We start from the raw sequence: 72,089 nt of genomic DNA, 5'->3' as shown, positions 1-72,089 counted from the left end.
AGAGAGATGAGAATCTTCATGTTGCTAAGTGGTTTCGGAGCTACCAGAGCATGGCATCAGTGATATAAAGCAGACCTCCCTGATGGATTGTTAGCAATACCCTAACTCTTTTCTGGACAATAATATTGACTTCACATTAGATAAACATGAATCTTCTAAACAAGAGGTGAATACACAGGAATCAGCCTCCCCTTCGCATCAAGCAGTTAAAAGGCACTGGGACACAGTCCATAGAGTTTAATTTTCACTGTAATTACCTTTCCTGGTGAAGTGAGCTAAACAGATGAAGCCGGTGCTACAGCATGGAGCTTTGTGAGGAGAATAAAAGAGGTCACCCCCTCTGCAGGACCAATTTATGTTTTGGACAAAACCCATTATTAACAAATCAGAGCCATTAGAGGAGTCTCTAGATGCTTTTTCTTTATTGAAAAAAAATACAAAAACAGGAAAGAGGTGGGTCAGATGTGAGAAAATTAGAGTGAATTTCAGTAATGTGCTAAACCAGTGATTTGAGTGAGGGTTCAGTGTAAAGATAGCAAAACCAAAGATCTCCACCCTTTGAGTCTCCAGGGCAATCACTATCAAGAAAAGAAGCAAATCAGAAAGCAGTCAAGGTGAAAAACCTTTGCTTGTGGGTTTACCCCTGTGCCGGTTTGAATGTATTGTGTCCCCCAAATGCCATTATCTTTGTGGTCTTGTGGGACAGACGTTCTGGTGCTGGTTAGATTTGCTTGGAATGTGCCCCACCCAGCTGTGGGTGGTGACTCTGGTGGGATACTCCCATGAAGGTGTGACCCCACCCATTCAGGGTGGGCCTTGATCAGTGGAGCCATATAAAACATGCTGACTCAAAGAGACTGAAGGGAGTGCAGCTGTGAGTGACGTTTTGAAGAAGAGCAAGCTTGCTAGAGAGGAACGTCCTGGGAGAAAGCCATTTTGAAACCAGAACTTTGGAGCAGACGCCAGCCACGTGCCTTCCCAGCTAACAGAGGTTTTCCGGACACCATTGGCCATCCTCCGGTAAAGGTACCCGATTGCTGATGTGTTACTTTGGATACTCGCCATTTTGGTACCAGAGAAGTGGGGTGCTTTTGCTGCTGAGTTTGCAAATACCAAACATGTTGGAACAGCTTTTTAAATGGATAAGGGGAATATTCTGGAAGAATTGTGAGGAGCTTGATAGAAAAGGCCAAAACTGCTTTAACGAGACTGTTTGTGGAAATATGGACTCTAAAGATACTTCTGATGAGGCCTTGAACAGAGATGATCAATGTGTTGCTGTGAGCTGGAAGAAAGGCGATCCTTGTTTTAAAGTGGCAGAGAATTTGGCAAAATTGAGGCCTGGTGTCAGATGGAAGGAAGAATTTAAAAGTGATAACCTGGAATACTTAGCTGAGGAGATCTCCAGACTACATGTGGAGGATATACCCTGGCTTCTCCTTGCAGCTTATAGTAAAATGCGAGTGGAGAGAGATAAACTTAGGACTGAACTCTTGGGTTCAAAGAAACCAGAAGCTGATGGCTTGGAAAATTACGAGCTTCCAGGGGGTGGAATCCCAGAAGCTACAGCCCAACGTGAGGATGTAACCAAACATGGAACCCAGCCACCATTTCAGTACAAGCCAAGATTGGAGATGGAATTATCCAGAAAGGATTTGTGGAAACTCCTATTGTCTGATGGCTTTGACCCCTGTGTGCTTCATGCAAAGCCAACAGAATTTTTGAGAGAACTTTATAGACAGAGCCGCTGCCGGTCTGGACTGGAGGAGACAGACAAGGAAAAAATTAAAGGAAAAATCTCTTCAAAGACAGAGTCATGGAGATTGAGGTCTGGAGTCAGGAGGTCTCGGGCTGGGAGAGCGGAGCAGCCCACATGCATGGAAAGGGTGAGTTTGCCCTGGAGGTCGAGGGTGGGCATTCCACCTCGATGCTCTGGAAGAGTTTTGCCACCTCAGGTCCCAAAGAGGTTGAAGCACATTCCCAGGGAATTGGGGAGAACCTGGCTGCCACCACACTGTTCTGAAGGGGTTGAGCGTGTGCCCCGGAGATGGAAGGGAATCTGGGAGCAGCCCCGATGTTTGAGGAGGGTGGGGCCGAGAAGGTGGTCTCCCCAATGTGTGGGTATGTTGGAGCACTCACCTAAGCGTTTGGAGAGGAAAGGGCTGCCGAAAAGGAACTTAGGAAGGGTTAGACTCCCACTCTCTCAAGCCCCAAGGATGCAACGTTGTTCTATAAATGACTCTCAGACTTTGAAATCTAATGGAGTTTGTCCTGCAGGTTTTAGGAACTGTTTTGGTCCTGTTAACCCTGTTTTCTTTACTGTTTCTCCTTATGGCAATGGGAATGTTTATCCTGTGAATGTCCCTCCTTTGTATATTGGAAGCATATAACTTGTTCTAAATCCACAGATGCAAAGCTAAAGGAAAAGTATGCCTTAGGACTGACCACGCCTATATTTGATTTTGATGGGATTTTGTACTTAACTTTTGCTACTGAAATGGTTTAAGTTTTTGTGGTATTGTGATGAAATGAATGTATTTTGTATTTGGAAAGATAATGTCATTTTGGGGTCCAGGGGGTGGAATGTGCCGGTTTGAATGTATTGTGTCCCCCAAATGCCATTATCTTTGTGGTCTTGTGGGACAGACGTTCTGGTGCTGGTTAGATTTGCTTGGAATGTGCCCCACCCAGCTGTGGGTGGTGACTTTGGTGGGATACTCCCATGGAGGTGTGACCCCACCCATTCAGGGTGGGCCTTGATCAGTGGAGCCATATAAAACATGCTGACTCAAAGAGACTGAAGGGAGTGCAGCTGTGAGTGACGTTTTGAAGAAGAGCAAGCTTGCTAGAGAGGAACGTCCTGGGAGAAAGCCATTTTGAAACCAGAACTTTGGAGCAGACGCCAGCCACGTGCCTTCCCAGCTAACAGAGGTTTTCCGGACGCCATTGGCCATCCTCCGGTAAAGGTACCCGATTGCTGATGTGTTACCTTGGACATTTTGTGGCCTTAAGACTGTAACTGTGTAGTGAAATAAACCCCTGTTTTATAAAAGCCTATCCATCTCTGGTGTTTGGCATTCTGCAGCATTAGCAAACTAAAACAACCCCATTCTTCCCCACTGATATCTAGGAATTTCATCAAAGTCAGTTTTTATGAAGCTAATTTTATAAAATAAACCAAAATCTTCTAACAATAGTTGGTTCAACCTTTCTGACATGTGCATATCAAAACCAAACAAATAAATACCAAAGAGGAATGTTTGTGTTTTATGACAGTTGATTTTAAAGAAGCATTTACTTTCAATTGTAAGGTTTTTCTGGGTATTCAAAATGAGTCAATTGATGGAAACTTGATTTATATACAATGTATCAAGGTTTCCAAGTGTAAAATAAACTTTTCTTATGATAAGTAATCTTAAAAGTGACAATGGATCCTGAAAATGGTTGTAATAATGAAAATTCTCACACAAGCCAATGTCTGAATTTTAGCTAGCAATTAAGATAACTTAAGACAAAGTTTCTAATTACCAGCAATCAAATATATCCACATTATGCTTCCTCCTTTCATTTCACCCTAATGCCTTTTTCGGTAAACTCAGTAAATATAATCACATAGATAAGAGATGAAAAGTGCCCAATTGACAGCTCACTATAGTACATGGCTCACTTCAAAAACCATCCTGTGGCTGGAGAAGATGCGGAGAAACTGGTACACTTATTCACTGTTTACAGGAATATGGAATCATGCAGAGGCTCTGGAGGGCAGTGTGGTGGTTCCTCAGGAAGCTAAGTACAAAATTGCCATATGTTCCAACCATCCCATTACTAGGTATATACTTGGAAGAGCTGAAAGCAGGGACACGAATAGACGTTTGCACACCAATGCTTATGGCAGCATTATTTATAATTGCCAATGGATAGATGTGGCACAAGGGTCCATCTACTGATGAGTGGGATGGTGGACTGTGGTGTGCACATCTGATGGAATATTGTGCAGCTGTAGGAAGGAATGAAGTTGTGAGGCATGCAACAAGGTGAATGAACCTTGAGGACACTAGGTTGAGCAAAAAAGCCAGTAACAAAAGGAAAATATCATATGGTCTCATTAACATGAATTAACTTAATGAACAAACTCTGGGAGTTAAATTTGAGAGAATAGGTTAACAGGAGAAGAGGGTAAAGATGGGCAATTGATGCTTAAGGAGAACAAAATGTTTAATAAGGTTGATTGTAAAGATTCAAGAATGGATAGCACAATACGGTGTGATGGTAGCACAATTTTACATGTGTAATTAACAAAGTTGAGTGTGAGTATGGTTGAAAGAGGAAGATTAGGGTCATGTATGTCAACAGAAGGAAAGTTAGAGGATAAAAACTGGGACTATATAACTTAACAAAACCTAAAGTTTTTGACGACAGTGATAAATTTTTACAAATACAAGTTTTTACATGAACTAGAAAAATTGTATGTTACTATTCGTATTAGTTTGAATCTATTATGTCCTTCACAAAGCCATGTTCTTTTAATACAGTCTTGTGGGTGCAGACTTATTATGGGTGGGATCTTTTGATTCAGTTGTTTCCATGGAGATGTGATTCACTCAAATGTGGGTGAGACCTTTTATTACATTATTTCCATGGAGGGGTGGCTCTCTAACCTTTCAAGGTGGGTATTGAATAGTTCACTGGAGTCCTTAAGAGAGCTCTGGGGCAACACAGACCCAGACACTTGGAGATGCAGACAGAAAGACATTTGAAATGCTAAGCTAAGAGATGAAGCCCAGAGTTTGTGCCAGAGAAGTTAAGAGAGGGCCCCAAACACTTAGAGAGAAATGCCCTGGGAGAACAAGCAAGAATGCACAGAAGCTGAGAGAGAGAAGCTAAGAAAGACAGAAGCTCAGAAACATTCTGGAGGAAGCCATTTTGAACCCAGAACCCAGGAGCAAAGGAACAGCAGACACCCCACATGCTTTCCCAGCTGACAGATGTGTTCTGGATGCCATCAATCTTTCTTCAGTGACGTTATCGTCTTCTTCATGCCTTGGTTTGGACACTTTTATGGGCTTAGAACTGTAAATCTGTAACCTAATAAATGCCCTTTATAAAAGCCTCCATTTCTGATATTTTGCATAATGGATGCTTTAGCAAACTGGAACACTATTACAAGGCATTTAATAACGGGCTTGTGTATGTGAAAATACAATTAATGTAAACTAAGTCTATTGATAACAGTAAGATTATGATAGTTTTTCATTAATTGTAACAAAGACACTATACCAAAGGTAAATGTCAATAATAGGGAGTTATAAGGGTGGGGTATAGGCATCTTTATTTGTTTTTTTTGTTTTTTTTTCAGAAGAAATGGGAATGTTCTCATATTGATTGTAGTGGTCAATTCATAACTATGTGATTATACCAGGAGCCACTGATTATACATTTAGGATGGGATTGTGTGGTGTCTGAACAAAATTGCTAAAAAAAAAAATCCTGTGTGTAAGGGAGTTGCTATGCAGCACTTTAGGCTAATGGGGTAACCTGACAAGGAGAGGGGTCAGTGTTCACCATACAGAAGAAAATGCATGAACTAGAGATATTTTTTTTTTGAGGGGGGATACATAAGTTATCTGTAGATGTGTTCCTGAAAAAAAATTAAAATTTAATAGAGCACTACATGTATGTGTGTATTGTGCGTTCCAGTCATATAGCTCTATTTATATCTATCTATCTATCTATCTATCTATCTATCTATCTATCTATCTATATATCTATATATCTATCTACCTATCTATCCTCATGCTCTGAGTGGTATGATGTTCCAACCCAGATTAGCCCCAAGAATAAAGAGCATGCCTGGTATGGGATTAACCATGAGTTTAATTAGGGACTTACAAAACAGGAGATGATTTTTCCTGATGTCACAGGTCAAGAAAGTGAAATGAGCATTCCACCATTCCATGCAAAGAGAGAAGAAAGGAGTGCTGGGGTGGAGGGGCTTATAAAATTTTGTGACAATGAAGATTCTTGCAAGATTTTGTTACAACAAGGTCTCCTGAGATTTGGTTACTGTGCCAGTTTGAATGTATTGTGCCCCCGAAACACCATTATCTTTGATGTAGTCTTGTGGGGCAGACATTTTGGTGCTGATTAGATTTGCTTGGAATGTGCCCCACCCAGCTGTGGGTGATGACTCTGATGAGATATTCCCGTGGAGGCCTGGCCCCACCCATTCAGGGTGGGCCTTGATCAAGGGAGCCATATAAATGAGCTGACTCAAACAGAAGGAACTCAGTGCAGCTGTAAGTGATGTTTGAAGAGGAGCTACAGCCAAGAGGGACACTTTGAAGAAAGCGCAGGAGCTGCAGATGAGAGAGAGTTTGAAGATGGCAGTTGACAGCAGACTCTTGCTCCAGAAAAGCTGCGAGAGGACGAATATCCCAAGTGCAACTAAAAGTGACATTTTTGAGGAACTGCAGCCTAGAGAGGAATGTCCTGGGAGAAAGCCATTTTGAAACCAGAACTTTGGAGCAGACGCCAGCCACATGCCTTCCCAGCTAACAGAGGTTTTCTGGACGCCATTGGCCATCCTCCAGTGAAGGTACCCGATTACTCATGTGTTACCTTGGACAGTTTGTGGCCTTAAGACTGTGTGTTAGTTAGGGTTCTCCTTGGAAACAGAATCAATGAGAGATGTCTCTTATTATCAAATTGTAAAAGTGACTCACGCAACTGCGGGAGTGCACGAGTCCAAATTCTGCAGAGCCGTCAACAAGCTGTCAACTCCAAGGAAGACGTCTGATGAACTCCTCGGGAAATGAACCGACAACTTTGACGAACTCCTCAGAAAATGAACCGGCAACTTTGAAGAACTCCTCAGGAAACGAACCAACAACTTTGACGAACTCCTCAGGAAGCGAACTGGCAACTTTGACAAGCTCCCCAGGAAAAGCTTCACTGAGCAGCTGAAGAAGAAGTGAAGGTTCTCTAACCGTCCTGCTTATAAGCCTCCAACTGATCACCCGGACCAAATCCAGCCAATTGCATTCTCTCACTGTGGAAGCACGCCCCTTGATGAGTCATCAGTCAGCTGCAGTCAATTGACTGATAATCTGACAAACCAACCAGCCTCAAATAGCCTCACAGCAATCGTCAGGCCAGTGCCCGCTTGACCAGACAGCTAGGCCACCTAGCCAAGTTGACACATGAACCCAACCATCACAGACTGTAACTGTGTAGCCAAATAAACCCCCTTTTTATAAAAGCCAATCCATCCCTGGTGTTTTGCATTCGAGCAGCATTAGCAAACTAGAACAGTTACTAACAGTGATTGGGGGAGGGAAGTTTTAATGCTTCCGCCCCATGGGGAGGGGCATGTCACCTGGTCATGTAGGCAGCTGTGTGTACCTCAATAATGGAGGAGTGGTCAGGGCCCTGGGCCCTGGATCCTCACAATCTACCCCCACGCAGCAGACTACATTGACCAAAGGACAGACATTGCAGAATAAGAGATGAGAGAACACCTGGGGTCCCCCTCCCATATAGAAAAACAACTCCACAAAGAGATGCTAATAACAATTGATAAAATCTGTGCTTATTTTCTGATGCATTGAATTCCCCCAAGCCAGAAGGGTGTTCCACACAGTCCAATTTGCAGGGATTATAATCCAAGAAATGCTGGTAGCACCTAAAAGTGGAAAGTCCATGCAAACCCAACATTGGGTTCAATTGTGGGCATGAATTACCACTAAGGCCCCTAGGGTGCTGTGGGTGAAAAAGAAAGATGTTTGTTGGAAACAATAGGGGGTAATTCCTGATGATATACAAACTAAGTTTCCCTTAGTGGATAGAAGAGTTCTTGAGGAAGGGGTGCTATGAGGGTGTTTTAGGTATCATACTTTCGGAACTACAATTGCAGGGAATCTTCTGGAGTTAAAACTACAGTTAGCTAAAGTATAATGAGTGTCCAAAAATCATGTGCCCAGTACCTTGATGTATGGGGGTTGCTCCTGGGTTGGTTATATATATCTTAAATCTTAGGTGACTCCAATACCCCATGGGCTTAAGATTCCTAACCAGCATGGCTGCAATGGCCAGGACTACAACCAAATGACCTTATTTCCCCCAATTTCTAATCTTTGTGGTGCAGGCAAGAGCAAATTATTTTCATCGTGGTTGTAATTTTGCCAGTCCCTTTACCTGAATTCACAGTGCATGCATGGGTCCCGCAGTTACCAACTCAACAGGAGTGGGAGTGGCTGCTCAAGGTCATGGACTGAGGCTGGGGGCTGGACATAACCACCTGGCCCACTGCTCCAGGGACTGTCATCTTTTAGTGGCTTTTTTAAAAGCCCATTCATTCTTTCAATTAACCCCACTGCTGTGGGGTTGTATGGCAAATGAAATATCCATAAGACATCATGTTCAGTAACCCATGCTTGGATTAATTTTCTGGTAAAGGGGGTCCCTCTACCTAATTTCTCTAGGCTACATATTGCAGTCCCCTGCTTGGCTTTTCTTACTGATAAGGCCAGTAATAGTTCAGTAGCCATGTCTATGGTTGTAAAGGCATATTTTGCACCCTCGGATAAGAAAAGGGTCCCAGTGTAGTCTACTTGCCATCTGGTGACTGGGATCTGCTCATGGTTGACTTGACTGAGTTGGTGAGAAAGCATTTTTGGTCATTGCAGTGAGCAGGAGGGGGAGGGTCCACAATGTCTTTCAGCTGTTGCCTTAGGATGGGCAACTGAAATTGCTGCACCAGCCTCCACAGAGTCTAGTTTCCTCAGTGTCCTATTTTCCTATGTAGCCATTAAGCAGCCTTGTGAGATGTTAGCTCCAGACTATGAGCTGTTGCTAAAGCATAGGCTTTAATATTGCCAGGCAAAATATCAGTACAAATAGTTAGTGCATATCCTAGTTCATGAACAATGACCATCCATACAGCCCTTAATTCAGTCCATTGGCTGCTCTGCATTTTCCCAGTTTGCCACCATATAGTGTCCTTCATGGCTACTTCCATCCAGGCGGCAGTCTGCCCATGTGCTGATCTATCAATATACCAGGCTGACTTTGGTATACTGCCACATCCATCAACGGTAGGCACAGAAACAGCCACTTCAGGAGGATCAGCAGGGAGTGGCAAGCATTGTTCTTCCACATAGGAAACTGGTCCTAGAACATCATGCATTTCTACACTTGAGGGGCTGTTCTTAAAGACACTGCATAGTAGCTGATAGGCTTTCCATTTTGTCAGGGTTCTCAGCTGAGCACTCTCTGAATGCAGTTTATTTGCTGTGTTTTTTATCCACCCCTATATGGGGATGGAAGTGCGCAATGACACAGGGCATTTTTGGATCAGTCCTTCGACTTGCAGCAGGGCATCATAGGCAGCACACTGTTGTTTTTTTAAGGGACTAAGGCAGTTTGACTCCCTTCCGGAACTGAGATCAAAAGCCAGTGAGAACTCATTTTGCCTGTTGCCTTTGCCACAAGCCCCACCCAAAGCCAATATCAGGACTGACCACATCTAATTTGCAAGGCACATGTGGGTCCACCCCCTGTAAAGCCTGAGCCTGTGCATTAGCCTGTTTGACCTTTTCAAAGGCAGCCTGCTGTGGAACATCCCATTCCCATGTTTTTCCTTTCCTAACTAGGACATGCAAAGGTTTTAGAATCTGCACTAAATGGAGGTATAAATGGTCTCCAATAACCCAACAAGCCAAGGAAAGCCACAAGATGTTTAGGAGTATGTAGAATGGGGTAATTTAGCACTTTAGAGGAATAATCTTAGCAGCAGTTTCCAATTCTGCAAGAGAGTTACCTGTCAATAAACATCATCAATATAATGAAAGAGAGTAACCTCTGCTGAAGGTTTCCATATTTTTAAATCTTGAGCTACCAAACCATGGCAAATAGTAGGACCATGAAGACATTTTTGGGGTAGCACAGCAAATTTCCGTCATCTTTCCCACATGAAGAAGAACACAAGCTGGCTTGAGGGGTCTAAGGAGATACTAACACAAAATGAAACTGTCCTAATTTCAAACTTATGTCCCATAACAAAGTAGTTATATTTGGTAGAGCTGCAAACAAAGGAGGAGTTATTTGTTAAGCTCTCTATAATCAATAGTCATTCATGAGGTTCCATCAATTTTTCTTACTGGCCAGACTGGAATATTAAATGGGCTGTGAGTGGGGATTACGATGCTCACTCTAATTCCTTGATGGTAGCAGTCATTTCTTGATGTCCCCCTGGCAGCTTATACTGACACACTGCTACTATGCATCTGAGGGAGCGTACCTTTACTGGTGATCATTTAGTATATCCTCTTTGGACAGTTTTGGCAGCTGGCACTGGAGACAGAATTCACCTACAGCAGTTTTCACAGTGATATTCTGCAAAATATCAATTCCTAATATATGTTCTAGAATAGGGTATTTGTACACTGTGTATTTTTGAGATGGTAGCTGACCAATCTGCATTAGTAACTGTTGTGTTGCTTTAATACTCTGGCCTCTTTACCCAGCAATGACAGACATAAGGCCTCTCTGGGCCATGGCCATTTTCCATATATTGGAGTGCATTTTGCTATAGTATTCACTAGTACTAAAACTTTATGCACATTAGTGGGGAGCCAGAAAACAATTAACTCAATATGTGGCCTCTGACCCCCAGTGCGCCATTTATAACTTTTATTTGGGGATCTTGACCCATCCCCTGTGCAAGGGGAAAAGGGGCTTGCCATGCCTCCTTGGCAGGGGTCATGGGGGGCTATTAATACTATAAGGGCTGAGTTTTTCAGTCAGAGATCATCTCTCCCTCCAGTGATCTGGTTCTAAATTTGGTGGTATCTCTGCCCTTTTGGTAACTTATGCCATAACTCTACTAGCACAGGGATCAGCTGTCTATCATAATCTTCTATTTTGATGCCAGTGGCTATTAGGTCAGCCCACATCTGTCTGTGCAACATACGGTTTGAACCATCATGTCTTTGTGGGGCATGGCCCATAGCCCTGACTCCAGCCCCTTTTTGCCTTAGGCATGCAGATTCTCCTAGATCTGCTATTACTTGGGCAGCCCTAGATGTGGGTTACCCCACCAATGTGCTGAGAATGGGCACTAGTTCCTGTACCATTGATTCTGGGCCCTTTGTAAGATTGTGTTTTCTGTGCCCTTGGTGAAAGTTTCATCATCCCACAAAGTTAGCAGCATAAACTGCATGTTCATTCCTAGCCCCCTTAGTATATCCTGTGAACCATCAAGTGTGCTCCAATGGGGGGTGACCTAGGCATGTCCCTCACACTGGGCCAAGTTTCTTTACACTGAATCACTAGCCAATTTAATAGTCAGCTGAACTCGGGCCAGGTGGCCAAGGAATCTATATGTTGACAGAGGGAAGGGTGAATTGTAATAGAGGTCAACTTGCTTATTTCACATCCTGAAAGTAGTATCCTCTCCGTGCCAATGTCCCACAGGTGCAGCAGTCAATTTTGGTAAAATTTGTTTAGGTTTTTGTCTCTATGATTCCCAATTTCCCATAACTCAGTACAATCCCACATTGTAACCAGAACCTTTTGATCAGGAGGTGCTGCTAGGACAGTGGCAGCTGCAGCACCAGCTGCCCCTGCCTGGAGAATCAGGGTGTTGTATTTCCTCCTTTATGATCTTTTGTTTGACCAGAGGATGGACATGATTAATTTTCTTAATTTCAGTTTCCCAGTGAGATGAGGACTCATTTTCATCTGAAGAAAAATCAACAGGGTCCCACACTTTGGGATCCCAGTCAGGAGAAGTCACGATGTGACTGACTTGCCCTTTGGGCAGCTTGTACCCTCTTACTCTAGCATACCAGCAAGCCAATGCCTGTAAATTTTACCTATGTGGTGCAGCCTCCCATTTAATGCATCCTTCAAATCTGCTTGGGCTATCTGCATGTCTCTTTCTAACTTAAGTTCCCTTTCTAAGTGGCAGACATCAGCGTTGACTGCCAGAGACCCTTCTGCAACTTTGCACACAGCTCCTAATAGAGGTCATGCAACAGCCGCAGTGACCTTATGACTCTCCCTTTTCTTATTAAATCCTGTCTTGTGGCCTGTTGCAGGAGAACCAGTAATACAGCCAGGGAGTTCTGGGAGTCACCATACTCCCTTGGTGGCCCCCACTAATCCAGGATGGCTGCTAGCCCTCCCCTTAAGGATGCTTCAGGCCATCCTTTGATTCCCCCCAAAGAGACTCCTTTGCTAGGACTCAGGCCCATTACAGCCAGTGATTCCTTTGTCTCCCGGCTGGGATGCCAAATGTTGCAACCCAGACTAGCCCCGAGACCAAAAAACATGCCTGGCATGGAGTTATTCATGAGTTTAATTAAGGACTTAAAAAACAGGAAATGATTTTTTCCTGATAGCAGCAGGTCAGGAAAGTGAAGTCAACATTCCTCCATTCCACACAGAGAGATAGGAGAGCCAAGGGCGGAAGGTTGGTGACTTATAAAGGTTTGTGACAACAGAGTTTCTCGCAAGACTTTGTTACAACAGGATCTTGTGAGATTTGATTACAGTGATTAGGGATGGGAAGTTTTAATGTCTGTTGCCTGATCATGTAGGCAACTTATGGAAAATTGTATGCCTGTTTCCTGATCATGTAGGTGGCTGCATGTATCTCATAATGGAGGAGGGGTTAGCCCTGGGTCCTCACATATGATATGCTTCAGCCAATGACAACAAGCACATGGGAATTTACTGCATATGTCCAATTAATGAGCATGATGGCACCACATTCCAAAATCTCTTTGCTAGTTAGCTGAGAATACTTTGAATTCTGGATAACATTTTGAAACATAAGGTATGCAAACGGCAACACTGAATCTTTCCTCAAAAGAAAAACAGCATCATGCCGCCTATTAACATGTCAGTTTTATTGAGAACTCTGAAAGGAAAAGGTTGAGTAAAAATTAGCAGGCAATTGGATGTAAGAAGGCTTAACATTAAGAAGGGCAACATAAGCACCTTCACTGCTTGGGAATATTAATCAATTATTGTGCAAGTGGTAACTAAAAAAGAGTATGTCATGACTTACAGGAAGCCAAAGAAAAATAAAGATTGTGCCCCAGTGTAGGATACCAGAAATTCATCTCCTAAACTCTGTAGGGACAGAGCCTTTGCTCTCTTGTTCACTACTGGCATAAACACACAGAACAGTATCAGGCAAATAATAGTAGTGGAAGGAATATGTTATAACAACATGGATACCATCTGTTTATAGGGTAGTCAGAAAGATGGTTCTCCAATGATGTCCACGTTCTAATCCCTAGAACCCATGAACATGTTAGGTTACATGGCAAAGGGGAATTAAGGTTGTGGATAGAATTAAGGCTGTTATCAGTTGATCTTAAAATAGGGAAATTATTATGGATTATCCAGGTGGCTCCATGTAATCACAAGACTACCTAAGAGTGAAAGAGAGACATGCCTGCAGAAAAGGAAGTCAGATTGAGAAGCAATGTGAGAAGATCTCAACCCTCTGTTGCTGGTTTTGAAGAAGGAGGAAGGAGCTAAGAGCCACATAATGTGGGGAGTCTCTAGGAAAAACAAGGAAATAGATTTTTCCCTACAGCCAATAGGGAGGAACACAGTCCTGCTGACACCTTGATTTTAGCCCAGTGAGACCGATGTTAGATTTCCAAAATGCAGTCTGGTGTGATAATAAATATGAGTCCTGTTAGGATACCAAGTTTGTAGTAATTTATTACACCAACAATAAGAAATGAATACAAGTCCCTAAGAACTCCCCATTTCCAAAAGCATATTCTCCTAAAATAGAGAAACAAATAGAGTCTCCCAGGTCCATGGACATAAGTCCAGTGGGAAAGATAAATGAGCTAGAAGCTTTACTGCCTTTAAAATGAATGTTCCTGAGGAAGTATTTAAAGTTTTAAAAATATATTAGATGGACTTTCAGCTTCTGGAAATAGCAAGTGATTTGGTTAAACTAATATGGATAGCAATTATGTAGTCAAATATTTAAAAAAAAAATTATCTGGAGACAAAAGAAAGCAATAGCAGGCATAAAGTAGAAAGAAGTCTACTTCAAAGAGACAGACATTGTAACTGGTGAGATTTGTGACTTTTGGCATTTTTCCCCAAGTGTGTTTCCAATTCCTGGAGTGCAGCTCAGGGCAACAGGTGTCTGACTGGTGTTCAAGGTGCCAGAGCATAGAGTTTGCTTCTGGCAGAGTAGCCAGAAAGTTGTGGCTACACAGGCAACATGAAATCATCATATAATCCAGAGTTTCCACATAAAATCCATCCAAATCCTTGGTTGACAACTTAACTTCATGGTTACAGGGGATGCCTAGGGGGCCCAGTGCAAAAGCACCTGCTACAAATTGAAGGGATGAGTGACTTCATCTGCATTTCAATGTGTATATACTTTATCTAACAACAATTCCTGTATAAAAGGTAATAAGGAGGAAGAAGAACCTAAAATGGTGGCTAGGAGAGAGGGCAAAAAAACACCTCCATGAAAAATACTAGATAAAAGCCAGAAAGTGACCTGCAACACCAGCTCCAGTGACGCACCAGCTGGACAAGTTCTGCTAAATCCACAGAGACCATGCACTTGGTGAAACCGGGAGTCTGTGATCTGAAATGAGTGAGTAAGCCGCTGAATATCCAGCAGCCACACTGCGGTGTGGGGAAACCAACGGGTTTCAGTTTGGAGGCAGACTAGTTCTTTTCTAAAAAACCCAAAAGAAGCTGCAGATATGGCAGCAAGAACCACACAGTGAAGCATGGCAGGAATGGGCTGTGTGAACACCTCAATATCTGGCATAGAAGATAGCCTTTCGTGAACCCGCTGCCAATTGTCTTGGAGTGGGGAAGGCAGAGGCTAGCCAAAAAGGGGAAAAAATGCCCATTTCAGCCATCTTACAGGCAGGCTGGGAACACTCCTGCCCAGCACAGGTGCCACACACAAACCAGTGTGACAGGAAGTGTTTCTAGCAACACACGCACATGCCACAATATCAGGGGTGGACAATAGCCTTTCATGCACCCACAGCTAATTGTCCCAGAGTTGGGAAGGCAGAGCTGTGTGAAAAGGGGGAAATTAACACACCGCATTCAGCCATCTTTACAGCAAGCTGGGAATGCACCTACACAGACCGGTGGCCCAGAACTTCCCTTGAGGAATGGCATGCACTTCTGACATGGCACAGCCTTCCCTCATCAGAGGCCCTAGAAGGGCATGGCTTGGAAGAGGAACCCACTCAGAAATCCCAGGAACCATACAACAATACCAAGGACTTGTGGGTTAGCGGCAGAGACAATCTGTGGTGAGACTGAAATGAAGGTTTAGACTCTTGCAACAGCCTTAAATCTCTGGGAACACCTGGGACACTATGTATCTGGGGGTGGGGAAGGGCTGTGTTGCAGTTCTCTGTGTAGGCTTTATATTATTCTTGCAACTGTACTGCAAGTTTGAAATTATTTCAAAAGAAAACATTTAAAGAAAACAAGAGCTGCTAATATTACATAAACTTCCAGGTTTGAATGGGGATAAAGATGGGTTGGTGAGAGGAGCTGATGATAGAGGGACATGATAGTTGGTGGACATGCTGTCCTCAACATGTCACGTTGCTTTCCTCCTAGTCTGCACATACAACTCACTTATGGAAAGCTAAAAATCCCTATCCATTCTGCTACTGCATTTTGTGTTTCCTTACCGTCTCCCTGCCTTGACATCTTACACTAATGTTTCTAATGACCATGAACGTTAAGAAGTTACTTCTTATAAGCTTTTATCACAGCAGTTCTTGGAAACTACATTCCCAATACCCAGCAAATGGCAGTTGTCCCATTGTATTAAAGTCACCATACTACTGAAAATCACCAAAATTGATGGTATTTTTACTCAATAAATGATTGACCCCAGCCACAAACACACTTGATTATGTTTTCAGCCAAAATGGGGCCAATCTCTCCCCCCTTCTAAATATACACCATCTCTCTCTTCCTCCAATGTCCCTACTTTTCTGCACCCTGTTAGTCATGGAGCAGTTTACACTGATATTTTAGTAACAATCATAAAGCATGAACTGAATTATGGCCTCTGAAAAACCTAAAGTTGGTGCTACGGTTTGCTAGAACTGCCAGAAATGCTAAATATCAGAAATGGATTGGCTTTTACAAAGGGGATTTATTGGGTTACAAATTTACAGTTCTAAGGTCATAAAAGTGTCCAAACTAAGGCATCAACAAGAGGATACCTTCATTTAAGAAAGGCCAATGGCATCTGGAACACCTCTGTTAGCTGGGAAGGCACGTGGCTCACATCTGCTGGTCCTTTGCTCCTGGGTTCTGGTTTCAAAATGGCTTTCTCCCATATGTCTGGGCTTCTGTCTCTCTTACCTTCTGTCTCTTAGCTCTTGTGCATCCTTGCTTTTTCTCCCATGGTGTTTCTCTCTAAGCATCTAGGGGCCCTCTCTTAGCCTCTCCCACAGCAAACTTTAGGCTTCATCCCTTAGCTTAGCATCTACAAACATCTTTCTGTCTGCATCTCCAAGCATCTTGGACTGTGTTGGCCTCTGAGCACTCTGAAGCTCTCCTAGCTTCTCCGGAGCAAACTCTAGGCTAGCATCTCAAAGCATTAGCAAACAAAATTCCGTCCACATCTCCAAACATTTCTAAGCATCAGCCAGAGTCAGCAAAGTGCCTGGACTTGTGTTGCTCTTTTTAAAGGACTCTAGTAAACTTATCAAGCCCCACCTTGAATGGGTGAGGTCACATCTCCATGCAAATAATCTAATCACACAGTTGAGTGGGTCACATCTCCATGGAAACAACCTAATCAAAAGATTGCAAACATAATAAGTCTGCACCCACACGACTGGATTAAAAGAACATGGCTTTTGTGGGGGGCATAATAGATTCAAACCAGAATAGTTGGTTTTAGGGTTTAATACAGTGTTCTCTTCCTTCTCTTTATATCTTCTTCCTCTTTTTCTGCCTCTTTCTCCCTCACTGCTATTCTCTCTCTCTCTCTTTTCATAGGTCTATCACTCCATCTACCTTGTTTTTCCTCTATTCTTTCTCCTAGATCAAGAATTTCAGAACTATTTGTGAAAACCGCTGACAGAAACAGGCAATTTTTACTTACAAAGCATTTGTGCTTTTTTAGATTCAGCAACCAACTTTGGGAGTCTCAGAAATAAAGCTCTATGTGACCAGTATTTCTCAAAGTAAAAGTACTTAAAAATACTATATCAAGACTTGTCTTTGTTCCCTTAAACCCATGGTGGTTAAAATTTCCTGATAAGCAAGGGAAAGCAAGAGTGAATGATGACAATAGCATATTTGAACACTCTTTTCACACATTCAAACACTTAGAATCAGTGGGAGCTCCTAGTTCTAGTAATATTTTCTGAAGGAACTGTTTGCAAAAATAATCAGGCAAGGAATGAGTGACAGAATAACACCTTCTAGAACACTGCTATCCATACACCTGCTTTGTGGTTCAGGCATTTTTTTCCCCAAAACAATTATGTAAGCAACTCTTATTGAAAGCATGTTGGAGAAATCTGCAACAAGGATGAGAGGAAGGGGTTATGGGGAGATAGGAGAACGGTACATATAGGGGAAGGAGGTAGAAGGAAGAGTAAGATACATTCCCTGCCCCCAAGGAGTTTACAATATGGATTGAAAGATAATCAATCAGCTCATGCAAGTGCAAAATATAAAAATATAGTAACTGTACAAGACAATAACTGAACTGATACTTGATACTAGGTCCCCAAAATGCCAATTTAATTATACACAAAAAAATTTCTATAGGAAGAAAAACATCTCCTGAGATGTCAGAGAAGGTTTTATAGGGGAAATGCAATTCAATTTCTTTCATAAAGAGGGAGAGGGCAATTTCATAGGGTGAAATGATGAGAAAAAATTCATAATTGCCTTATGTGAAAGGGCAGAGAATGATTCAACTTAGATTGAGCAATATGTTGCATAGTTTTTAGGGTGAACCATGTAACTTTTGCGAGTAGGCATGATTATTTGGGAATACTAATGAAGAGAAGGGACTGTCCCATTTATTTTGTTTGCTTTTGTGGCTTCCTTCTCACTCTATAATGCATCCTACCTGAATAGCTCTTCTGTGACTATCTGCCAAGTGATTCTTATTTTGTACTATTATCCACATTGGCAAATTGGATCAAGTCTATGATCCAAATTGCTCTGATGATAAAAATGACATCAAAGGATGAACCAAAGGATGTCATGATTGCTAACTGCCATCTACTTCAACCTCTTAATTCCTTCAGTAATCTGTTATGGATATGTCACCTATAAACTTAAATTTGTTAGAATGTATTTCATTGTCATTTTAATCAAAATAGCACATTCATGTAGTTATGAATATTAAAAGATGTATGGTAAATATTACTATGGCCATCCATATTCTATCCATCTCTACTTTTTGGACATAAAAAAAATTATATAACTCAGCTTCCTTGTGGCTAAGTGGGTCCATGTGGCAATTTCTGGTCAAAGAAACATGAGCAGAACTGACATGTCATTTCTAGCCTGAAGCAGTAAAATACTCCTGCATGACCCTCCAGCTCTGTCTTCTGCTACCAAGGTGACCCTATAAGTGCCATATTGAGGCAGTAGGGCTTATGACGGAAGTTACTGGATCTCTGAATCACTACTTTGAAGGGAGGTGCCCTGGAGAACTGCTATGCCTTTAGAGGAATTTGTGTGACAGACTTTTTTTTTTTTTTTTTAGGATGACGCATTCATTTCTTTATTCCTTCATAAATACTTCTGACTGCACTGTCATATAAGGAAACATTCTAGGTCCTGGAGATAAAGAAGGGAGCCAAAAACACTGGGTCCCAATAGAAAAAAGCCTGTAATTTTCTCAAATAAATCTGGAAATATCATTAAATGGAAGATGAATAAATATGAACATTTCAACATGCATAATGATGTTACCTAAATAAAACAGGTTCCTGGGATGAAGAAAGGAGGATGGAAGTGGTAGTTTAGAGGCAACATAGTAATCCCTAGATTAAGTTACAAACATTATCTAACCTAAGGAAAATGCAAAGATGATTTTAGACTTTTTTTAATTGTGAACTTTAACATATATACATAACAGTGATAAGTTTCAAAGTACAATTTCAAAAGTTGTTAGAGGGCAAATTTCAAGGCATATCATGAGTCACAGTTCCACAACTTCAGCCATTTCCATTGTTGTAATACATACGGAAGGGTGTCAACTGTCAAAGTACAGCTCAATAAGCAGTTATATAGGTGATTTCAAAAATTGTTATGCATTACAGTTCCATAGTCTCAGCCCCTTCCCTATTACACAATACAAGGTATCTACAGAAAGGTGAAGACTTTCAAGGCACAATTCAATGAGCAGCTATAGAGTAAATCCCAAAGGATGCTAAAGGCTAAAAAGTTCCACCATGCCATTTACATGCTTCCAGCCCTTCCAAAACCCCAGCATCCAAAAATATATATATAAAATTATATAAAGTTTCAGCATTTACAGACCTTTGTTAAATCGTATCTTGTTTGTTGCTACTCCTTCCTCTTACTTAATCTATTCCTTCATCTTCAGGGTTATCTAGGCAGTGAACACCCTAACGTGTTCATGTTAAAAGGGGTATCTACAGTATGGGGAAAGGGGCTACATCTAATTGTTGATCTTAAAGAGGCTATTGCCCCTGGGTTTTAAGACTTGTCTGGTATAGGAACACTGCTGGATTTAAGTTTCTGAAAAATAAAACTTAGTGAGTAAATCTTTCATAGAATCTCAGGTAGGGACCTAGGTATTTGGGAACTATTTTTGGTAAGCACATGGCATATTGTGGCCATTTGGGATAGCTATCTGGAGCTTGCATAAGAGAAACTTCCAGGATAGCCTCTCGACTCTATTTGGTATCTCTCAGCCACTGTAACCTCAGCTTGTTTCTTTTCTTTTTACCCCCTTTTGTTCAAGTAGGCATTTTCAATCCCTCGCGGCCAGGGCCAGGCTCATTCCAGGGAGTCATCACACATTTCCAGGGAAATTCACTCCCCTGAGAGTCATGTCCCTCACGGGGGGTGGGGGGTTGGGGGGGTGTTGAGGTTAATGAATTTAACAGATTTTATTTGCTTAATTTCTGGGATTTCAGGGTTTAGCTCTTAATCCTCCCTGACTTCTACAAAATATATCACTATAAACAACAGTCCCCAGGCCACTCCATTACAACAGATCATATCACAGAGAGATTATCTTTAACACAGTTTATTCTGGTATTTAGCTCATTGATTTTAAATAGATATACATACTTTTTCTCTTGATTTCCCTATTTAAAACATTGATTGACTTCCTGCAATGATACATGAAAGTTTAGTGCTTTATCATCCATACTCCCCTTTCCCATTTTCCCTGTAGAGTTTAATGACAAATTTTGCTGAAATCAATAGTCAATGTTGAATTATGCACCCTACCATAGACACATTCTTAATCTCAATCCCGTTGTGAATAGGGCCTCGTGAAGCTGTTATTCTTAGTAAGGAGTGGCCCAATTGAATCAGGATTGGTCTTAATCCATATTACTGACGGACTAGAAGAGAAGAAACAGGAAGCCAAAGTTGGAGATGGCCACACGGGAAGAAGCCAGAAGTCAGTGGAAACTGGAAGAGCCAACACAAGAAGAAAGAGGTCACTATGTAATGGGAGACAGAGACAGAAGCCAAAGAACCCATTGTCAGCAGCCAGCACAAAAATAGTATGGACTCTTGGACAACTTAAGGCCTGATGATATCTTGATTTTGGACTTTTGTTCTAGCCTCAAAACCAGATGCAAAAAAAAAAAAAAAAAAATGCTTGTTGTTTGAGCTGTTCAGTTCCACACTGATTTGTATGTTTTTATGAGACCTGTTAGCCAACACTACAATCTTCCTGGCAGTTTTAGGATAGTCTATTTATCATTGGAGTTCTAACATTTTGTAATTATGTGCCTTCATTGAGTTTCTTTTTCATTCAATATGTTAAGCATCCAATGGGCCCTTTCAGGTTGAACACTCAGATTCTTGAAACTCAGTTCTTACATAAAACTTTAATAATTTCCTCTTTTCTTTTTTTTTGGTTCACTTTTCCTGGAATTACCATTAGCTAAATCTTGGGTTTCTGCATTAGTCCTCCAATTTTCATATATTTTCCACTTTTCACCTCTTATCGTATGAGAAATAGCCTTGTGCTTATCTCCCAACATTTACATTGATTTCTTTCAGTTTCTGTATCATATTTTAAATTTCCGAGAGTTTCTTATGTTCTGATTATTTTATTTTATAACTTCTTGTTCATCTCTTATTTCTCTAAGCATGAAAATTATAGGGGTCTCTGCTCCCTTCATTATCTCTGTTTGCTGTAATTTTCTTTCTCTGTTTAACTTAGCATTTCTCTTTCATGTTTGGAAACTTTCTTTTCATGTCTGTTTATATGTGACTGTTTGCACAATATTAAGAGGGAATTATAAACATTGATTGGAAGTTCTGCATATATGGACACATCTTTTTAATTTTGGGTCTTAACAGTTAGGTTGACAAGTGTGTGCAGGTTTGTGGGTTTACCTCAAAAGGTGGTAATAGGAGTTCCTTCTGGCATCATTCAGTTTCTACAGTTTTTAAAGTTCAGAGAAGCTCTGTAGTTTCCTGCCTGCTGGAATTCTGGAAATTGTGGCAGGGAAGAGAACTAGAGGTCCACCACTGGTTTCGCAAATTTTCATTTAATCCCTCCCACACCCTGTACTCTTTTTGGTGACTCAGAGCAGAGTATCTCTGTTTCAATTTCTCCAAACAATAACCTTCCAGTTTCCTGTCTGTTCAGCACCTCCTGGACAACTCAGGATTTTTTTGTTTTGTTTTTTTTTTCTTCTATTTTCTTCAGCATTCCCATCCTGTAGGAGCTTTGATTTGCAGCTCTCTTATTCCAAATACAATTACTTTCTCTCCATCAGCTTAGCTGAAATCTCTTACTATTAATCTCTCTTCTTGCATCTCTTCTTCTTTTTCTTGTGAATTTGAAATTTTTAAAATTTCTTTGCTATAATTTTAGTGGGTATTCCAGGAGAGAGGGAGAAAATATGATCACAAGGAAGTAATTAATTCCAAAATGTTGTTATTCAGTTTGTAAAATAGTACTACCATTTTGAGAAGCTTTAAATCCACATCTTTCTCATTTAACTTCTAGGTTTTACAGTCCAAGATTTAGTGAGCTAGTTTGGTAAATTCAAGCCACATTATTGTTTATTTTCCTATAACTACAGCAAAAAACTAGAAAGTGTCTCAAATACCATCTAATTTAACCTACTAATGAGAGAAAAAGGAGACTCGGAGAATTTAAATGACTTAGCTATAATCAAAGAGCTGATTACTGGCAGATTCCAGACATAAATGTATAGCTCTTTCACTTATAATCCAGTGGCTGTCCTTTATAATTTTAATTATTATAAGCTTCAGTCATATTTTTCCAACCTTCATTCTATTTCAAAACATTTAATCCTGTTATCCAAGCAGAGATGAATTGAATAAGGGAGATGTTTTCAGTTTTTAATAAAAGCAACAGTGACATAATAAAACTCAATCCAAACTGTGTTTTTTAATCTGAAAGACTGGTATTTCAAAGTACAGTTAATGGTTAAATAGATTAGATCCCTTAAAAGTCATGAGAATTAAAATGGTCACACTGGTTTGCAAAAGTATTATGTATTTCAAGGATGCTGTTTCAAAATGGGAGGTTTGGCTAATATGTAAAATCATGACAATGAATGTAAAGCATGTGTTTTGAAGGCCTGGTAGAGCTTTACCAAAGCAACCCAATGACCTCCAGGCTATATTGCAGCAATTCCTAGAGACCCAGGACTTTGAGATTATCCCCCAATATGTCTTATTTTGTAATTTACTCTGGTTTTCATTATTTTTATAATCTCTGATCCATCCAATTCCTCTTCTTTTCTTGTTCCTGTTAAACTTGCTCTTTGACTTCAGTGATGCCTTCAAGCTGTCAAACTTTGAAAACTGGCTTGTCTTCATTCTCTTTCCTGTCTTGTCTACATACATATTCCTTATTCTGTTATTGCTCTACCCCACCTACTCTCAATCAGTCCAGATTGTCCCTGCTTCAATGGCAGGGTTATTGTGCTTCACTGAAAGAAATCTTCTCATAATCCTGAGAAATGACACTACCATAGATTCATGATTATCAACCTCCTCTATACTTCTCCGTCCTACCTTTCTATATGTCTTGAACTAGATCCTCCTTCCATTTTCCTCAGCAGATATTCCAAATGTTTACCTCTCTCTTCATGAGTCTACCCCCCAACTTCCTCTTCCAGTTTCAGAAAATGATCTTGCCTCTTATTTCTTTAAGTGTCTAGAAGTCAACAACTGGGAAGTAATCTATAAAACAGTCTTCTACCCCTTCATGAAATTGTATTCTCTAGTGTCTCCAGAGATTTCCTATTTGTCACAGTCAGTGGATACTCTATGTTTTTCACTTAAACACTTTTTTAAATTATTTAAAAATATTACTAATTTTATTTTTCTTGAAGCTGTCTGTTTTTCCTTTGATTTCTGTGAATACTTAATCCCCTGGTTTCCTTCTATTACCCTGGCTACCATTTCTCAATCTTCTTTGTAGGTTTCTCTTACTTTGCCCTTAATGTTAGTGCCCCCACCAAATTCAGTCATCAATACTCTTAATATTACATTCTACTTAAGTCTTCTCATTCACTCTCATTGCTACAACTGTCACCCATAAATTGATGGATGACACCAATATATATTTTTTCAGTGTCAGTGAATAGTAGTTAGCATTTTAAGTACTTAATATATACTGAACACTGTGCTAAATCCTTTGTATTGCATCATCTCTGTTATCCCTATATTATTGCTGTGGATTGGTACTATTATTATGCCCATTACACAGAGGAAGAGACTGAGGCTTACATTACAGTGGTTGACTTGCTAAGGACACACAGCTCGTTAAAGGCAGAGATAGAAATCAAACCCATAACCATCCTTCTCCATTGTTCGAATGCTTAGGACCGATATTGTACCTTTCTTCTGCTTAGAACTCTCTCTTTACCACAAGATCTATGTCTTCAGATCTCAAACCGAATATACCACAAGCACCTCACCCTTAAATCTATTCTCTTCTCCCATGTCCTCCATCACAGTAAGTGACATCTCACCCATACAATCACCAAAGTCAGAAAGTGGAGAGTCCTTGTCAACCAGCTACAACCTGTTGACTATCAAGCTCTGTGAATTTTACTTCCCAAATATCTTTCAAATCTAACCATCCATTTTTACTGCCATATTTCTGAGTGGGTAGATATTTTTTAGAGTTGCTTGTTAGCTGTTATCCTTTGGCCTCCAGTTTTTCTTTAATACATTTCTTTACAAGTTGCTGGAAGGATGTTTAAAAAGTGAAAACCTATTCAGGTTATTCTCTTGCTTAAAATCTCATACTGGCTCCTATGTAGAAAAAATCTGAAAGCCATAGTATGACAGTAAGGACCTTTATAATATGGATCCCATTGGGCTACAAGAGTCACCTCTTGCTACTCAACATGTTTATTAATTAATTATTCTACCTATAGTTATTAAAACTTAGTGTCAGTTACCAAGAAAAAGAAATAATACAGGCTCAGTCTTCACCACCCTTATCATCTACCATGAAAGACAAAAATCAAGCAAATTGTTACAATATAAACTGCTAAATTTAACAACAGGGAGGGTGGAAGCATATAAGAGACATTTTAGGAGCTAAATCTTCCTAGAGAAGTGACAGCTAATCTCAGAAAGATGAGTAAGAGGGAGAGAATGTATGGTAGAAATTGTTCCAGATGATATGAACAGAATATGCAAAGGCCCAGCAGCAAAGCAAACAAAAACAAACAAACAAACAAACAAAATCCTGGGACCTTTAAAGAACTGAAAGAACTTCATTAAACATAGACATAGAATCTTATGGGATGGCAAGGGAAAAGTGATAGATGACTTCAGAGTAGTAAGCACAGGAAGAATCAAAGCGAGCCTTGTAAATCATGTTGAAGAGTTTGGACTGTATCCTTTGAACAGTGGAATCCCTTTAAAGGTTTTGAGCAAGGATGCTTACACTGTGAAGAAACTAACTAAAATGGGGAGAATGGATTAGAAGAGGGCAAGAATGGAGACTGTTAGAATAGTCCAGTGAAGGATGGATGATGGTGGTTAGGAGTAAGTACATCTCAGTGTGAATGGAAGGAAGTGACTGGATGAGAGATAGGCATTTAGGACATAGAAGTGGCAGGACAAAGAATAGATGATCTTTTGACACCATATTCTGAAGCAAAATATCCCATCCAAAATACTAAGGTCCCTAGTTCATCCCCTATGCAACACCCACCTACAACAAACAAACAAACACTGTATATAAAACAAGAGTTGGCCTAATTAAAACTGCTCCAACCACTTGCATAACCAGATAGCAGTTGTACCAATTTGGATAGACTATGTCCCCCAGAAAAAACCATATTCTTTAATGCAATTTTGTGGGGGCAGATTGATTAATCTTTCTGATTTTCTTGATTGAATGTTGCCATGGAGATGTGACTCACCCAACTGTAGGCAATACATTTGATTAGATTATTTCCATGGAGATTCGGCCCCCCCCATTCAGCCTGGGTCTTAATTAGTTTACTGGAGTCCTCTAAATGCTTGCTGGCTCTGGCTGATGCTTAGAAATGCTTAGAAATGCAGAAAGAAGGATGTCTGCGATGCTTTGACATACTAGCCTAGAGCTGGCTCTGGAGAAGCTAAGAGAGGACAAAATGTCCCAAGAGCAGATGAGAGAGGAGCTGAAACATAATCTAAGAACAGACGCCAGCCATGTACCTCCTCAGCTGACAGAGGTGCTCCAGATGTCATTGGTGTGCTCCTCAATGAAGGTACAATCTTGTTGATGCCTTAGTTTGGACACTTTTATGGTCTTAAAACTGTAAATTTGTAACTTAATAAATCCCCTTTATAAAAGCCAATTCATTTCTGGTATTTTGCATAATGGCAGCATTAGCAAACCGGAACAGCAACCCTCATGAGATCTATGCATTGATGCTGTAAAAGTAAACAAAATAAAGTGGAGGATGAGAAAATAACAAGCAAAAGGTAGACGATGAGTTCCTGAGGATAAAAAACAACCAAAAAAATTCTAAACAAATCCAAGTGCATACCCTTAAATAAATTAAAGAGAAATTGGAATCACTGGGGAAAGGGGAGAAGACAACAGAGGGCTAAAAGAAGAGATAACAAGAGAATAATCAATGCAAATATAGAACCAAGCATATTCTGTGCAACTTATGGTGCTGAGGCAAAATGTAAATGTTGAGAGATAATTAGAAATTAGAATTCATCATTTCATGACCATTAGAAAGTCATAAATGATGAAAAGAAGACTCTAGATTTTTAGATAGGGTGCTGTATTTATGACTGAGTAATTATATTTTAGAAACATTTTAATTTTGATCCTTTTTTAATTCAAATGAATAAAAATACAAAGGAAGGATCTGGAACAATGTTTTCTCAGTATAAAATGAAAGGGTTAGAATATTTTGCAGAAAAATACCATTTATTAATTGCAAACTTATACTTCTGGTATACCTTTAATTTCAAGAAATAGAAAAGGGATAAAATAGAAAAACCAAAGGACAGATAGTGATGAAAAGCTTGTATGACTCTGCCATCTAACTATGAAATTAATTTGGAGATCATGTCATAAAAGAAGGTCACCTTGCCCTGTGGAAAAAAAGGGAAAGCTATATCATGCATTATCTTTTCTTAGCATACCAGTAAGAACAGCCTTACTACTGGTAGGAAACTCAATTACAAAGGTTGTTATGCAGTACAATGGCAGCTTTCACTTGTCTGTCAAGAGTTGAAGAGTATTTATTAAGCAAAGTGGTAAGTTGAAGTTAACTCAACTGTCAGAAATGACCAATTTTCAGGCTTGAACTTAGTTCAGAGCAATTTTCACTCTCTATGTCTACATATCAAATATATATGAAAGCGAATGTTACAAGAAAATTTCACCCTCTCATTACTTGCCGTGGAAATTGTGAACGTCTGCATTTATAGTGAAAGGAGAAGTATTGGATTATTGAGATAAGAAAGAGCATGAAATGGGACGAGCTCAGCATGTCTTGAGCCCTTTACCATTAAGGAGAGAGTCTAACACATCCACATGAGGAAGCAGAGAGATGTAGTTTGAAAGTCTCGTCTTTGGAGTCTGGAAGCTAGAGCTCCACGTGCAAGACAGCAACTAGCTGAATATAAGTCCCTCTAAGATCTGTCAACATAGCTGGCCCTCCATTGACTCAACTGTAATACAAGTAAAGAGAGTGATAACCATCCATTATTAAGCTCTTGCTATTTGCCACCAAGTTGTTAAACTGCTTTACAAAAGAAAGGAGAAAATAAAAAGTAATTTAAAATGGTTGCCTATAGGTGGAGGGAAGGAATGGAGAGAAATGAGATTAGAAACTAGATTTCTCTGTATGCCACACATTTTATCATTTTGAGTATGGAAATGTAAAAATTTTACATATTTCAAAAATCAAATTAAACCAAAATTGGGAAAAAACACCTAGGCAATATCTTTCAAAAAAAAAAAAAAACACAAAAAAACAAAAAACCACAAATTGAAATAAATTAGCCAAATTATATTTCAGGTTGGAAGTTTAACCATAAAGAGAACAATTATTTCAATTGACTTTAAAACATAGTATTTTGACTGCACATCCAAAGTGTGAAAATATCCTAAGCATAAAAAGAATCACAAAGTAATCACAAATTGCATTCAGTACCCTTGTTGCTAGCATTGAATTTCTAGGTTATTGACCACACTGTGAGAAAGAATTCAAGGGCACGACAAAGATTGAGCAAGCAGGAAGAAAGTTTATTGTGTACTCATGCAAGAGGGGCATGTGGGCACTCTCATAAGAAAAGAGGGGCGAAAGGCGAGGGGCGAGGGGCATGCAACTTTGGGACAATCTGCTTTTATTGCTTAGCTTTACTTACTCCTCTTCCCTGCCCTCCTTCCTTCTTAGATCAAAGTGGTTTATTAAGAATTTTCAGTTACCCACACCATTAGGTCTTATCTTTTCAAAACAGGCCTTTGATAAACATATCTTACAAGTCAGGGCTCCCTTCTCTCCAGGGTGGCACCCTGGAGGTAGATAGTGCATTTGGGTGGGTCGGCTGCTGCCCAGTGTTTTGCATATGTGGGCAGCCCCAGGAAGGATTCTGTACAGGACACGCTGTCCTGACCTTGATTAGCCATCCTTGCTCAAGGGTTTCTTCACAGTGCCTTCTCTTCCCTCTCAGGTCCCTGCTTCAGGCTTCCTCAATTTCCCCCTCCGAGAATTCTGGCTTCTTAATCTTAAAGGCCATTGAGGGATGAGGGTCTGTCTTCTGTAGCCGCTTCCTGTTTGGCAGGGACTGTAGGCCCTACCTGATGGGGTGTTGAACTTTCTGGCAATCTCATTTAGGTTGAGAAGGGAGGAGTCTGGAGGGGAGGAGGAACAGCTAAAAAATCCTCTCATCAGCATTAATTTCATGTGAAAGGCTTCTGGTCTGGAAGAACTAAACTTGGTGAGAAGCTTAAAAATGCAGGGGCTGATCAATAGCAAGAGGAGATAGAAGTGAGCAAGCTTAGGAGAGGCATTAACTAAGAGAGACTGGGGTAGAGGCAAGAGAATAACCATCTTGCTCCTGCTTCAGCAGCAGTGCATATTCTTTTCACTTGATCTTGCAGTTTCAAGAGCACAACATTTAAGAGATTGAGTATCTCTTGATGGTGTTTAATTGGGGCTCCAGCATGCATGAGAAAGCCTCACTCTTTCCACACTGCTTTGTGAGTATGCAGGGCTGGGAAGGCATACTTGGAATCAGTGTCGAGATTTAACCTTATCTTTTTTCTCGGTTCTAGAGCCTGGGTGAAGGCAATTAGTTCTGCTTTTTGAGCTAAAGTCTCTGAGGGCAGGGCTTTGGCTTCAATCATAGTCTGGCTGACCATGCATACTCTGTTCTCCTTCTCCCCTGGTCAACAAAGCTGCTTCCGTCTGTAAATCATTCCTCCTCAGGGTTTTTGAGCAACTGGTCTCTTAGGTCTGGCCTGCTAGAATATGTCTGAGAAATGGATTCTAGACTTGAGTGGATGAGGGAAGTGTCTGCTTTCATGGGTAACAGGGAGGCCAGATTGAGGGTTTAGCAGGTTTTTAAATTAACTTCTGCTCAGTCTACAGCAGAGCCTGGGATCTCATTAGTTGGCTGCTCATTAGCTACTGGTGGCCCTAATCAAGGGGAAGGTTATTGGCCTGGCCACTGACTGGTATAGGGGCCAAGCAATCTCACCAAACCTTGAGATCCAAATTTGGCAGTATTCCATCATTCCTAGAAAGGTCCACATCTGTTTTATTTTGTTTTGTTTTGTTTTGTTTTGTTTTGTTTTGTTTTGTTTGCCTATGAGGGAGTATACTTAAGAGGGCTCGGATCCTTTCAGGTGAGATTTCTCTGTTCCCAGGAGTAAAGATGAACCCTAGATAGGTGACTGCCTGGAGGGAAATTTGGGCCTTGGAGGCTGAGGTTCAGTACCCCTTTACCAAAAGAAAGTTTAGAACTTGGATGGTGTCGAAGTCCACCCCTTCTTTGGTGGGGCTGCAGATGAGTAGGTTATCTACATATTGCTAGACTGCACCCTGAGGCAGGTCTGCTGCTAAGGCATTCATAATGGTAAGGGAACTATCTCCAAACCTTTGGGGCAGCACTCTACATGTGAGGTGGGTGGGAATCTTATCATTAAGTCCTTGTCATTCAAAAGCAAATAGATATTAACAGTCAGGATGAAGAGGGATAAAAAGAAAAGTGTCTTTAAGATCTAGGATAAGAACCAGGAGGCACTTTCTGGCACTTGGTTTAGCAGGATGTAGGGCTTAGGCACAGCTGGGTGGATAGGAATAACAAAATTACTGATGGCCCTTAGTTCTTGTACTAGCCAGTAGGTGCCCCTGGATTTTTTCACAGGGAGGCTGCAAAAGCTTCAAGGTGATGGACATGGGATTAGGAGTTGGTTTTCAAGGAATTTTTCTAAGAGGCCTCAATCTAATAGGGGCCTCAGAGGAAATAAGGGGTAAACACTAGCTGGTTTACTAGTCTTAAGGTGGCCCCCAGAGAGTGAAGTTCCCTCCCTAGAAGGGGGGTGGGACATTCAGGGACAGTGAGAAATTGATGGGACACTGGAATGTCTCCAAGCTTAAAAAGGAGAGGGGTAATGAAGGTCTTAGTTTTGACTTTACTGTCTACTCCCATAACTAGGCAAATCTGAGTGGAGATAGGTCCAGAGTGGCAGTTCAGAACAGAATAAGTGGCTTTGGTTTTAAGTAAGAAATCAATAATCTTACCTGCCATGTTGAGTGTCACCCAAGGCTCCTCTAGGTTGATGGTCAGATGTGAAGTCAGCGAGCCACACACGGCCTTGGGCATCTCAGTCTTCTTTACTTGCCATGAGTAGGGCTCAAGGGGCTGTCTTGCCTCCCCTTCAGGAGACTGTGCATTCCTTGGCCCAATGCTCATGTTGGTGGCACTTGGGGCAAGACCCCAAGGGTCCCTGAGGTTGATGATTGTCTTGAAGTTTCTGCCATTCTCTGCCAGTGGCCCTCTGACCACTGAAGTGAGGCCTTTGAGGCTTGGAGCCACGATTCAGGTGACCTCAAGAGGACAGGGCACCTTTAACACTTTCTGCAATAAGCTGAGCCTGTTCTCTAGCCTACTGCTTACCTCTCTTTGCCTTCTTCTCCTGCTCAGCCTTGTCCCAATTGTTAAGACAGAAAAGGCATTTCTAACAGGTTGTTAGTGAGAATTTGTGAGCCTATGGAGAGCTTTTGCAGCTTTCTCCAAATGCCAGAGGGAGACTGGCTGATGAAATGGGTGCTCTGAAAAATCTGACTTTCTCAGCAATCTGGGTTTACATTAGAATATTTCTTTAGGGCTTCTACTAACTTCTCCTGGAACAGGGCCAGGTTTTCTTAATTCTTCTGAGAAAAAATTATAATTTATTATAATTGAATGGCTTGATGGTACATTCTCTTATGCCTTCTAGCAAACAGGTGACTATATGGTCCCTACTGGCTTAAAAGGGGATCATCAAGAAGATTTTCTCCTCTAATGGAAATTGAGACATGGGCATAGCACAAGCAATAAGTCACTCTTGGGTCTTTGTCTTGATAGAGAGCTATAAATAACTGGGCATAGGGAATCTCAGACCACTTTCCCTGTCTTTTCAGAACAAGTCTAACTGGAGGATGGTATTGTAATTGAGAGTCCATTGGAGGGCCATGCTTCTCCATCTTGTAGCTTATATTGACTGTTAGTATTTCCCATTTTCTCTGGAAAATGAAATAGAGAAGCCCCACTAGTGCCAGTGTGACCACATGGCATCCCAATGCACATCAATTTCTCTCTCCGCCAGCCCAATGTCTCGGGGACATGGGGAGTAAAGTCACCAGGTATCCCTGGGACATCTTTCCTGAGTGATGTCTGGACCTATGCCTCTTGGGGGGGGGGGGGGGGTAGTTCCTGGGCCTTTCTAGGGAGAATTCCAGGACAATGCTCTCAAGGAGTGCTTCCTCTCTCGCCAGCCCAACATTTTGGGAACATGGGAAGTAAAGTCACTGGGCATCCCAGGACATGTTGCCAGACATCTCTGGGATGTTCTTCCCCAGGAGATGTCTAGCCCTATGGTCCCAAGGTGGGGACCTACCCCTTTTTTCTCTAGTTCTCTGTTTCCTGAAGGCTAAAAAGTGAGCACACTCTAGAAGAAGGGAAGCCTTCTATTTGTCCACGGTTGGTCTCAATAGAGACTATAGGATCAAGGCATGGAGGGGAGATACTCCCATTGGAAAGTACTCAATTCCCATGGGTATAGACCAGAGGTGACTCCTTAGAATGTCAACACCTTGTTTGGAACAAGGATCCTTAGCCCAGAATCCTGTGTTACAAAAGATGGAATGTTTCAGAAGGCATCAAAAGCCAGACAGAGGAGAAAGAAGGAGACTCTCATGAGGGGGGAGAGGATCTCTGTTGAAGAGGTGACAAAAGGAACAGATACAGCAGGAGGAAGGGACTGAAGGGCGAGGAAATGTTATGAGGTGACCAAGGATCAAGAGATGGTCCTCAGAGGGGAGGAAAGGAGAGAGTGTGGGGAAGTCTTGGAGAACTGAGGAGAGACAGAAAAACAGGGGACTTGATTTGGCTCCCATTGGATCCTGCACAACATGGGAAGAAGGCCCAGTCAGGTCTCAAGGGCAGTATCACCCATCACTCTGAGTCTCATTGGGTCTGCACAGCATGGAGACAAGCTCCTGCCACCTCCAAAGAGGGAGCTGGAGAACTCAGAGTAGACTGAGGTTATGTCCTGGGGGAGCCAGGTCAGAATCCCTGGATTGTTAGAGGCACAGAGTTTCATGATGACACTGAAGATAACAATGAGCCAAGCAAAAAGCAAAAGTACACACCCAAACCTCCTAGTCAATAGCCATGATTCAACAGCCCAGACAATTGGAGAGGAGAAGTGTCTCCTGGCTGGCTCACCAAAAGATGTTGCCAGCATTGAATTTCTAGGTTCTTGGTCACATCATAAGAAAGAATTCAAGGGCAAAGCACAGATCATGAAAGCAGTTAGAAAGTTTATTGCGTATACATGCAAAAGGGGCATGTGGGTACTCTCACAAGAGGAGAGAAGCAAGAGGTAAGAGGCGTGCAACATTGGGGCAATCCGCTTTTATTGCTTAGCTTTACTCCTCTTTACCCCTTGTTCTAGTTTGCTAATGCTGCAGAATGCAAAACACCAGAGATGGATAGGCTTTTATAAAATGGGGGTGTATTTTGCTACACAGTTACAGTCTTAAGCCCACAAAGCATCCAAGGTAACACATCAGCAATTGGGTACCTTCACCGGAGGATGGCCAATGGCGTCTGGAAAACCTCTGCTAGCTAGGAAGGCAGCTGGTGTCTGCTCCAAAGTTCTGGACTCAAAATGGCTTCCTCCCAGGACGCTCCTCTCTAGCAAGCTTGCTCCTCTTCAAAACATCACTCACAGCTGCACTCCCCTTGATGAGTCATTAGTCAGCTGCAGTCAATTGACTGATGATCCAACAAACCAGCCCATGTTACCTTGGGTGCTTTGTGGCCTTAAGACTGTAACTGTGTAGCGAAATAAACCCCCATTTTATAAAACCCTATCCATCTCTGGTGTTTTGCATTCTGCAGCATTAGCAAACTAGAACACCCCTCCTTGTTAGATCATAGTGGTTTATTAACAAGAATTTTGTTACCTGCTCTGTTAGGTCTTATCTTTGCAAAATAGGCCTTTAAAAAAACATATCTTACAAGTTAAGGCTTTTTCTCTTACCCTCCCTTCTCTCCAGGTGGTGCCTGGTGGTAGATGATGCACTGGGTTGGGTTGGCTGCTGCCCAGTGTTTTGTGTAAGTGGGCAGCCCCAGGCAGGTTGTCTGTGCAGGACAGGCTGTCCTGACCTTGATTAGCCAGCCTTGCTAAAGGACTTCTTCACAGTGTCTTCTCTTTCTTCTCAGGTCCCTGCTTTAGCCTGTCTCACCCTGGTTAGTAATATTAGTAGGAATGTGATTTTGAAAATACCTAGAAAGTTATCTAAAAACTATTAGGATAAGTAAATGAGTAATTATGTTAGTGTCATTAGGGAGAAAAGCTTTCATATTAATAGAAAAAAAGTTACAATAAAAAGTCAAATAAATTAGGTAAAAAAAAAACTAAGTTTCAGTTTGAATTGACTGTATCTGTATGAACAGTTGACATTTTATCTTCCTAAAAATATGTATCTGTTTCATGCTCTGACAACTATAAATTACCACTCTGTAGCAATTAGCCCTTTTGATACCTAGATGGTGGTTGCTAAACACCATTTTCCACTGTAAAGAATCCAGAGCTCCTTGGAGAAACGTATGATTTCAGGTCTGAGATAAAATGCACCTAGGGAATTAGTCTTACTTAATTGCAAGAACCTTATCAAAGACCACTGAGGCCATGTCAAAAAGAGAAAAATCAACGTGAGGGAGTTCCAGCTGGTCAGAGACAGACTAATTTATGCATGAAATAGACAATGACTGCAGCACACAATGTATCTACACTCAAGTTAACACTTAAGATGTGCTTCATCGATGAGCAAAATCATATTCTGACATCGCATAAAAAGGAAAGAATTATATGCATTGGAAAGAGGATGAAGGCAGGTATCATGGAGGGGTAGGAATGTTGGGTTATGCCTTGAGTGATAGTAAACTCTGGCCTGTGGCGATTACACCGATGAGGATTTTCCAAGAGAGGCCTAGAACTTCAGAGCCTGGAAATCCATGAATTACAAGTTGTCTCAAATGCCTGGCATCTGGGGTTTGCATGGGGTATGGGTAGCAGGGACTTCTAGGCAGGTGGCTTGGATTTAGGCCTAGAGGATTTTGAATGACAAATTAATGTTTGGATTTCATTAGGTTTTTGTTGTTATTGTTGTTGTTTTGACCTGATTATAACAGTTCTTTAGGAAGCTTATCTGGTAGCGATGTGGATGACGATATGCTAGGTTTCCAGTACTAGTTAGAATAGGGTAATTCTACCAGCCAGATCGTAATTTCCCTGCTTGGAATAAGGTTTAGGAAAGAGCTTATTCTTGGAGGATTGTTGTTGAAGGAAAAAAAATTAGATTAATGAATGTAGTACTTCTGTTTAAAATGTGTGTGCTTACTCCACATGAATCCCAGTGGGAGTGGTGAGCACAGGATTCTAAGAGAGGCTGAGGAGATGTTTAGTCCCGTCTGCATGCAGGTTGCCAAGCTGAGGAGAACCTCCTGCCGTGTGGAATGCTTGGCCTCACCCACGGCAAGTTTTGTGCCTGTCTTGCAAGTGCTCGCTGACTTCTCTACCAGTAAAAGGAGGGGCAATGGCCCTCAATTACTTTAAAGTACACATCGATGAATATATGGTTAACTTTTGCTACAAACACTCTATGCAGAGCAAGTGCCTTGTTTTCTTAAAAAAAAAAAAAATCTAACTGGATTTTCTATCTTGAAAGAACTCTTTTGCATTAGAATAAAATGAAACTTTCCTCTTTCCATCAAAGAAAAACATTCTGTTTACCACATAAAATGCAGGAGAATATTTTTTTAATTTGAAAATCTTAAATCTGCTCTTTCACTTTCACAGATAAAAATCCATTATTTCCCGATAACATATTGGCTAGAGCGAGGTAAAACAAGATGTGATTGGAACTGAAAGCCATCCAGTTTTATTTTTCCTCTCTTCTCTGATTTAAAATGAAGCCTGGCTGCGTACAGACAATAGCTATGAGCAAAGGTTGACATCAGTTGAAGCTCTGGAAAGAGCAGACTCTGTGTGTGGGAAAATACCACCTTTTTAAAAGATGTGAGCAGCACTGACAAAATAGACAAGGCAGATAGATCAGTGACATAAAAATAGTTGCCGCATGATGATTAGTGAACTATTGCTCGTGATAATCACCTTCAATAGACTCCACGGAGGATAGTTTGATTATCTGAATGTATCATAGTGTTAATTATGGCTAGGCTGCATTCCCAGTCTAATTTGTATTTTTACAATATGCGACATTTGAAAGCTTGAGGTAATTTTCAGTATCTTATCAGGTGTTTGAAATTGTTTGTAGCTTTTGCTTCAGAGTGGCCTTTTAATTTAGCACCTACTTAGCCAAGTGGAAATCTCAAGATTAAGTATCCACCAATTTCCCTTGAAAGAATAAGATATGAATAATTTTGTATGGTCCAGATACAGTTTTGCCTTAGTCATCAACAGGCAGTCCCACTACAGATTTGTTTTGTAACCTCTAAATTGGTTTTGCAATCAATCCCTCCTGAGAGTAACTGTAATGCTAGCCCCTCCATAGGAACATAATTCAGCTGCTCCACTCAGGGTTTGGTGTGTTTAACCAATCTACACATTTCCCCACAAGATGTTTATAAGATTTTTCACAGGTATACTGGTTTCCCTCTGAGACCCAGAGGGAGATCAGGCTAAATTCATATCTCCAGAAAGAAAGAAAAACATCAGGACTATCAGAAAAGTTTGCCTGGTCAAGCAGAGCCTGAAGTGAAGGGGTAGGTGTTACAACACATATCAAGCTAGTACAATTAGAACCCATTCCTATACCCCACAAACACCTGGGGTGTAGATGGAATGAGAAAGCTGGTTCCTAAGAAAAAAACTGAAACATTTAAAATCCGGATTCCATACCACTCAGTTTCATTTAATGCACAAGCACATGTATATTCCCACATGCACACACACACATTTTGTCACTTCTCATTCTCTGCAGGCTTCACATTATCATGCATTCATACTGCCCTTTGACTCTACCTGGCTTTCCACTCTTTGTTCCTCCCTTGAGGAACACAGGGAAAATTTTTCCATTCCCTAGGGTTCTGCTCACTAATACCTAATCTGATAAATGAATTGTCTCACATACCCAGTAAATGGATTCTTCCATCTTGAATAATATTTATATTTTAATATATATCAACTACATAAATTATTGTAACCCCCAGTAGAAAGCCTAATGATAGAAACCTTTGTCAGTCTGGTGAGAAAGACATTTTTGGATAAATGGAAATACAGCAGGCTTTTATATCAAGTCCAAAAAATAATTACAAATTGGAATGGAATCCAAAACCTTCTTGAAACGCATTGGCTGTAGGAAGTGGTCCTTATTTTCTAATTTCACCAAAAAGCTTCACTCATAAATTCTTAGAACTATCCCGTCCAGTATGAAAATCAAAAGCTAATACCAGAAACATTAACAAAATTCTGCTTGTTTTTAGCTGTAGATAGAGCTACAATCCAAAACTGAATTAAATATTTTACCGAGGCTATTTTACCCTTAAGTAGCTCTGTGCTGTGATGTTTAATTACACAGAGAACAAGTAGCAGTCTATAGTTTTTAACATCACTTGCTCCTTGAACACTCTGATCAGGAATCTCTAAGTAGTCAAATTAAGATATATTTAGCCAAAAGAGAAAACAGTAGAGTCATAATTGAGTTGATAGCGTGGCCATGTTAACAGCTATTCTGGATTACTGCATAATCAATTCAGTTAACTAAGCAGAATTTACCTGAAAACAGGACTTAAAACAATCAGATCTCCTCCTTTCTTTCCCAATTAATATGATTTATTCACACATTTAAATTATTTGATTAGAAGACCTCATCAAGCTATTTGATACAAATAAATTCTATTTGTTCAATTAATGGCAAACAAAAAAGTTTTCAGAAGAAGAGAAATTTTGTCTAAAAGAGTATTGCTACTTAATAACCCCCATGAATTTTCATGGTATGCTCTTTTTTATTATTTTCTGGATTTTTCCCCCCTTGGGCATAATTGTTAAACTTGCTTGATGTTATATGTTTGTCATTATCATTTTGTCTGATTCAAAGTAGCTGAAAGTTGCCTAAAAGTATGAAATATGTTTGGCAAAAGAGATTGGGCTGAGTTTGTACACATTTTGGGGCAAGCACTGAAATTATTTCATCCCAAAAAGAGAATTTATAATTCTGAGATAAACAACAACAGCAGTGCATGGGCCACATTAAGAGAATAATTGACAATTTTGCACTGTGACATGGGGATCTAATCTCTTTTTCCATCTTAATGATCAATACCATTTGCTACAGCTGAATCAATCCTGCCACAATCCTCATCAATCATTAGGGTGACCAAAATGACCAAATCAATTTAATGACTCACTGTAGTCATTGCATCTATGCAGTCTTCCTTCCCCTTTTAATATTTATGCTGAATCTGTACATATTTCAGATTTGTTGCTTATATTTCAGAATTTCCAGAAACACATACTATGTATTATACCAGAAACTGGAGCTGAATTTAAATAGCTCACCCACAAACTTCACTCTATCCCCTATAACCACCACCATGAAAGTCTGGGTTTAAGGCAAAAACCACCATTCAGGAAAAATATTCTTCCAAATATTGATTATTTTCTCAACATCTAGGGGTTAATCTGAAGTCAATGAGAACTTTGAAGTGACAGAACATGTAAGAAGAAGAACAGAACACGACTTTCTCTTGGGAAGGAAGGAAGAGGGAGGTAGAGAGGATGGAAGCTAGGGAAGAAAAGAAGGGAGGGAAGGAGGGAGAGAGGGAGAAGGAAGAAAAACAGATCTGGCTCAGTTTATGTAAGTATGTCGATAGCGACTATACCTTTAGCACTTAAGCACTTGTTAGTACCAGAAAGAAGAAAACATTAGGATTGTATTTCTCCCTGAGAAAGTCAGATAATGGAAGTGGAGAAAAGCTTTGTTTAGCTAGCTCCCCATCACTGCCCTTTTTGCCCTGTAGTAACAGGGCCTGAAGCAGAGAAGAGCTTGTTGGCAGAAGCCACAGACGGTTAGCATGCAACTGATCAAAACTGATCACACTAGCAGGTGTTTCTATGGTGATGGGAATAAGCTGAGGATTTAAAGATTACGGGAATAGAATCTGGACAACCAGGAGAAAAAAAGAGGTGTGATAGGAAATGTGCCAAACGTTCGAGTCTCTGTAGCTAAAAAAATATTGATTTTTATATTACATTAATCTTCACATCTTCTAAGAAGGGACTTTAAATCAAACTGAGATGTTCCTCTAAACCTTTTAATTTACTATTCAAATGAAGAGGTTGAGTAATAGCTCTTAAGGTTAAACAGACAATGATTTGCTAATCACAAATTTCCAGCTATATTAATTCTTTATGAAAGCTTTCTTTTGATTATTGCTTGCTGATAAGCTTTTTTCCCAAGTTTAGGCAGACAATTGTGTGTGTGTGTGTGTGTGTGTGTGTGTGTTGTATGTATGTATGTATATATATGTGTGTGTGTGTATGTATATGTATGCATGTCTGTGTATATATATATATAAATGCTAGCATTAAAAATAGCCTCTACAGGTAAGATTTCACTTGTTTCTTTTCAGGCTCACCTCTTGGGTTGATGTGATAGGCAGGGCAAATTCAGGCAACACACTGATTTATCTTTCATTCAAATAACAAGGATTCAGGATAAATAGTCTGAAGTTATAAGCGTCCTTGTAACAATTATACTAGAGCTCAAGCCAGGTTTGAACAAGATATTTTGAGAGCCACTTAGACCAGTTATCCCTAAAAAAAGAATTTTAAACTATCTCTATGAAATGTCTTCTCTGAGGGAAGAAGAGCCTGCTGATATGTTTTAGATTATTTTAGAACATCTAGGTGACCATGAAAATTTCAAGAAGACTAACATATACTTTTAAATCATTTTCTGTGTGTGTGTGATTCAGATGCCTTCCATTAGGGGGAATACTCAAAACATTTTTTCATCCTTTTCAATTTGCACTGTAACCTAGAAATTTCTAAGAAGGCGGCATACCACACTACAATTTTTTTAATTGTAAATATGTTTAAATAACAAAGAAATATCATAGAATACTGAAAAGATCAGTAGAAATTTTCTCAGGTGAATTACTTTCTTTGGGACCTCTCCTTACCCCATTTAGTACTCTGTCTTCTCCCTCCTCCTGTCCAATTCAACCCCCACTCCCCAAGGTTTTGGCTGCTTCCTCCACTGACGTATTTGGACCTGTATTTAACAAGCATTTGTTGAGCACCCACTATTTTCCAGGCCTGGTGCCAGGTCTCAGAGATAAAAATGAATAAGCCAGAGTTTTGGCGAAAAGAGCAGAAATCTCCCTATTCAGAACCAGTCAATATCTATCCTGCGTTTTCTTTCTAAATGCTTCTCATCAATGGTAATTACGCATTTATTTATGAATTATTTGATTTAATATCTGTTTCTCCCCTTAGCTCCCTGTCTACATTTTTCACTGTTGTTTCCCTGGCTGGCATAAAATGGGAACATAGTAAATATTTGTGGGAAGACTGAGTAAATGAATGAAAGAATGAATCAAACAGAAGCCCACATCACAAGAACCAAACACAAGAACCAAATATCACAGAAGCAAAGTGATATTAAGGCAGAAAGAACTGTGCCTAGAGGAGCAAAGTAGGATCCAATGGCTATTTTAGGAAACCCAGGTTCTGGGCCTTGGGGATGTGTACAGAACTCTCAGGTCCCAGCAAGACCATTTAAATGCTATGTGTCCCTGCTGCAGTGCAATAGGCATCCTCATCTCAGCTTATTAGGGGAATGATTTCAACTATTTTTGTGGGTGAAATTTGGCAATATATGTACAAAAGTCTTTAAAATGTTTATATCCATAGAAAAGAAATTCCACAAAAAAATCTCATTTAAAGAAAAAGTGAGACACCTGTAAGGAATGAATTTATAAGATTTATTTAAAAAATTGAAAATTGCATAATTGTACTATTGATTAAAATTAAAAGCTTAAAATTTTACTTATAAAATTGCTTAACAATAGGAAAATTGGGTAAATAAGTGAGGGTTCATCCATGCATTGAAATATATACTGCCTTTCAAAGGGAAACTTGGTAATGATATTTTATAATGCAAGAAGTTATCATGAAAAGTTTTCAGTGAAAAAAGCAGATATAATAGCTGTTAAATTTTAGTTGCATTATTCCCCAAATATATTTATATACTTTAAAGACATTTTGGTTCTGACTTTATCTCTGGGTATTATGGTTAGTAATTACTATTATTTTTAATTGTATCTATATTAAGAAAAATATCTTGAAAAATATAAAATAAATGTTACAATCTGTACAAATAAACTTGAAGTGTGATAGACTTGAGTCCTTATGAGATGTGCTCAATATCCCAAATATGAAGAAATGGAAAAAGGAGAAAGCAGACAATATAATGTTCCTCTTATTCATCTGTCTCTTAGGTTTTAATGCTGCAGGTTTGCCTTCTTGACCACCTTCCTTCTCTAGGTATCTTACACCAAGAGACAAACCTGTAGCAATGACTTAAATTCCTGTAAACCAATACATGTAAAACAGTGAATCACAGATCTATACACCTGACACAGAATTCTTTTATGAGTGCCAGACTAATTCTAGCTAAAGTCCAACCTCCTTAGATTGGCAAAGAAGACCTTCTATAATTTGATCAATGCTTGTCTCTTCCATGTCATCACCCCTCACCCCCAACAAAATTACTCACACACACAAACAACCTAAATGGGGTAGCAGCACTACTGTATTTTTTTTTCCTTTTTTTAATAGAGAAGTTGTCAGTTTACAGAACAATCATGCATAAACTACAGGATTCCCATACACTGCACTATGCATTAGTGTAGAACATTTGTTACAATTGATGATAGCACATTTTTATAATTGTGCTATTAATTGAAGTCCATGGTTTAACTTAGGGTTCCCTGTTTGTGTGGTATGCTTCCATAGATTTTTAATTTTTTTTTTACTCTGTTACAGCATATACAATCTAACACTTCCCCTTTTAATCATATTCAGATATATATTTTAGTGTTGTTAATTGCATTGAAAATGTCATGCTACCATCACCACCATCCATCATGTTAATATTTCCATCATTCCAAATAGGAACCCTGTACATTTTAAGCCTTCACTTCCCATTCACTATCCCCACCCCATCCCCATGTAACCCAAACTCAAGAATCTAAGTCCATGAGTTTGCTTATTGTAACAGTTTCAAATCAGTGAGATCATAAAATATTTGTCCTTTTGTGACTGGCTTATTTCACTCATCATGTTGTTTTCAAGGTTCATCCATGTTGTAGCATGTATCAGGACTTCATTCTTTTTTTTTTATTTTTTGGTGTTCATAAATCTTTATTGCAACATAGCCCACTCGTTCCCATATTAACTGCTTTTTAAGTACAGTGAAGATTTGTGAGGGACCCTCTGGCAAAACCTAAATAAACTTTGGCATTATTGTTAGAGGATACCCTCCTGAGTTATCTCCTTCTGATTCAAGGGAGGCATTTTATAAACTCTGTATTTACAGATAACTCAAAAATAAAGATAGATAAATATTTCTTGCCTGTAGAATTGCAAAAAAACCCTGCCAGGTGGAGAGATACTACCCACCCAAAATAGCAAATTTGCCTTGATTTGCACATTCATTTTTTTTTTTTTTTGGCAGTTTTCTCTTGTATTTTAATTTGCTTGTTTTGCTATATTATAACTTACCAACTTTATACAGACCAAATACAGTAGGTGAGCATTTTTACATTCTTATATCACTCCATCTCCCCCATCTTCCCACCCTCCATTATTGTATCTTCCCAAAAGCACATTATTGTATAAATCAACATTTCACATATACATTAAATTAATAAACAGTGGATGCCCTCCCCCCTACGTGGGATCAGACACCCAGGGAAGTGAATCTCCCTGGCGGCGTGGAGTATGACTCCCAGGGAGGAATGTGGACCCGGCATCGTGGGATGGAGAACGTCTTCTTGACCAAAAGGGGGATGTGAAAGGAAATGAAGTAAGCTTCAGTGGCAGAGAGATTCCAAAACGAGCCGAGAGGTCACTCTGGTGGGCACTCTTACGCACACTTTAGACAACCTTTTTTAGGTTCTAAAGAATTGGGGTAGCTGGTGGTGGATACCTGAAACTATTAAACTACAACCCAGAACCCATGAATCTCGAAGACAGTTGTATAAAAATGTAGCTTATGAGGGGTGACAGTGGGATTGGGAATGCCATAAGGACCAAACTCCACTTTGTCTAGTTTATGGATGGATGTGTAGAAAAGTAGGGGAAGCAAACAAACAGACAAAGGTACCCAGTGTTCTTTTTTACTTCAATTGCTCTTTTTCACTCTAATTATTATTCTTGTTATTTTTGTGTGTGTGCTAATGAAGGTGTCAGGAATTGATTTAGGTGATGAATGTACAACTATGTAATGGTACTGTAAACAATCGAAAGTACAATTTGTTTTGTATGACTGCGTGGTATGTGAATATATCTCAATAAAATGACGATTAAAAAAAAAATTTAAAAAAAAAAAAAAAATAAACAGTGGACATGTTATTATGATTATATATTATGTATCATTCACTGATAAGCCTAGAAAAGTGATCTTAATCACATTTACTTTCATCTTTAATCTTTTTCCTGGAGTTAATAATTGCCTTGGTTTTTTGTTTGCTTAGGTTTCTATGTCACTGTCACTAATTCATTCCAACTTCTCTAAACAAATTATAAACCCCTTCCCTTCTTTTTTTTTATTTCAAAATAAATTCAATGTTATAGGAACAGTTGCAAAAACAATACTAACCCCATACACAGAATTCCATCATACCCTAACCCCCCTCCCCCAATAGCCCAATCCACCAACTTTAACATGCTGTCACATCGCTATTTCTTTCCCTCCCTCCCTATCTATCTATCATCCATCATCTATTGCTCTGTCTTCTGAACATATGAGAGCTAGCTGGACACACCCTTGAACAAACACTATAATTCCCGTGTACACTTCCCACGAATAAGAACATTCTTTTATGCAATCCCATTAAGCGCAGCTAAGAAGTACAAGAGATTCAACAATGATACAATGCTTACATTCTATATTTCCTTTTCCTTATGTCTCAACTGTGTCCCTTTGAGCCTCCTGTCCTCCATCCTCCAATCCCATCCAGGCTCATCCTTGGCATTCAATTGTCATCTATTTAGACTGTCTTTTTTTTTTTCCAATTGTGGAAACATACATACAGCCTAAATCATCCCATTCCACCCCCTCCCTAGCCTTCCATTAGTGGGATTAATCACATTTAGAATGTTGTAATGTTCTTTCCCACCATCCATTATTACAAATTTCCCTTCACCTCAAACAGCAACCCTACACTCATTTCTTAACTCCCCTTTGTCCCTTCCCCCATTTCTCTTAACCCATACTCTACTTTTCATCTCTATGGTTATATTCTCTGATAATTTCTTTTTGTTTACTGTGGGGCTTAAAATTAACCTCTTAAATCCATAACAATCTTGTTTTTCTTTGATACCACCTTCATTTCAATAGGACACATAAACTATGTTCCTATACTCCTCCATCCCCCCACCTTTATATAGTTGTCTAAAATTACATATTTTACGTTGAGTTCAAAACCACTGATTTGTCATTAGAGTTTGTGTATTTTATATCATGAAGGAAGTAAATAGTGGAGTTACAGTTCAAAAATTATTGACTTCTATTTGTATTCCATTGTGGTTGGAGAATGTGCTTTGAGTATATTCAATTTTTTTTTTTTTTTTTTAATTTCTTGAGGCTTGTTTTATGTCCCAGCTTATGGTCTCTTCTGGAGAAAGATCCATGATCACTGGATAAAAATGAGTGTCCTGGTGATTAGGGATGTAAGGTACTATATATGTCTGTTAAAATTCTCTATATCTCTTTCTCCTTTCCTTGTTTCTCTGTTGGTAGGGCTCCCTTTAGAATCTGAAGTAGGGCATGTCTTTTATTGGCAAAGTCTCTCAGCATTTGTTTGTCTGTTAAAATTTTAAGCTCTCCCTCAAATTTGCAGGAGAGTTTTGCTGGATAAAGTATTCTTGGTTGGAAATTATTCTCTCTCAGAATTTTAAAAATGTCATGCCACTGCCTTCTCGCCTCCATCGTGGCCGCTGAGTAGTCACAACTTAGTCTTATGTTGTTTCCTTTGTACGTGGTGAATTGCTTTTCTCTTGCTGCTTTCAGAACTTGCTCCTTCTCTTCAGTATTTGAGAGTCTGATCAGAATATGTCTCGGAGTGGGTTTATTTGGATTTATTCTATTTGGAGTTCACTGGGCATTTGTGTATTTATATTGTGTAGAAGGTTGGAGAAGTTTTCCCAACAATTTTTTTGAATACTCTTTCTAGACCTTTACCCTTCTCTTCCCCTTCTGGGACACCAATGAGTCTTAAGTTTGGACGTGTTATTTCATCGATCGTATCCCTGAGATCCATTTCTATTTTTTCGATTTTTTTCTCCATTCTTTCTTTTGTTCTTTCATTTTCTGTTCTGTGGAGTTCTAGGACACTGAGACATTGTTCAGCTTCCTCTAATCTTGTATTGTGAATATCCAGAGTCTTTTTAATTTGGCCAACAGTTTCTTTTATTTCCATAAGAGTAAATTTTTTTATTTCCTCTTGCAATGTCTTCTTTATTCTCTTCTAGGGTCTTCTTTATGTCGCTTATATCCTGGGCCATGGTCTTCTTGATGTCCTTTAAATCCTTTGCCATGGTTTCATTCCTCAATTGTAGTTCTTTGATTAATTCTGCCAAGTACTGAGTCTCTTCTGATATCTTGATTTGTGTGTTTGGAGTTGGATTTTCCATATCGTCTGGTTTTATCATATGCATTAAGATTTTCTGTTGTTTTTGGCCTCTTGGCATTTGCTTTGCTTGATAGGGTTCTTTGAAGTTGTAAAAAAGAAGATACCAATCTAATTTTTCAGAAACACAGTTGGGTGATGTACACTTTCTCTAACTAAGCAGCAGATGGCCTCTGTGAGTCACTTATACCCCTCAAGTCAGTTTTCAACATTGTCCTTGCAGTGTGTGGGTAAATGATTCTTGTGGGGTTCAGTTGGAGAACTCAGTCTGGGTGTGTTGCTGGAGCCGTCCACCCTGAATGTGGGGCATGTGTACGGGTGGCCAGGGAGGAAGGGCAGCTTTAATATTCAAATCCCCCAGGTTCCTGGAGATTCAAAGCCGCTGCAAGAGTCTAAGCCTTCATTTCATTTCAGCCCCAGACCCTCTCTCTCGCTGTCCCACAAACCACCAGACTTGGTGTAGTGTCCCTGGGTTCTCTGAGTGGGTCTCCCCTCCCAGCCGCAATCCTCCAGGAGCTCTGCCAAGAGAATGCCATGCTACATCACAAGTGCGTGCCATCCCTCAAGGGAAGCCCCAGGCCACCGGGCCGTGCAGGGGCGCTCTCAGCCTGATGCAAAGATGGCCGAACGGGGTGTCTCAACACCCCCCTCCTCGCACAGTTCTCCTTCCCAGCTATGGGACAACTGGAGGGGCTCTGGGCTGTGGGCACGGCCCCAGGCAAGAGTTTATCCAGCCCTCCGGGGAGCCAGCTGCAAGCGGTGGGGTTTCTTTCAGCTTCTGGCTCTCCCCTCCGTTCCCCCAGCTCTGAGGGTATCTGCAGCGGACTATCCTCTAGGCCAGACACCGAGAGGCTGGCCCAGCCCCCTCTTGCTGTGTTTTACTGTGTGGTTCCCACTCCCGCAACTGCAGCCGCTCCTGGGTTTCTCCCCCCACCGCCTTTTTTTTTAAAAAAAGAGCCAGTCGGTCTCCAAATGCCAAGCCTGGCTTTCCCTCACCACCATGCAGCTGCAGGTCTTCCAGCCAGCTTACTCACTCGTTTCAGAATGCAGACTCCCAGTTTCACCAAGTATACGGTCCCGGTGATACTAGCAGACCTCATCCAGCTGGCACATCGCTGTAACCGGTATTCTGGGTCACTTTCTGGTTTTTATCTAGTGTTTTTCATGGAGGTGTTTTTTTGCCCTGTCTCACCTAGCCACCATCTTATTTTCTCCTCCCTTTTTATGGCTGAATAACATTCTATTGCATGTATAAACCACATTTTATTTTCCCACTCACTAGTGATGAACACTTGGATTTCTTCTATCTTTTGGCAATTGTGAATAATGCTGCTATGAACATCAGCGTGCAAATATCTGTTCAAATTTCTGCTTTCAATTTTTTGCAGTATATACAGTAGTGGGATTACTGGGCGTATGGTAATTCTATACTTATTTCCTGAGATTTAGTTTGCTCTTCTTTTTCTATTTCTTCCAGTTTTGAAGTTAGGACTCTGATTTGAAGTTTTTCTTCTTTTTTTAATGTAAGCATTTAACATCATAAATTTCCCACTCAGCACTGCCTTTATTGCATCCCATAAGTTTTGGTATGTTGTTTGGTGTTCTCTGAGATTTTTTGGATGTGCATATTCACATCTTTTACAAAGCTTGGGAAGTTCTCTGTCATTATTTCTTTGATTATTCCTTCTGCCCTTTGTCTCTTTCTTCTCTTTCTGAGATTCCCATAATGTGTTCAGTTCTGGACTTGATGGTATCCCATAGCTCTCTTAGGTGATTTTCACTTTTAATACTTTTTTCTTTCTGTTCCTCAGCCTGACTTATTTCATGTGTCTTGTCTTTACGTTCACTGATTCTTCCTTCTACCAGCTCCAGTCTGCTCTTGAAACCCTCCTGGGTATTTTTCATTTCCATTAGTATGATCTTCAATTCCATTGGTTCTGTTTGTTTCCTTTTTTAAAGTTTCTAACTATTTACTTAGACTCATCTTTCTCATTCATTGTTTTCCTGATATCCTTTAGTTCTTTCTATGTATTTTCCTTCATCTCCTTGAGCATTTTTAAGATTATTTTTTAAAGGTTTAGTTCGGTGTGTCCACATTCTTGTCTCTTACATTGATGTTTTCTGGATTTTTATCCTCTTCCTTTGGATGGGCCATCATTTCCTTTGTCTTTATTTATCATGTACTTTGTTGTTGCACACTGTATGTTTTAATATTTTAAAATGTTAACTCTGGGTTTTATTCCTTGAGATGTCTGTTTCTTGGTTTTGTAACCAGCTAATAAGTCAGAGATTTCCTTGAACTTCAGCCTTCCTATCAGGAAGTTCTACCCATGGTAGATGCAGTGTGCAGGGTTTCCCATGTCTTTCTGGGCCTCCGTCTTGTCCTGTGCTTTTGCCTGTTAGTTGTTTTGGAATTACCCTGTTTATAGGTGTTCGGTTGTCCCCTCCATTTCCCAGGAGACAGACCTTCTTCTCCCGGGTAACTGAAGCTGGCAGGCCTTCATCCCAGACTGTCTGCCTCTAGTTTTTCACACTCCTTTTGTTGTTTCAAGCTGCTTTTGCCTGAAGATCAAATTCAGGGAGGAGAGCACAACAGAGAGGACTTTCCCAAGTCATTCTTTCCCAGCAAAAACAGGGCCAGTGACCTACCAAGGGGGCACAGATAGGCTCCAAGGTGGCCTGGGGAGAGGATCAGGAAGGCTGCCAAGACTTTCTCTAATGGCGCCCCAAAGCTGAGCTTTCCTGATCAACCCCAACAAATGTAGCCTTAAGCCAGCTTTCCCCTGCAGCTCTGAGGAAACACTGAGTTTTTAAGTCCCCACCACCACCACCCTTGTCCATGATGGCTTTAAACAATGATGTGGCCACCTTTGTCCCAGGCAGATTGAATCAATAATTATCCTCAGTGCTGGGACCCTAGCAATTCAAGTTTGCTAATCAAAAGCTGTGCTCAGTGTTCAGTCACTGTTCTTGGGGTAGAGGATTTTTATGTGCCTTTATGTCACAAGCCGTTAGCTAAAAGCTAAACTCTGGTCCCAAAGGCAGCCTGCTGTGAGAGTAGGGGGTGGGCACCAGTAGGCGATATGCAGGGAGAGTAATTTTCTGTTCTTTACCGTAATTTATCAGCCTCTTCTTCCTGCTCTCCCTGAATGCTATACAGTGTTCTTCTGGCCTCTGGAGTTTCAAAATAGTTGTTTCAGACATTCTGTGCCTGTTTAATAGTTGTTCTGGTGGGAGGACTGAGTCCTGGAGTTCCCTAGTTCACCATCTTCCTACAGTCCTTAACTTTTTATTTTCAATAGGGAAGTTGTTGGTCTACAAAAAAAAAAAATGCATAATTTATAGACTTCTCTGTTACTAAAATTTCTGCACCAGTATGGTATGTTTGTTACAGTTGATAAAAGATTATTTTTAGTACTATTAACTATAATCCATGGTTTACATTAGGGTTAATTGTCTGTACCATATAGCCCTATGCTTTTTTAAAAAAGTTTTATTCTAGTAACATATATACAATCTAAAATTTCCATTTTAATCACACTGAAATATCTATTTCAGTGCTGTTAATTACATTCACAATGTTGCAATGCCATAACCACCATCCATTGTCAAAATGTTTCCATCACTACAAATTGAAAATCTGTATAATTTAAGCATTAACTCACCATTCCCTACACCACCCATCACCTGGTAACTTATATTCTAGTTGCTGGCACTGAGAATTTGCTTATTGTAATTATGTCATATCAGTGCAATCATACAATATTTGTGCTTCTGTGTCTGGTTTATTTCACTCAATATGATGTCTTCAAGGTTTATTCATATTGTTGCATATATCAGAACTCCATTCCTTTTTGTGGCTGAATTATATTTCATTGAATGTACACACAACATTTGATTTATACATTCAATGGTTTATGGACACTTGGATTGCACCCATCTTTTGGCAGTTGTGAATAATGCTGCTATTAAAACTGGTATGCAAATATCTGATCAAATACCTGCTTTCAATTCTTTGCATAAATCCCTAGAAGTAACATTGGCTGGTCATATGGTAATTCTGTAGTTAACTTTCTGAGGAACCATCAAACTGTCTTCCAAATTGGCTGAACCATTTTACATGCTTACACACAATGAATGAGTTTTTCTATTTTTCCAAATCCTCTTCAACACTTGTAATTTTGTTCCTTTAATAGTAGCCATTCTAGTGGATGTGAAATGTATCTCATTGTGGTTTTGATTTGCATGCCCCTAATGGCTAATGATGTTGAGCATCTTTTCATAAGCTTTTTTAGTCATTTGTATATCTTCTTTGCAGTAATGTCTATTCAAGTCTTTTGCCCATTTTTTAATTGGGTTGTTTGTCTTTTTATTGTTGAGTTGTAGGATTTCTTTATATATTCTTGACATTAAACCCTTATTGGATATGTGGTTTCCAAATATTTTCTTCCATTTTGTAGCTTGTTGTTTTACTTTCATGATAAAGTGCTATGAGGACTAAGATTTTTTTATTTTGATGAGGTCCCATTTATCTGTTTTTTCTTTTGTTGCTTATGCTTTTGTTTTAAAGTCTAAAAAATCCATTGCCTAACAATAGGCTTTGAAGGTGCTTCCCTACATTTTCTTCTAGGAGTTTTATAATTCTGGTTCCTATATTTGGGTCTTTGATCCATTTAGAGTTGATTTTGTATATGGTGTGAGGTAGGAGTCTTCTTTCAAATTTTTACATATAGACATCCAGTTTTCCCAGCACCATTTGTTGAAGGGACCATTCATTCCCATTTGAGTGGACTTGGCAGCCTTGTCAAAAGTCAGTTTGGCCATAAACATGAGGGCTGATTTCTGGACTCCTAATTGAATTCTGTTTGACTTTATGACTGTCCTTATGCTAGTACCATGCTGTTTTGATTACTGTGGCTCTGTAATAAGTTTTAAAATGGGAAAGTGTGAGTCCTTCAACTTCATTTTTCTTTTTCAAGATGGCTTTGTATATTCTGGGCCTATTAACTACCTTAGAATTCATGATTGGCTTTTCCATTTCTGCAAAGGTTGGTGGAATTTTGATTGGGATTGCATTGAATCCGTAAATCACATTGGATAGAATTGACATCTTAACATTATTTAGTTTTCCCAACCTAAATGAATGCCCTTCCATTTATTTAGGTTTTCTTTGATTTTGTTTAGCAAAGTTTTGTAGTTTTCTGTGTACAAGTCCTTTGCATTCTTGGTTAGATTTATTTCTAGATATACAATTCTTCCTCCTAGATGCTTTCTTGAGTGATTTAATATAGATAATCCTTTGCTTCTGACAGCTTCAACTTAAAATTGTTTCTCATGCTGTCTCAGCTGTCTGCAAGTCACTTCTCTACTCTCAGAACAAACTCTGGGAGGGTGAGGGAGACAAGTTCCCTAACTCAGTCCCTCAAACTTCCACCCAATAGATGGCATTCACATACACACACTCTAGTATGCACACTGGGAACACTGTGCTCCCTCTGGAACAGGGACAGAGACCCACAATGGCAGCACAAGCTGGCTCACACCCATGTTGTGGAGGTCATGAGGGAGGGGTAGCAAGGGCACCAGGAATTCTTCCATGGCTTTTGAAGCTTCATTATCTTGATTCAGCACTTGCCAAGTTAATGCAGCCCTTTAACTGTGTTCTGTAGTCTTGAGGAAGGGCACTATTTTAAACATTCCCCCGCTGCTTCTGGCTGAGGGGGGTTGGAACAGGGTCAGCCCCCATCAAGCTGAAGTAGCTCAAAATCAGTGATCAGCAATCAGTCCAAACATCTCCAGAATTTGGAGGACTTGGTCTTTATGTCCCACCCTGGCACCAGCAAGCTGCACTAGTAAAGTTTCAGTCCCCACTGCTGTGAGTGAGGACTGCTGTGAGGCTGGAGTAGGGGGTTTGGTAATGACTGCAGGGAGGGTGAGACTCACTGGCATTTATTGCAATTTATCAGCTTCTTCCTCCTGCTCCTCTCTGGATGCTGCACAATGTTCCACTAGACCCTAGAGATTCAAAGTAGTTAATTCAGACAGTCCTGCCAGTTCAATAGTTGTTTGGTGGAAGGACTGATTCCTAGAGCTTCCTTCTGTCACCTTCACAAGATCTTCAACATCTACTAAGTCTTTACTTTCAGTTCTCTTAAAGAGCCTACTATTTTGTTTGTTTATTTGTTTCATTCCAGGATATATAGACTACTCAAAAAGAGTCATACACAGCATTGTTTACTGTTCAAAATAGACAAAAAAACAACTAGAGTAAACATTAAATATTCATTAATAACTAACTGGGCAAATAAATTAGAGTCTAGTCATTCAATAGAATAAAATAGAGCAATGAAAATAAATGAACTACAACTTCATACTTGAATATGAATGAATCTTAAAAAAAATTGCCCAAAAGAAACAAGTCACATAATATCTGCATTATATTCTATTTATATAAAGTTCTAAACCAAACAAAACTAAGAAAAATATGATTTAGGGATATGTCTGTGTGTACATGTGTGTGTGTATGCAGTGAAAAGGCAAATAAAACAAGGGAATTAGACTAACGTCAGAGAGTTTTTACCTAAGAAGGGAGGGAGAGGGATGTCTCACGTAGATGTGCCATCTCTTAAAATGGGTGGTTATTCTATGAGCGTTTACTTAATATAATTATTTTTATGTTCTTCTGTAGGCCTGGTATATTAAAGTTCTTTTTAAAAGATCTATCCTCTTGTAGAAAAAAGATGGAGCAGGCAAAGGAGTCTTTCAGACAAGGTAAATAATGTGTTTGTCTGTCCTGAAGTGAGGAAGAGTTGTCATGAAGCAAGAATGTAGGAAATCCAGTATGTAGCTGCAGCATGAAGAGAATATGATGACTTAGACTAAAGTGAAAGTGAGGGATTCAGGACAAACCATGAAGTTAGAAACAACAGATTAACTTTTTGATGAATGTGGCAAGGAAGACAGATATGTCAATAAAGATGCCCAGCTTTGTGGCATGAGACTGAGTGGATGAAGAAACCATTTATTAAAATGGAGAAGATTGGAAGAACACAGAGAGAAAATGAGAGGAGATGCAAAAAATGGTTTCAGATGAGTTAATTTCAATATGCCCATGACCCAAACCAAGCAGGCAACTAAGTTTACAAGTCTGGATCAGAGGAAGCATTTGGGCTGAGATATAAATTTAGTTTCATAGAGTTGGTGAGTGGATAGTTTTAATGCTATGGAACTGATCAGATCACTTAAGATTCTTATGTAAAATTGTACTAGAAAAGGGCTTGGAACTGTATCCTGGGGATCTCTAGCATTTATTGGATGGATAGTTTGGATAGGGAAGGAGATTTTGTGATTAAAAAAAAGGATAGTGAGAAAAGGGCTCAAAAGTTAAATCCTGTTGTATTATCAGGAATTAGATTGATGGTTAATATGATGAAAAGAGCAGTTTGGTGTAGGAAGAAAAGAGAAAAATATTATTTTATTCATCTCAGATCCTTTTCACACGCTATTTAATTCAAGGAATGACACCATAGGGCAAATGAAATATTTATATTATCATTACAGTATGTCAAGTTAAGGAAACCGAAGCCAAGATGTTTAAATGATTTGGCCATAGTCAAACTTTCAGAGAGTGTTAATCATCCAAGACCAAGGCCAAGTCTCTAGACTTCCAGATATAGAGCTGCCAATACCTGTATTAGCCACATTTTATAGCTTCTATAAATTCATACTTTAATATCTATAGGCACCCATAGGTGGCCGAGACCCACCTACACATCTGTACACCTAGATATTGCTGATATTAGCCTGCTTACAAGTAAACAGTCCCAACTGGTGGGACACTTTCAAATAGAGCCAGCCAGCCACATGCTGGTACACCCCTGTCCCACCCTTTCCACAGAAACCACAGTAAAGACACTCTCTCATTCCCACTTCTTCTCTCTGCCATGTGACCAACCCTGGTGTTTTCCACATATGGCCCTGTGTGGTATGCTGCCTTTCCCTGGGGAACTTTGGGCATAATAAATCTATCAAATGCTTCTGCTTTCTCTCTTAAGAGCACCTGGTCTTAACATACCTCATACAAGATGATATAAAGAAAACAATAACCAACAACCTCTTCTTGCTGAAAAGTTTTCTTTTATTCACTTTAAACAAGAAATACATGTACTTGTATATATCCCACTGTGGAATTTTATGTGATTGGTCTAAACCCTATTAACTTTTTTACCAGGAGCAAACTATTTGATGGGTTTTGAAGTTACCTTATTCTGCAGTCTCATAGTACCATCCTATTTGCATGAAGTGAAAACTTAAGCAATATAATCATAAATATATATGAAAATAAATTGGACTAGTTGTGAGGATACTGTCAACCTGAATCTTCCAGTTTTCTCTATTAATAGGTGACTTTAACATTAAAACTAAATTTTTCAATCTCACTTCTCCCATTTCTTTACTAGCCATCTCATTTTACCTTAATTTATGAAACATATTTATTGCTCACAAAGGGATTAGTACAAGCAGTTATGTATATATGTATGTGTGTATATATTTATTCACATACTATATTCTGTATAAATATATAAATATTAGATATACAAATATACATACTTTTTTATATTGTTTCTTTTATATATATTTGTCCTTTTTCAAATGTAAACCACTTTTGCCAAGATTTTCTCAACAGATTTGTGAAATTTCAGGAATCATATCAAGATGTGTATCATAATTTTCCAAATTTTCTTGTTTAAAAATCCATGGAGGAGACTGGCTGTCATCAAAATGGCAATGTATAAGAGAGCTATTGATAACCTCTCCCCAGAGATTCTTCCAAATAAAGGACAAGTCTCACTTGGTCAGAACTCCACAGGAAGGTAAAGACAGGAGAAGGATCTCACAAATGCTGAACTGAAGAAACAGAATAATATCATGCAAGAAACTTCTGTCCTGGACTGACCAATCCTCTCCCCTTACACTCACTCAGTCCCATGCAGCTTGGGAAGTGCCCAGAGGCAGCAGCCAGGATCCCTCCCACTCCCACCGGGGCACAGACTATAAAATCTCTCAGAGCAGTGAGACAGATTTCCATCTACATCCAATCACAGAGATCCAAGCCCACACAGCATGGACACACAGCAGGACTCAAGCTGCTGGGGAGGGTGGAATAAAAAAGAGCACCAAGACTTCTCTCTCTAAATCAACATGGCATGTGTACTTCCCCCTACATGGGGCATGACTCCCAGGAATGTAAATCTCTCTGGCAACATGGGACATCACTCCCAAGGATGAGTCCAGACCCAGCATTGTGGGATTGAGAAAGCCTTCTTGAACAACAGGGGAAGACAGATTAAAAAAAAATAGTTTCAGTGGCTGAGAGATTTCAAACGGAATTGAGAAGTCATTCTGGAAGTTATTCTTATGCAGTATATAGATATCCCTTTTTAGTTTTTAGTGTATTGGAATAGCTAGAAGGAAATACCTGAAACTATTGAGCTGCAATCCAGTTGCCTTGATTCTTGAAAATGATTGTATAACTAAATAGCTTATATGGTGTGACTATGTGATTGAAAACCTTGCAGCTCACACTCCTTTTATCCATTGTATGGACAGATGAGTAGAAAAATGGGGACAAAAAGTAAATAAATAATAGGGCAGGAGGGGAGACATGATGTTTTGGATGTTCTTCTTTACTTTTATTTATTTTTATTTTTACTTTTATTATTTTTGGGAAACAATGAAAATGTTCAAAAATTGATTGTGTGATGAATGCACAACTATATGATGATACTGTGAACAACTGATTGTACACTTTGGATGATTATATGGTATATGACTATATCTCAATAAAATTTCAGGGGAAAAAGAGGTACCAAGGAGAAGTTTCCAAATGGAGGATTAGGGAAGGAATGGCAAAAGTTACTTCTTTCCCCCAAAGCAGCAAGTAGCCAGACAGAAACTGAATCAACTATTTGGGGACCCAGGGAACAGGGAAGTATATTTCAAGACCCAGATCAGTGAGAGACAGAGTCTGAGAAAAGAAGGACAGAGACTAATTTCAGCTCTGAGTCCTGGTGCCTATCCCCCAACTTTGAGGGAAATAGCAGTGGGCAGCCTGATCCTTGATGGGGGACAGCTATAGACTGGGGTCGCCATGCTGCAAGTACAGAGGGGGACACAGTCCCACACTGAGCCAGATTTTGGCCAGCAAAGTGAGGGCACAGGAACCCCACAGTTTCACCCCACCTGGTAAGACTCTGCTGAGCAGCAGGAGGTAAACAGCTTCTGAGGATGAATAAGTAACCAAAGACTGCCATCTTCTGGGCAGGCCAGAGAGTGCAGGAGAAAAGAGCAGAGTTTTTCAGAGCCACTCCAGACCTTATCCCAGGCACGTTGGAGCTGATCTACACCTGATGCTTGGGTACCTGTTTTGGCTGAGAAACACTGACAACCCAACCCTCAAAGCAGTACCCTAATACAAACCAAGGCAACATCTAAATCCAAACAAAAGACAAAAGAGAGAAACTGACCTTCAGAATAGACCTATCAAGATAATCAGATAACCAGATATCAGCAAAAAATCACAAAGTACACTAAAACTCAAGAAAAAATTGCCCAGTCAAAAGAACAAATCAAAAACTCAGAGGACGTACAGAATCTGGAACAGCTAATCAAAGATGTTCAAATAAATCTCCTAAATCATTTGAAAGGAATGAATGAAAATGTGTATAAAGGGATACAGGACATTAAGAAGACACCAGAAAAGCATAATGAAGAATTTGAAAGAATGCACAGAAAAATCACAGATATCATGAAATAAAAGACACTATAGATGAAATTAAAAATATACTAGAGTCATAAGAGCAGATTTGAAGAGTTAGAAGAAAGAATCAGTGAGCTAGAAGACAGGGCAACTGAATTTGAACAGACAAAAGAACAAATGGAGAAAAAATGAAAAAATATGAGTAGGGTTTCAGGGAAATGATTGACACAATGATGCACAAAAACATATACTTAATGGGTATCCCAGAAGGAGAAGAAAAGGGAAAAGGGCCAGGAGGACTATTCAAAGAAATAATGGCTGAAAATTTCACAACCCTTATAAAAGACATAAATATGCAAATCCAAGAAGCCTAATGTGCTTCAAACAGAAAAAAAAAAAAAATCTGAATAGACCTATCCAAGACACATACTAATCAGGCTGTCAAATGATGAAGAGAAGGAGAAAATTCTGAAAGCAGCAAGAGAAAAATGATTCACCACATACAAGGGAAGCCAAGTAAGACTAAGTGCTGATTTCTCATCAGACATCATGGAGGCAAGAAGGCAGTTGTTCAACATATTTTAGATTCTGAAAGAGAAAAATTACCATCCAAGAATTCTCTATCCAACAAAGCTGTCCTTCAAAAATGAGGGAGAGCTTAAAATATTCACAGATAAACAGAAGCTGAAGGAGTTTCTTAATAAGACACTTGCCCTACAAGAACTAATAAAGGGAGTTCTGCCAACTTAAAAGACAGGAGAGAGAGGATTAGAGAATACAGAATTGAAGAGTGTTAGTAAGGGTAACTAAAAGTATAAAAAGAGAGAAAAATATATCTGACAAACAAAAATGAAAGAATAAGATGGTTGGAGTAAGAGCTGCCTTTACAGTAATAACTTTGAATGTTAATGAATTAATGGATTAAACTCCCCAATAAAAAGACACAGATTGGCAGAATGGGTTAAAAATATAATCTATCTATATGCTGTTTACAAAAGACTCATGTTAGAATCAAAGATACAGATAGGTTGAAAGTGAAAGGATGGAAAAAGATATTCCATGCAATAACAAAAAAAAAAAAAAGGCTGGGGCAGCACAAAAATGTTATGATATAAAGAAGGACACTATATACTAATATAAGGGGCAATTCACAAAGAAGAAATAACAATCACAAACATTTACTCTCCTAATCAAGATGCCACAAAGTACATGAGACAAACACTGGCAAAACTGAAGGGGATAATAGATGACTCCACCATAATAGTGGGAGACTTCTACATACCATTCTCTCCAATAGCTAGAACACCCAAACAGAGGATCAATAAAGAAACAAAGAACTGGAATAATATGATAAATTAAACTAGACCTAATGGACATATATAGAACATTGCAACCCAAAACAGCAGGATATACATTATTCCCAAGAGCTCATGGAACATTCTCTAGTATAGATCATATGCTGGGACACAAAACACATCCTGTTGATGGTAACACAGCATTGTAAATGCTATTAACATCACTGAAATATATAACTGAATGTGATTAAAAGGGGAAATGCTATACATGGTTACACAATAAACGTTAAAACCATGGGTTTTAATTAAATCATACAACTATTGATAGTACAACTATAAAAGTTTGCTATCACCAATTGTAGCAAGTGCTCCACAACAATGCAATGCATTGGTGGTGGGATGGTGTATGGGAATCCTGTATTTTATACATGATTGTTCTGTAAACCTACAATTTCTCTAATAAAAAAATAAAAATAAAATAAATCCATGGACTACTTTAAGTAAAGGAATCTGACCTAAACTAGATCCTCTATATTCTGATATAATTTCTAAATACTTTACAAATATTTTATATAACTGAGAAGACCATTTTTTTAATTTTATATGAAACCTTATGAAAGTATACTAATTATATGATGTCAGAGAAACTGCTGGAGTGAGGATTTTGAAAAATTCTCTTCTCCATAAAAGTAATAAGAAAACCAGCAAACATTGTCAGAATTAACTTTTTCAGAACTCTGAAGATCAGTCAATTCCCAGCAGCAATCCAGGGCAATTGGTTCAAGAAAATTCAATGAATCTTGGTGGCATTGAGCTTTGTGGCATTTGAACTTGCTCTACTCCAAACACCCACTCTCCACCTCCATTGTAGGACTGAAAAATAACAACACACATCCATGGTGAAATCCAGCATCCTGGTAGATGTTGGAATGAGCACATGGGAAGGAACTTCTTCAAGGCCTTATTCCCAAAGAATCAACATTATTTGAACTGTTTGTTCCCTAGATGACCCCCTTTCAAGGTTGTCCATATATGACCCGTCTAGAAGCTTGCCAGCTGCAGAAAATCTTTTCCTCATGGAGGTGAGTAGGGGTATTTTTCAAAGACAAGTACAAGAAAGTGTTAACTGAGGTTATGGACAACAATTGAATTTAACACTAGGCTAACCTAAAAGCTTAAAAAGGCAAGCTGGAGAATGATATGTGCATATAGCCTTTGAAAATCTTAGACATATTCCTGGGAATCTAGAAGGCCACAGGCATGTGTCTGGCTGAGTACATGCCTAGGACTCTGAGTATGAGCAAGAAAGACTGGAGAAGACCCTAAACTCTCACAGGCTGATGTTGAGCCTTTGTGCAAGCCTGAGTGAAGGCTATGGCAGAGTTTTCAACCACATACCTGAATACTGAAGGCATACTCTAACACTCACACAGAGCTCCTTTGCAAAAACTGAGAAGCTTATTCTTTAAAGTTATTTATGGTAATCTACATGGAATCATTAATTGCCCACTAAGCTAAATGATCAGAAACTTTAGAGGCACATATGAAAAAGAATACGGTCTTCTAATAATTAGTTCAGAAAAGTCACTGAACAAAAAGCACAACAGAAACAACACACAACACAACAAACCCTGGGTAGAGTGAATCTGATTTCCAAAACTGTCACATTATATTATTTAAAAGGTTGCACTTTCAACAAAAAAATACAAGGCATACAAAGAAACAATAAATTATGATCCATGCATAAGTAAAGAAGCAGTCATTAGAAACTGTCCTTGAGAAAGCCTAGGTGTTGGACTTAATAAGCAGGCTTTAAATCACTTAAAATATGTTCAAAGAACTAAAGAACATGCTTACAGTACCAAAGCAAAGCTTGAAAAGGATGTCTCAGCAAAGAAAGAATACCAATAAAGACACAGAATTTATAATGGGAAAAAATAGGAAAATTGAAGTATAAAAGTATGGTAACTAAAATGTAATTAAAAAAAAACTAGAGGCATTGAACAGTAGATTTAATTGATAAGAGGAAAGATTTGGGAAACTTGAAGAGAGGTCAATTGAGATTGTTCAGTCAAGGGACAGAATGTAAAAAAAAAAAAAAAAAGAAGAAGAATAAAATTAAATACAGACTCAGTGACTCATTGGACACCATTAAGCATACCCACATTCATGCCATGGGAATTCTAAAGGGATAAAAGTTAGAGAAAAGAACAGAAAGGGATTTGAGGAAATAAAGGCAGAATCATCCCAAATTTGATGAAGATTATTAATCACATGTCATAGAAACTCAACAAAGTCATAGTCATAGTAGGATAAATTTAAAGAGATCCATACCTATTGCACCTATATAAATAATAATTAAACTGGAAAAAGACAAAGACAGGAGAGAATCTTGAAACCAAGAAGAGAGAAGTGGCTCATCATGTACAAAAGATCCTCAATAAGATAAAATTTAATTATTCATAAGAAACCATGGAGACCAGAAAGCAGTGCAATGGCATATTCAAAGCGCTGAAAGGAAAAAAAAAAAAAAAAAAAAAACTGTCCACAAAGAATATTATATCTACTGTTCTGGTTTGCTAAAGCTACCAGAAATGGATTGGCTTTTATAAAGGGGGTTTATTAGGTTGCAAATATACAATTCTAAGGCCATAAAAGTGTCCAAATTAAGGCATCAGGAGGTAGATACCTTCTTTGAGGAAAAGGCTGATGTTGTCCAGAACTCCTCCATCAACTGGGAAGGCACCTGGCTGGTGTCTGCTGGTCCTTTGCTCCCAGGTTGCATTGCTTGCAGCTTCTGATGCCACTGCATTTCTCCTTAAGCATCTGTGGGTTTTCACTTAGCTTCTCCAGGGTAAACTCTGGGCTTCATCTCTTAGCTTAGCATTGCCAAATGTCTAGGTCTGTATTGGCTCTGACCATTTTCTCTCTAAGCATTTCTCAGTCTCTCTTCAAAGTGTCTCTGCTTTTAATCCTTTCATAGAGGATGCCAGTAAAGTAATTAAGACCCATCTTTAATGGGTGTGGTCACAGCTCCATGGAAATAATCTAATCAAAAGGTCCTACCCACAATTGGGTGGGTCACATCTCCATGGAAACAACCTAATCCAAATATCTGACCCACAATAAGTCTGCATTCACAAGAATTGAGTTAAAAGAATATGACTTTTCTGGGGTACATAATACATTCAAACCAGCACATCTACCAAGATAATTCCTCAAAATGAAGAAGAAACTAAGATGTTCTCAGACAAGCAAAAACAGAATATTCATTGAAAGCCAACCTGCCTTGTAAGAAATACTAAATGGAGTCCTTTAGACTGAAGTGAAAGGACATTAGACTGCAACTTGAATCCACATTAAGGTATAGGTAGCGCTGCATGGAGGTAACTACATAGGAAAATATAAAATCTAGTATAAATGTATTGTTATAACTGTTTTTCTTCAATCTTACTTAAAAACAATTACAAAAAGCAACAATTCTAAATATGTGTTGAAGCATACACAATATATGAAGATGAAATGTGTATGAAAATAACAGCCCAAAGAGGAAGGTAACAGTGCTTACAAGAGCAAATTTTTTAGATTATTGTAATTAAGTTGGTATTAATCTGAATTAGATTGTTTTAAATTATGATGGTAATGGTAATCACTGGGACAACTGTTGAAAAAAATAATCTAAAAATATATACACAGGATAGGAGGGCCAAGATGGTGACATAGGGAGGTGTAGGATTTAGTTTGTCCTCTAGGAAAGGTAGTAAATAGTCAGGAACTGTCTGGAACAACTGTTTGGAGGACTTCAAAGACCCAACACACATTGTACACCAACCAAGAATGATATGAAGGGCCAAGACTGATAAATCCCAGCACAGAACCATAAGTGAATTCTTCCACACTGTGGTGGCTTGTTCCCCTGCCCCATGACACAGAATACTGACCCAGAGTCTCTCCTGGTGGGCAATAGAAGCCCTTTTTACTAGGAGCAAGGGAAGGGGAGCTCAACCATGCTCCAATTGCAGATTTGATTAACAAATTCAGATTTCTGAATACCAGCTCTGAGCACAGGTAAATCTACATGCAAACAAGAAATAAACCCCGTATCATCTCTGCTCCCAGTAGGAAGAAGGCAGGGATGATGAAAAATTTTTAAAAATAAAAATAAAAAACAGGCTTCTGGAGTTGGCTAATCTCAGAATACTAGAAAAAAGGCTGTGCCCCAAGAAAAGGGGCACATAGAGCCAGGTACCTCAACCTCTGTCTCAACCATGCCCCTGGCAGGTATGGAGTCTACTAAGAATTAAAGACACAGTACCACATTAGACCTGTGGAGAGCAATAGCTGACAAGTGCCATCTGCTGGACAAGACAGGAACAGGAAAGAAAAAGAGGCTTCCCAGGAAAGACTGGCAATCTGCTGGGTCTCATCCCCAGGGCACCTTGAAACTGATTATGTCCTGAGCCAGTTTGAGACTGTTATGGAAGCCAAAAGAGCCATGATCTTTTAATCCAATCTTGTTCCGTGGAAACTTTTTTAATTGTTTCCATGGAGATGTGACTCACCCAACTGTGAGTGATAACTTTGGGTTATTTCCATGGAGGTGTGAACCTGCCTATTCAGGGTGGATCTTAATTAGTTCATTGGAGTATTTAAGAAGTTCAAGAGCTGACACAGATGCTGGGGCTTGGAAACACTTGGAGATGCAGACAGAAAGGCATTTGGAGATGCTGGCTCAGAGTTAGCTCCAGAGAAGCTAAAAGAGAAACACCCTAGGAGAACAAGCAAAGATGCACAGAGGCTGAGAGAGAAAAGATAAGGAGAAAGCCATTTTGAAACCGGAACCTGGAAGCAAAGGACCAGCAAACACCAGCCATGTGCCTTCCCAGCTATCAGAGGTGTTCCAGACACCATCAACTTTCTTCAGTGAAGGTATCATCTTGTTGATGCCTTAGTCTGGATGCTTCTATGGTCTTCTGTAACTTTGTAACCTAAAAAAATCCACTTTATAAAAGCCAATCCATTTCTGGTATTTTGCATAATGGCAACATCAGCAAACCAGAACACAGCCCCTCCATGAGTCCTGAGCCTGTCTTCTCTGGAAAAACCTGACTGGGATTGAGCCTATATGGGGGGATCCTCTGTCCAGAGCCAGACCTACAGGTAAAAGCAGCTAGAAGTAAAAAAAGGAGAGTTACAACATACAGAAGCCAAAAACAAAACAAACCAGACAAACAGCAGATCAACATTCCTTGAGGAGGAAGAGGGAAGAGAGAGCTTTTTCTTAGGGGTGAAAAAAATGCTCAGAAAAAAAGCAATTTTGAAAAACTTCCATATAAGAAAGGCAAGAATCAGTAAAATAAGAGCTGAAGAATTCTGATCAGTTAAACAGAAGCTGTGCTCGAGGCCTAGAATAAGTTGAGCCAAATGTCAAAGAGCAGTTAGAGAACATAGCCAACCAACAAGAAAACCCAAGGCAAAAGAGAAAGAATGACCCCCACAACAAACCATCTAAGAAAATCAGATGTCTAGAGACCTGCAAAAAATCATTAGTCATGCTAGGAAGTATGAAGATATGGCCTAGTCAAAAGAAAAAAACTATAATTTCAGGTGAGATACAGTAGTTGAAAAAATGAACTAAAGATTTTCAAACAAATCTTCTAAATCAAATCAATGAGATAAAGGAAAATGTGACAAAAGAGATGAAGTATACAAGAAAGCACTGGGTGACCATAAAGAAGAACTCAGAGCTTTCAAAAAATAATAATAACAGAACTCATGAGAAAGAAAGGCACAATAGAAGAGATGAAAAACACAATGGAGACTTACAACACCAGATTTGGAGAGGCAGAAGAAAGGATTCAGGAACTAGAGGACAGGACACTGAAATCCTAAACAAAATAGAATGGATAGGAAAAAGAATTGAAAAATATGAGCAGGGTCTCAGGGAATTGAATGACAACATGAATTGCATGAATATAAATGTTATGGATGGCCCAGAAGGAGAAGAGAAGGGAAAAGGGGCAGAAAGAATCGTGGAGGAAATAATGACTGAAAATTTCTCAACTCTTAGGAAAGACATAAAATTACAGGTCTAAGAAGTTCAGCATACCCCAAACACAATAGATGCAAATAGACCTACTCCAAGACACTTGCTACTCAGATTGTCAAATGCCAAAGACAAAGAGAGAATTCTGAAAGCAGCAAGAAAAAAGTGATCCATCATGTACAAGAGAAGCTCGATAAGACTATGTATGTATTTCTTAGCAGAAACAATGAAGGCAAGAAGGCAGTGGTACGATATGTTTAAGATACTGAAAGAGAAAAACTGTCAGCCAAGAATTCTATATCTGGAAAGAATGTCCTTCAAAAATGAGGGGGAGTTGAAAATATTTACAGATAAACAGAAGCTGAGAGAGTTTGTGAACAAGAGATCTGCTCTACAAGACACACTAAAAGGAGTGCTACAGGCAGATGGGAAAAGACAGGGGAGAGATTTTTGGAGAACAGTGTAGAAATGAAGATTATCAGAAAGGAAACTAAAAGGGAAAAAACAGAAAAAAAATAAGATGCAATGTATAAAATCCAAATGACAAAATTGTTGAAGTACTGCCTTTACAGTAATAGCATTAAATGTTTTAATGGATTAAACACCCTAATCAAAATACATAGACTGGTAGAATGGATATGAAAAAAAGGATCCATCTGTATGCTGTCTACAAGAGACTCACTTTAGACCCAAGGACAAAAATAGGTTGGAAGTGAAAGGTTGGAAAAAGATATCTCATGCAAGCAACAACCAAAAAGGAGCAGGGATAGCTAAACTAATATCAGACAAATTAGACTTCAAATGTAAAACAATTAAAAGAGACAAAGAAGAACACTATGTATTAATAAAAGAGACCAATCATCAAGAAGACATAACAATCATAATATTTATACACCAAGTCAGACTGCCCAAAATACATGAGGCAAACACTGAAAATACTGAAGGGAGAAGGAGACACCCCTAAAATAATAGTTGGAGACTTCAATACACCACTCTCATCAATGAATAGAACATTTAGACAGAAGACCAATAAAGAAAAAGAGATATGGAGTAATATGATAAATGAACGAAACTTTAACAGACATTTACAGAACATTACACCTCACAACAACATGAAATACATTTTTCTTCAAGTACTCATGGATCATTTTCAGGGACAGACCACATATTGGGTCACAAAGCAGGTCTCAATAAATTTTAAAAAATTTGAAATTGTATATAAAACAGTTTCTCAGATCATAATGTGCTGAAGCTGGAAATCAATAATAGGTGAATGCCTGGAAAACTCACAAATATATGAAGGCTAAACAACACACTCTTAAACAAACCAGTAGGTCAAGGAAGAAATTACATGAGGAATCAGTTAATATATTAAAGCAAATGAAAATGAGAACACAACACATCAAAACTTATGAGATGCAATTCCAGATGCTTAGGACCAGATGGTTTCACATGTGAATTCTAACAAACATTCAGTAAAGAATTAGTACCAATCCTGCTCAAACTCTTCAAAAAAATTGAACAGGAAAAGTTACCAAACTCATTCTATGAAGCCAACATCACCTTAATACCAAAGCCAGGAAGACAAACTGCAAGAAAAGAAAATTACAGAGCAATCCCTTTAATGAATATATGCAAAAATCCTTAACCAAATGCTTTCAACTCAAATCCAGCAGTACATTAAAGGAATTATACACCATGACCAAGTGTATTTTATTCCAGATATGCAAGGATGGTTCAATACAAGAAAATCAATTAATGTAATGCACCATATCAATAAATCAAAGGGGAAAAACCATATGATCATCTTGATTAATGGCAGAAAAGACATTTGAAAAAATTCAGCATCCTTTCTTAATGAAAACACTTCAAAGGCTAGGAATTGAAGGAAACTTCCTCAATGTGATAAAGGGAATATATGAAAAGCCTTCAGCTAACATCATACTCAATGAGAAAAGACTGAAAGCTTTCTCTCTAAGATCTGGAACAAGACAAGGATGCCCACTATCACCACTGTTATTCAACATTGTGCTAGAAGTTCTAGCTAGAGCACTTAGGCAAGAAAAAGAAATAAAGGGCATCTAAATTGGAAAGGAAGAAGTAAAAATATGCACTCAAAGAACTGACAGGGAATTTTAAATGGTACACTAGAAGATATCTAATTAAAACAAAAGAATGCAATAATGAAGGAATTGAGGAACATAATGTAGAAAATAAATAGAAAAATGGAAGACAAATCCTACCTTATCAGCAACTACACTAAATGCAAATGGATTAAATTCTACAAATAAATGCCAAAAATTTGCAGAAAGGAAAAAAATTAGTTTCAATTATTTGCCATCTACAAGAGACACACTTTGTGTTTAAAAAAACACAAAGTTATTGAAGGTAAAATGATGTAAAATGTTATTCTGTGTAAACAGGAACCATTAGAGAGCTGGAATGGCTGTTCTAATATAATAAAACATAGACTTTAAGATAAAAATTGTTTCTAGAAGCAAAGAAAGGCATTTTATTTTTAAAATACGGCTGTGATGGTTTGGATGTATTCTGTCCCCCAAAACTCCATGTTCTTTAATGCAATCTTGTGGGGGCAGATGTATTAGTGTTGATTGGATGGGAATCCTTTAACTGAATGTTTCCATGAAGACATGACTTAATCAATTGTGAAATGTTTGATTGGATAATTTCCATGGAGATATGGACCCCACCCATTCAGGGTGGGTCTTGATTTAATAACTGGAGTCCTATAAAAGAGCTCACAAACAGAAGGACCTCAGAGCAGCTCAGAGGGACAATTTGGAGAACAGCTGAGAGAGACATTTTGGAGAGCAGCTGAGAGGAACATTTTGCAGAGTATCTCAGAGAGACATTTGGAGACAGCTGCTGAAAGCAGACTTTTGCTGACAGTTTGGAGATGTTAGCCCAGTGTTTGCTCCAAAGGAAGCTAAGAGAGGGCAAAATGCCCCCAAGAGCAACATTTTGAAGAATTCACAGGAGCTGAGAGAGGAGCTGGAACACAACCCAGGATCAGCAGATGCCAGCCATATGCCTTCCCAGCTAACAGAGGTTTTCCGGACACCATTGGCTTTACTTTGGTGAAGGTATATGTGAGCTGATGCCTTAATTTGGACATTTTCATGGCCTTCAGACTGTAAATTTGTACCCAAATAAACCTCCTTTGTAAAAGCCAATCCATTTCTGATATTTTGCATAATGGCAGATTAGCAAACCAGAACAATGGCCAATCCACCAAGAAGAAATAACAATCATAGACATATAAGCACCTAACCACAGAGCCCCAAAACATGCTTAACTGACAGTAGTGAAGAGATAAATAGGCAATTCAAAAATAGTAGTTCAAAACTTCATAATCTCAATTTATGATCATAGATATAACTAGTCAGAAGATCATCAAAGAAAAATATGTTTAGAAAAGCACTATAAACCAACCAGGCATCTTAGAATATTCCACCCAAGAACATCAGAATGTGCATTTTTCTCAAGTACACATGGAATACTCTCCATTATAGATCTTATAATAGGCAATAAAACAGGTCTTAATAAATTTGAAAGTACTGCAATCATATAAAATATTTTATGCAACCGTAATATCATGAAATAAGAAATCATGGAGGGGAATTTGGGAAATTTGCAAATGAGGACATTCAATACTCAGTGGATCAAAGAGGAAATCACAGGGGAAAAATACTTTGAGATGAATAAAAATGTGAACCCAACATAGAAAACGTGTGGAATGCAATAAAAGCAGTGCATATGGAGAAAATTATAGCAATAAAAAGATCTCAAATCAATAACCCAAAATCCCACCTTAAGAAACTAGGGGAAAAAAAGAGCAAGTTAAACACAAAGCAATCAGAAAAAGGAAACACTTAAACAGCAAAAGTAATTTAAGTAGAAAAAAAAAGAGAAAATCAACAAAACCAGTAGTATGCTTCTGTGAAAAGCTAAAAATAATTTATAAAACTTTGGCTAGAGTAACCAAGAAACAAAAAGAAAAGACAAAAATTACTAAAATTAGGAATGGAAAAAGGGACATTGCTACCACCTAATAGAAGTAAAAAGTACTCTGAGAGAATACTACAAACAATTGTTTGCCATACCAACAAGTCAGATGGCCTAGATGAAATGGAAAAATTTCTAGAGAGACAAAAACTGTCTAAAATGATTCAAGATGAAATAAAAACCTGAATAGAGTTGTAACAATTTAAAGATTGAATTAATAATCACAAAACCTTCCCACAAAGAAAAGACCAGTACCAGACTACATCCCCAGAGAATTCTACCAAACATTTAAAGAATTAACACAAATCATGCACAAACTTTAAAAAATAAAAATAGCAGTGTTGGAAACACTTCATGCCTCCTTCTATGAAGCCAGTATTATATTGTTATGAAAACCAAAGAGATCATGAGAAAGGAAAACTGCAGACAAATACTCCTTTTGAATATAGACTTAAAAATCTTCATTATATTATTGGAAAATTGAATCCAGCATCTTATAATATATATATACATATGACCAAGTGGAAACTTATCCCCAGAATTCAAAGTTGTTTTAGCATTTGAAAACTAATTAATGTATCCATATGGTCATCTCAGTAGACAGAGAAAAAACATTTGGCAAAAGCCAACACATTTCATGATAAAACACAACAAAGTAGGAATACAAGTAAAGGTTGCAATCTGATAAAGGGCATTCACAAAAACCCCCAGCTAATGTCACACTTAATGGTGATAGCTTGAATGCTTTCCTCCAAAGATGAGGAACAAAACAAGATTAACTTCTCTTGCCACTTCTATTCAAGGAAAGATATGAAAAAAAAAAATCATGAAAAGATGTTTGATATCATCAGGTATTAAGGAAACAAATATCAAAACCACAATGAGAAAGCAGTTCACACACTCTTAGATGGCTATAATTAAAAAGACAGACAATAATAAGTATTTGTGAGAATGTGGAGAAATTGGAGAACTCATATATTACTGGTGGGAATGCAAAATATGCCACCACTTTGGAAAAGAGTTTGGCAGTTCCAAATAAGTTAAACATAGAGTTCCAGCAATTCTGCTCCTACTTATGTACCCAAGAGAATTGAAAACATATGTCCACACAAAAGCTTGTAAGTAACTATTCATAGCAGTATTATTGATAATAGCTCCAAAGTAGAAACAACCTAAATGTCCATCAACTGGTTTACAGATAAACAAAATGTGGTATATCTATACAATGGAACACTATTCAGTCAAAACTTAATGGAGTACTGATACATGCTACAATTATGAACCTTGAAAGCATTATGCTAAATGCAAAAAGACACATAAGACTTCAAAGTGTGTGATTCCATTTATGTAAAATGTTCAAAAGAGACAAATCCATAGAGGCAGAAAGTAGATTAGAGTTTACCAGGGAGCTAGGGAGTGGAGAGAATTGGGAGTGAGTGCTAATGAGGATAGGGTTTCTTTGTGGCATGAAGAAAATATTGAATTAGATAGTGGTGATGTTTACACACCCTTGTGAATACACCAAAACCACTGAAATGTACACTTTTAAAGGTGGTTTTAATGGTATGTGAATTATATCTCAATTAAAAATAGCAAATATGAAAAAATTAACCAATTATGTCACCCCACACAATTTTAAGAGTGTTATTCAGAAAGTTTATTGGTGAGTCATTCTAATGCTTCTCTAGATATCTCATTTAGAAAATTGTAAAAACCAATGATATCTCCAATTAATTGCCCCAAGTTACTATACTCCTGCCCTAGTATGTGAAGATTTAGAATTTATTTTTTATTTGCCCTTCACACTTGGACTTCCTCCAACTGTCTGTTCCTGCCTCTATTCGTCTCTCTTTTCTCTCTCCTGTAAAGGTTGAAGAATCATCCCCATACCTTTTAATCCACTCTTGTGTGGGCAGACCTATTGTGGCTGGGATCTTTTGATTAGGTTGTTTTCATGGAGATGTGACCCACCCAATTGTGGGTGGGATCTTTTGACAGAATATTTCCATGAAGTTGTGACCCCACCCATTCAAGGTGGGTCTTAATTAGTTTACTGGAGTTCTTAAGAGAGCTCGGGGCGGGGGTCTCATAGGTGACACAGAACCCAGACGTTTGGAGACAAGTCATTGTAACTAGAACCAGGACAGAAGTTGAGAGATAAAATTCAGAGTTTGCCCCAGAAAAGCTAAGAGAAGACTTCCATATGCTTAGAGAGAAATGCCCTGGAAGAAACAATCAAGAATGCACAGCTGCTGAGAGAAGCTAAGACAGAAGCCCAGAGACATTTTGGAGAAAGCAATGGAAACAAGAAGCTAACCCTGGGAGAGGCCCAGCAGACTCCAGCCATGTGCTTTCCCAGCTGACAGAGGAACCCCACATGCCATCAGCCTTTCTTCAGAGAAGGTATCATACTGTTGATGTCTTAATTGTGACCTTAGAACTGTAAATTTGTGAACTAATAAACCCGCAGTGTAAAAGCCAATCCATTTCTGGTATATTACATTTTGGCAACTTTAGCAAAGTGGAACATGGAAGAAAGGCAATCCTTGTTTTAAAGTGGCAGAAAACTGGTGAAATTGAGTTCTGATGCTGAATGGAAGGCAGAACTTGAAAGTGATGAACATGGATATTTAGCTGAGGAGATTTTGAAGTTAAGTGTGGAAAATGCAGACTAGTTTCTCCTTGTAGCTTATGGCAAAATGTGAGAGGAAAGAGATAAAGCTGAAAACTTACCTCTGAAGTACATGGAAACCAGAAATTGGTGGTTTGGAAAATTCTGAGCCTATCCAGATAGTGTACTCTGAGAGTAGGACCAGAATCAGCTCTATCAGTGATCTCCCTGAGCTTCCAGAAAGTGATTCCCCAGAGAATAGGGCTCCATGTGAGGGATTAACTAAACATGGAAGCAATAAACCACTTTAGTGGAAGTCAGGATTGAAAATTCAGCTATCCAGGAAGGATCAATGTAAGTTCTTTTTTCTGGTGGTTCAGAACCTTATGAAGTACATGCAAGGCCAATTAGTTTTCTTGCAAAATTTGTATGAGCCAAACCACAGCCAGCCTGGAATACAAGGGACAAAGAATGGATAAACTGAAAGAAGAATGTCTTACAGGGCAGAAACATGGAAGCCCAGATCTGGAATGAAGATATCAACTTGGCCCAAGAGACAACGCTAACCATATGTGTGGCAAGTGTTGATCTGCCCCTGTGCTTGGAAAGGATGGACTTTGTGCCCCATTGTTCAAGAAGTGTTAATGATCTATAGCCATCAAGTAAAACAGCAAATGGAAACAAATCAAGATATGCTATAAATGTTAGTGTAAAACTGCTATTAGCATTATGTGTAGGATTTAGAGGAAAAGATAGGTATAATGAGCACAGATGGAGACTCAGTAGGTAAATAGAAAACATAAAAAGTACATAATGAAAATATAACCTGAAAAACACATTATCTGAAAGAAAATTATTACAGTATAGCTAATGACAGTGTATTGGATACAGAAAGTGAAGGATTAGTGGCCTTGAAGTCAAGGATTATTACCAGAGATTAAAAAACAATTATTTTATAATGATGAGTCAATTCATCAGGAAAATATAGAAATCCTAAATATTCATGCAGTTAATAACAAAATTTCAGTGCATGAAGCAAAAACTAACAAAACTACAAGGAGAAGTAGATAAATCCACAGTTATAATTGGGTAATTTAATACTCCTGTCTCAGTGATAGGACAAATGGAAAACAAATAAATAAATAAGGATATAAATGACTTGAGTAACACTGCCAATCAACTTGAAATAATTTACATGTATGAACACGATCTCCCAGCAAATGCGGAATATGCATTCTTTTCAATTGCACATGGAAAAACCTAACAAAAATAGACTATATTTTGGACCATAAAAACAAATATCATTACATTTCAAAGGATTGAAATTACACAGGATAAGTCCTCTGTCCACAATAGAATTAAATTAGAAACTAATAACTTAAAGTATCTGGAACATCACAAATATTAGACAGTTATGCAACATACCACAAAAAAACACATAAATCAGAGAATATACCACAATAAATATTAGAAATATTTCTACCTAATTGATAGTGAATACAAAGCTTACCAAAATACATGCAGTGGAGTAAAGTGGTGCTTAGGGAGAAAATTATAGCTCTAAATGCCTATATTGGAAATGAAAAAATGGTTTAAAATCAACAATCTTTGCTCCTATCTTAAAAAGCTAAAAAAAAAAAAAAGCAAATTTAAACCAAAGTAAACAGTGGAAAAGAAAAATAAAGAAAAAAAAAAAAAAACAATGAAACAATTGAGAGGAAATCAATCAAACCCAAAAGTTGGCCACTTGAAAATATCAAAAAAATTGATAAACCCCCATCTAGACTGATCAAGAGAAAAAATTAGAGATCCTATAAATCACCAATATCAGGAATGAAAGAAAAGACATTATTATGAATCCTATAGGTAATTAAAAGATAATAAGGGAATATTATAAACACATGTACACAGAAAATTGACAAATTAGATAAAATGGACAAATTCCTTGAA

Source organism: Choloepus didactylus, chromosome 5 (assembly GCF_015220235.1).
Source record: "Choloepus didactylus isolate mChoDid1 chromosome 5, mChoDid1.pri, whole genome shotgun sequence".
Classification (NCBI taxonomy): Eukaryota; Metazoa; Chordata; class Mammalia; order Pilosa; family Megalonychidae; genus Choloepus; species Choloepus didactylus.
Note: the sequence above shows the minus strand (reverse complement) of the source record.